This window comes from Triticum urartu, chromosome 7A (genome assembly GCF_056163025.1).
Source record: "Triticum urartu cultivar PI428250 chromosome 7A, HENAU_Tu73, whole genome shotgun sequence".
NCBI lineage: Eukaryota > Viridiplantae > Streptophyta > Magnoliopsida > Poales > Poaceae > Triticum > Triticum urartu.
The window spans coordinates 690,087,556-690,159,644 of record NC_141879.1 but is presented as its reverse complement, the minus strand read 5'-3'; the positions used below and the strand labels follow the sequence as shown (position 1 = coordinate 690,159,644).

Below are 72,089 nucleotides of genomic sequence, written 5' to 3'. Positions count from 1 at the left end.
TCTACGTACCCAACGCAGACCGACTGCGGAAGCGATGACACGACGTAGAGGAAGTAGTCGTACGTCTTCACGATCCAACCGATCAAGCACCGAAACTACGGCACCTCCGAGTTCGAGCACACGTTCAGCTCGATGACTATCCCCGGACTCTGATCCAGCAAAGTGTCGGGGAAGAGTTTCGTCAGCACGACGGTGTGGTGACGATCTTGATGTACTACAGCAGCAGGGCTTCGCCTAAACTCCGCTACAGTATTATTGAGGAATATGGTGGCAGGGGGCACCGCACACGGCTAAGGAATAGATCACGTGGATCAACTTGTGTGTCTAGAGGTGCCCCCTGCCTCCGTATATAAAGGAGTAGAGGGGGGAGGCTGGCCGGCCAAGCTTGGCGCGCCAGGAGAGTCCTACTCCCTCTGGGAGTAGGATTCCCCCCCCCCCCCCCCCCGCCCAATCCTAGTCGGAATAGGATTCGCGGAGGGGGAAAAGAGGAGGAGGGGGCCGGCCACCTCTCCTAGTCCTAATAGGACTAGGGGAAGGGGGAGGCGCGCAGTCCATCTAGGGCAGCCCCTTCTCTTTTCCACTAAGGCCCACTATGGCCCATATAGCTCCCGGGGGTTCCGGTAACCCTCCCGGTATTCCGGTAAAATCCCGATTTCACCCGAAACACTTCCGATATCCAAACATAGGCTTCCAATATATCAATCCTTATGTCTCGACCATTTCGAGACTCCTCGTCATGTCCATGATCACATCCGGGACTCCGAACAACCTTCGGTACATCAAAATGCATAAACTCATAATGTAACTGTCATCGTAACCTTAAGCGTGCGGACCCTACGGGTTCGAGAACAATGTAGACATGACCGAGACATGTCTCCGGTCAATAACCAATAGCGGGACCTGGATGCCCATATTGGCTCCTACATATTCTACGAAGATCTTTATCGGTCAGACCGCATAACAACATACGTTGTTCCCTTTGTCATCGGTATGTTACTTGCCCGAGATTCGATCGTCGGTATCCAATACCTAGTTCAATCTCGTTACCGGCAAGTCTCTTTACTCGTTCCATAATACATCATCTTGCAACTAACTCATTAGTTGTAATGCTTGCAAGGCTTATGTGATGTGCATTACCAAGAGGGCCCAGAGATACCTCTCCGACAATCGGAGTGACAAATCCTAATCTCGAAATACGCCAACCCAACATCTACCTTTGGAGACACCTGTAATGCTCCTTTATAATCACCCAGTTACGTTGTGACGTTTGGTAGCACCCAAAGTGTTCCTCCGGCAAACGGGAGTTGCATAATCTCATAGTCATAGGAACATGTATAAGTCATGAAGAAAGCAATAGCAACATACTAAACGATCGGGTGCTAAGCTAATGGAATGGGTCATGTAAATCAGATCATTCAACTAATGATGTGACCTTGTTAATCAAATAACAACTCATTGTTCATGGTTAGGAAACATAACCATCTTTGATTAACGAGCTAGTCAAGTAGAGGCATACTAGTGACACTTTGTTTGTCTATGTATTCACACATGTATTACGTTTCCGGTTAATACAATTCTAGCATGAATAATAAACATTTATCATGATTATAAGGAAATAAATAATAACTTTATTATTGCCTCTAGGGCATATTTCCTTCACCAAGTGGAGCTCTGGTTTCTCCCTGATCGGTTTTAGGCCCGATCTGATCGTAATCTGTGATGATTCCCAAAGCGGAGATGCGATCTAGGAGCTCGTTTAAGGACCAAAGCTCGATCGGATCCATCTACTTGTAGTGCTCGGAGTTTATGCGAAGGGGATTTTCGATGGCCCGAGAGGTCATCGTCGGCTCTGCGGCCGAATGGGCGATCATAGTAAAGTCGCCCAACCGGAGGGTTTGGCCCGGGGCCAAAACTACCCCTGCGGTGATGTTGCCTCTAACGACAAGGCGAGCCATCAAGACTTTCATCGACGGCACAGTGGAACTCTCAATGAAAGCACCAATGTCGGTGTCAAAACCGGCAGATCTCGGGTAGGAGGTCCCAAACTGTGCGTCTAGGATCGATGGTAACAGGAGACAGAGGGACGCGATGTTTACCTAGGTTCGGGACCTCTCTATGGAGATAATACCCTACTTCCTACTTGATTGATATTGATGAATATGAATATTACAAGAGTTGATCTACCACGAGATCGTAATGGCTAAACCCTAGAAGTCTAGCCTATGAATATGGTAATGAGTATATGTGTTGTCCCTTCCAGACTATCCCCTACGGATTATATAGACACCGAGGGAATCTAGGGTTTACATGGAGTCGGTTACATAAGAAGGAATCTTCGGTCGCCAAGCTTGCCTTCCATGCCAAGTAGAGTCCAATCCGGACATGGTGCAGTCTTCGGTCTTCATGTCTTCATAGCCCATCAGTCCAGCCCATAGATAACGAGCCGGACGCCCGAGGGCCCCTTAGTCCAGGACTCCCTCACCCATCCATTAGCTTAGCATAATGGTCATTAAGTTTATTGCTATTTTCATTATTCATGACTTATACACATTCGTCTGACTATGAGATTATGCAACTCACGAATACCGGAGGAACACCTTGTGTGCTATCAAACGTCAAAACATAACTGGGTGATTATAAAGATGCTCTACAGGTGTCTCCGATGGTGTTTGTTGAGTTGGCATAGATCAAGATTAGGATTTGTCACTCCGTGTATCGGAGAGGTATCTCTGGGTCCTCTCGGTAATGCACATCACCATAAGCCTTGCAAGCAATGTGACTAATGAGTTAGTTACTAGATGATGCATTACGGAACGAGTAAAGAGACTTGCCGGTAACGAGATTGAACTAGGTATGAAGATACCGACGATCGAATCTCGGGCAAGTAACATACCGATGACAAAGGGAATGACGTATGTTGTTATGCGGTTTGACCGATAAAGATCTTCGTAGATGTAGGAGCCAATATGAGCATCCAGCTTCCGCTATGGGTTATTGATCGGAGATGTGTCTCGGTCATGTCTACATAGTTCTCGAACCCGTAGGGTCCGCATGCTTAACGTTCAATGACAATTTGTACTATGAGTTATGTGTTTTGATGACCGAAGTTTGTTCAGAGTCCCGGATGAGATCACGGACATGACGAGGAGTCTCGAAATGGTCGAGAGGTAAAGATTCATATATTGGAAGGTTATATTCGGACACCGGAATGGTTTCGGGAAGTTTCGGATAAGTTTTGGAGTACCGGGGGTTACCGGAACCCTCCCAGAAGTTAATGGGCCATCATGGGACTTAGTGGAGAAGAGAGAGGGCCGGTCAGTAGGTGGCGCCCCCCCTTTGCCTCTCCTACTCCTTCTCTCTTTCCCCCTTTTGCTACTCCAGAAAAGGAAAAAAAAGAAGGGGAATCCTACTAGGACTAGGGAGTCCGAGTAGGACTCCCCACACTTGGCGCGCCCTAGGGGGCCTGCCTCCTCCTCCCCCTTTATATACGGAGGCGGGGGCACCCCAAAGGCACAACAGACATCTCTTAGCCGTGTGCGGTGCCCACCTCCACAGTTTACCACCTCGGTCATATCGCCGTAGTGCTTAGGTGAAGTCCTGTGTCGGTAACTTCATCATCATCGTTGCCACACCGTCGTGCTGACGGAACTCTCCCTCGTCCTCAACTGGATCAAGAGCTCGAGGGACGTCATCATGCTGAACGTGTGCTGAACACAGAGGTGCCGTATGTTTGGTGCTAGGATCGGTTTGATCGTGAAGACGTTCGACTACATCAACCGCGTAACTAAACGCTTCCGCTTTCGATCTACGATGGTACGTAGACACACTCTCCCCTCTTGTTGCTATGCATCTCCTAGATAGATCTTGTGTGATCGTAGGAATTTTTTTGAAATACTGCATTCCCCAACAGTGGCATCAGAACCAGGTCTATGCGTAGATGTTATATGCATGAGTAGAACACATAGAGTTGTGGGCGATAATAGTCATACTGCTTACCACCAATGTCTTACTTTGATTCAGCGGTATTGTTGGATGAAGCGGCCCAGATCGACATTACATGACCGTGTTCAAGAGACTAGTTCTACCGACGTGCTTTGCACACAGGTGGCTGGCGGGTGTCTATTTCTCCAACTTTAGTTGAATCGAGTTTGACTACAACCGGTCCTTGTTGAAGGTTAAAACAGCACACTTGACGAAAAATTGTTGTGGTTTTTGATGCGTAGGTAAGAACGGTTCTTGCTAGAAGCCTATAGCAGCCACGTAAAACTTGCAACAACAAAGTAGAGGACGTCTAACTTGTTTTTGTAGGGTATGTTGTGATGTGATATGGTCAAGACGTGATGAGATATAAATTGTTGTATGAGATGATCATGTTTTGTAAAAGTTATCGGCAATTGGCAGGAGCCTTAGGGTTGTCGCTTTATTGCATAAGATGCATGCGCCATATAACTGCTTCACCTTATCGCTATGCGATGGCCATAGTTGGTGAGACGACCATGTGACGACACGTTGATAGAGATCAAGATGATGGAGATCATGGTGTCATGCCGGTGACGATGGAGATCATGATGGTGCTTTGGAGATGGAGATCAAAGGCACAAGATGATGATGGCCATATCATGTCACATATTTTGATTGCATGTGATGTTTATCCTTTATGCATCTTATTTTTCCTAGTACGGCGGTAGCATTATAAGATGATCCCTCACTAAATTTCAAGGTATAAGTGTTCTCCTCGAGTATGCACCGTTACTATAGTTCGTCGTGCCGAGACACCACGTGATGATCGGGTGTGATAAGCTCTACGTTCACATACAACAGGTGCAAGCCAGTTTTGCTCATGCGGAATACATGGGTTAAACTTAACGAGCCTAGCATATGTAGATATGGCTTCGGAACACTGAGACCGAAAGGTCGAACGTGAATCATATAGTAGATATGATCAACATAGTGATGTTCACCATTGAAAACTACTCCATATCACATGATGATCGGACATGGTATAGTTGATATGGGTCACGTGATCATTTAGATGACTAGAGGGATGTCTATCTAAGTGGTAGTTCTTAAGTAATATGATTAACTGAACTTTAATTTATCATGAACTTAGCCCTGATAGTATTTGCATATCTATGTTGTAGATCAATAGCTAGCGTATAGCTTCCTCGTTTTATTTATGATATGTTCCTAGAGAAAACTAAGTTGAAAGATGATAGTAGCAATGATGCGGACTAGGTCTGTGATCTGAGGATTATCCTCATTGTTGCAAAGAAGAATTATGTCCTTGATGCACTGCTAGGTGACAGAACTATTGCAGGAGCAGATGCAGACGTTATGAACGTTTGACAAGCTCGGTATGATGACTACTTGATAGTTTAGTGCACCATGCTTTACGGCTTAGAACCAGAACTTCAAAAATGTTTTGAACGACATGGAGCATATGAGATGTTCCAAGAGTTGAAATTGGTATTTCAGACTCATGCCCGTGTTAAGAGGTATGCATGAGACCTCTGAGAAAGTACTTTGCCTACAAGATGGAGGAGAATAGCTCAGCTAGTGAGCATATGCTCAGAATGTCTGGGTACTACAATCGCTTGAATCAAGTGGGAGTTAATCTTCCAGATAAGATAGTGATTGACAGAGTTCTCTCACTAGTGCAGAACCGAGCAATAGCACCGGTTCATAAGGCCCTTTAGTGCCGGTTCGATAACCGGCACTAAAATGTGGGCACTAAAGCCCCCCCCCCCTTTAGTACCGGTTCAGCACGAACCGGTGCTAAAGGGCAACCACGTGGCACGAGCCAGCTTCGGGGGCAGGGAGACCTTTAGTACCGGTTGGTTTCACCAACCGGTATTAAAATGTTGGGGGGGTTTGGGGTTTATGATTTCTTTTTCATTTAATTTTGTGTTTTCCATTTAATTATTTTTCATTTGCTGGTATTTTACGATACTACATATTGTACACGTTATGCATATATATAAATAGAATTTCTAGTAGAACCGATCATAATATATATATCTTCGAATGTCTCACAACCACCATTAATTAATTCACACATATATACACACATGTATATATATACAATTTCTCCTAATTGGTGCCTTCGGAGCCAGTGGCATTAGCCTAGCTAATTGGTGCCTTCGAAGCACGATAACAATTGGAAGTGGTTCATGGGGGCGGTAGCGGGTAATAGTATTCTCCTTTGGGATCTATGACCTGGTCGAGCAAAAATCCCGCTATTTCCTCTTGAATTGCTTCTATGCGGTCTTGTGCTAGGAGCTTGTCCCGCACCTCTTTGAACTGTTAAGAAGGAGATCAATATGCATGTGTATTAGTTGTGTGACTAGATATCGATAATGGTGTAAAAATTGTGAATAGTGTTCTGACAATCGATATCGTACCCACTCCTGTCTTTGAGATTTGCTCCTTTCGGACACCATCATGTGAATGTTCTCGCAAACGTAGTATGCACATAGATCATTCCCCGGCGCCTGCTTCAGGGCCTTTACGAGAATGGAATTTGATCAGATAATAATTAATCAAGCATGATAATTAAAGAGATGGCAGCTAGCTAGTACTACTTAATTACTTACCTTGGGTCGATACCATTTCAGATTTTGTTTCCATGGGCCTGGAGTGGCCCTAATGAACTTTGCCCAAGCCCTGCCCGCCAACAAAGAAAATGAATAAATGGGTTATTAAATAGTTTTTATCAGGAAATGACGAACTAATTAAATAGGCCGAGATATAGTTAATAATGATTGAAATTACCTGTTGACTATCCCCTTCACGATGGTATAGTCACTTGCTTTCTTAAGTAGTGAGTCTAGTACTTCAACTGTTCCTTCATCAACTTTAATGATTAACAAGATCCAGTGAAATCTGCATGCACACACGTTTGCATGTCTTAATTAAGCGGGCATATGTAAGCAAAAACATGTAGCTATAGCTAGTAGGGAAAAACAGAATTTGTAGTACAAGACAGTGTGACTCACTGGAAGTTGTAAGGAGGTAGTATATCTTCATTGTATTTGAGTTCCTTGAAGAACTGTAGCATGCTTTCCTCTACACTTTTTTCGTGATATGGATCTATTTTCCATGTGTATTCATTAACACTACTAGGGAAAAGCCTATACATAGAATCTTACCAGCAGCGCGCTATAAAATCAGGCGCTGCTGCTAAGTAGCAGTAGCGCGGGCTATGGAAACTCGCTGCGGAAACAAGTTTATCAGTAGCGCGCGCACTCCAAGCGGCGCTACTGCTAAAATTCCCACGACGCCGCCGCGAGGCCAGTTATAGCAGCAGCGCATTAAAATAGACAACGCTACTGCTACGTAACGTAGCAGCAGCGCATTCAGGCAATAATCGCTACTGCTAAATTAACTACAGATCTCACTAGCGCGCCTCATCCACAGATCACACTCACACACACTCGATCACGGTCTCCTCCTCACCCCTCGCGCCGCCGGTCCTCCCCCCTCGCCCCTCCCCCGATCTGCGCCGCTGTAGCCTCATCCTCCTTGCTGGACTCGGTACCGGCCTCCTCCTCCGTCCTCCCTCCACTTGCCGCTGGCCGCCCCCTCCTCGCTCCGCCTTCCTCCTCGATCTGTCCTCCCTCCACTCGCCGCCGGCCGGCCCCTCCTCGCTCCGCCTTCCTCCTCTGTCCTACTATCTTCTCCCTCCTCGAGTCGCCCCTCCTTGTCCCTCCTCCCTCATACATTTTGATTTAGTAGGCTTTCATATGTAACATTTTTATTTAGTTGATTTAGTATGCTAGTGGATTTAGTATGCTAGTTGATTTAGTATGCTAGTTGATTTAGTCGATTTAGTTGATATGATTCAGTTGATTTAGTAGGCTAGTTGATTTAGTTGATTTAGAACATTTTGATTTAGTTTATCTAGTAGGCTAATTGATTTAGAACATTTTGATTTAGTTGATTTAGTAAAATGGCGCCACCACCAGCACCACTATGTAGACTGTGCAAGTCAAGGTGACCAGCAGCCTTGCAACTGGCAAGCTGTTCGGCATCTACTTCCATCCGAGTTTTCGTCATGCGGCGGTAAGAAATTAGATGAAATGTAACAACTATTTTATTTTAGTGTTGGCATTACTGCATTGTGTCATTTTGCTTTTCTTACACAGATCGTCCCATGCAATGTGAGGTTGAAATTCAACAAGCTGACAGGAGACACTATGACATTTGAGGCTCCTGGGGGGGCCATACACTATGGAGGTCGAGAAAGGATGCAATATGTCGCAGATTGGAGGAGATGGATGGGCCCGTTTCCTCGCTCGCATGCGTCTTACTGGTGGTGAGTTGATCATATTCTCCTTCAGAGCAGAAAGACCCAAGCTGGTTGTCATTTATATCAACCTGGTGGAAGATGATGAAGATGACGAAGATGATGAAGATAATGAGTGTTGGAAATATGCCCTAGAGGCAATAATAAATTGGTTATTATTATATTTCCTTGTTCATGATAATCGTTTATTATCCATGCTAGAATTGTATTGATAGGAAACTCAGATACATGTGTGGATACATAGACAACACCATGTCCCTAGTAAGCCTCTAGTTGACTAGCTCGTTGATCAATAGATGGTTACGGTTTCCTGACCATGGACATTGGATGTCCTTGATAACGGGATCACATCATTAGGAGAATGATGTGATGGATAAGACCCAATCCTAAGCCTAGCACAAGATCGTGTAGTTCGTTTGCTAAAGCTTTTCTAATGTCAAGTATCATTTCCTTAGACCATGAGATTGTGCAACTCCTGGATACCGTAGGAATGCTTTGGGTGTACCAAACGTCACAACATAACTGGGTGTCTATAAAGGTACACTACAGGTATCTCCGAAAGTGTCTGTTGGGTTGGCACGAATCGAGACTGGGATTTGTCACTCCGTGTAAACGGAGAGGTATCTCTGGGCCCACTCGGTAGGACATCATCATAATGTGCACAATATGACCAAGGAGTTGATCACGGGATGATGTGTTACGGAACGAGTAAAGAGACTTGCCGGTAACGAGATTGAACAAGGTATCGGGATACCGACGATCGAATCTCGGGCAAGTATCGTACCGATAGACAAAGGGAATTGTATACGTGATTGATTGAATCCGCGACATCATGGTTCATCCGATGAGATCATCGTGGAACATGTGGGAGCCAACATGGGTATCCAGATCCCGCTGTTGGTTATTGACCGGAGAGTTATCTCGGTCATGTCTGCATGGTTCCCGAACCCGTAGGGTCTACACACTTAAGGTTCGATAACGCTAGGGTTATAGGGAATAGATATACGTGGTTACCGAATGTTGTTCAGAGTCCTGGATGAGACCCCGGACGTCACGAGGAGTTCCGAAATGGTCCGGAGGTAAAGATTTATATATGGGAAGTCCTGTTTTGGTCGCCGGAAAAGTTTCGGGTTTTATCAGTAATGTACCGGGACCACCGGGAGGGTCCCGGTGGTCCACCAAGTGGGGCCACCAGCCCCGGAGGGTTGCATGGGCCAAGTGTGTGAGGGGACCAGCCCCTGGTGGGCTGCTGCGCCCTCCCACCAAGGCCCAAGGCGCAAGGGAGAGTGGAAGGGGGCAAACCCTAGGCTCAGATGGGCCTAAGGCCCACCTAGTGGTGCGCCCCCCTCTCTCCCCCCTTGCCCCCCCCCTAGATGGGATCTAGGGCTGGCCGCCACCCCTAGGGGTGGAAACCTAGGTGGGGGCGCAACCCCTCCCCTCCCCCTATATATACTTGAGGTTTTGGGCTGCCATAGACACGATTCAATCTCCTTCTTGGCGTAGCCCTACCCCTCTCCCTCCTCGTCTCTTGCGGTGCTTGGCGAAGCCCTGCTGGAGTACCACGCTCCTCCACCACCACCACGCCGTCGTGCTGCTGCTGGATGGAGTCTTCCCCAACCTCTCCTTCTCCCCTTGCTGGATCAAGGCGTAGGAGACGTCACCGGGTTGTACGTGTGTTGAACACGGAGGTGCCGTCCGTTTGGCACTAGGATCATCGGTGATTTGGATCACGACGAGTATGAATCCATCAACCCCGTTCACTTGAACGCTTCCGCTTAGCGATCTACAAGGGTATGTAGATGCACTCTCCTTCCCTTTGTTGCTAGACTACTCCATAGATTGATCTTGGTGATGCATAGAAAATTTTGAATTTCTGCTACGTTCCCCAACAGTGGCATCATGAGCTAGGTCTATGCGTAGTTTCTATGCACGAGTAGAACACAAAGCAGTTGTGGGCATTGATTTTGTCAATTTACTTGCCGTTACTAGTCTTATCTTGATTCGGCGGCATCGTGGGATGAAGCGGCCCGGACCGACCTTACACGTACTCTTACGTGAGACTGGTTCCACCGACTGACATGCACTAGTTACATAAGGTGGCTAGCGGGTGTCTGTCTCTCCCACTTTAGTCGGATCGGATTCGATGAAAAGGGTCCTTATGAAGGGTAAATAGAAATTGGCATATCATGTTGTGGTTTTCGCGTAGGTAAGAAACGTTCTTGCTAGAAACCTATAGCAGCCACGTAAAAACTTGCAACAACAATTAGAGGACGTCTAACTTGTTTTTGCAGCATATGCCTTGTGATGTGATATGGCCAAAAGGATGTAATGAATGATATATGTGATGTACGAGATTGATCATGTTCTTGTAATAGGAATCACGACTTGCATGTCGATGAGTATGACAACCGGCAGGAGCCATAGGAGTTGTCTTAATTTATTTATGACCTGCGTGTCAACATAAACGTCATGCAATTACTTTACTTTATTGCTAAAGCGTTAGCCATAGTAGTAGAAGTAATAGATGACGAGACAGCTTCAAGAAGACATGATGATGGAGATCATGGTGTCATGCCGGTGACAACGATGATCATGGAGCCCCGAAGATGGAGATCGAGAGGAGCAAAATGATATTGGCCATATCATGTCACTATTTGATTGCATGTGATGTTTATCATGTTTTACATCTTATTTGCTTAGAACGACGGTAGCTTAAATAAGATGATCCCTCACTAAAATTTCAAGAAAGCTGTTCCCCCTAACTGTGCACCGTTGTGAAGGTTCGTTGTTTCGAAGCACCACGTGACGATCGGGTGTGATAGATTCTAACGTTCGAATACAACGGGTGTTGACGAGCCTAGCATGTACAGACATGGCCTCGGGACACATGCGAAACACTTAGGTTGACTTGACGAGCCTAGCATGTACAGACATGGCCTCGGAACACGGAAAACCGAAAGGTCGAACATGAGTCGTATAGAAGATACGATCAACATGAGATGTTCACCGTTGATGACTAGTCCGTCTCACGTGATGATCGGACACGGCCTAGTCGATTCAGATCACGTTTCACTTAGATGACTAGAGGGATGTCTATCTGAGTGGGAGTTCATTAAATAATTTGATTAGATGAACTCAATTATCATGAACATAGTCTAAATTGTCTTTGCAAATATGTTGTAGATAAATAGCTCACGTTGTAGCTCCCTGTTTCAATACGTTCCTAGAGAAAGATTAAGTTGAAAGATATTGTAAGCAATGATGCGGACTAGGTCCGTAGTCCGAGGAGTGTCCTCACTGCTACACAGAAGGCTTACGTCTTTGATGCACCGCTCGATGTGCAAACCCCTACAACATCGTCTTAGGATGTTGTGAACACCTGACAGACACATTCTGATGACTACTTGATAGTTTAGTGCACCATACTTTACGGCTTAGAATCGGGATTCCAATGACGTTTTGAACGCCATAGAACATATGAGATGTTCCAAGAGCTGAAATTGGGATTTCAGGCTCATGCCCGTGTTGAGAGGTGTGAGACCTCTGACAAGTTCTTTTGCCAACAAGATGGAGGAGAATAGCTCAGCTAGTGAGCATGTGCTCAGAATGTCTGGGTGCTACAATCACTTAAATCAAGTGGGAGTTAAACTTCCAGATAAGATAGTGATTGATAGAGTTCTCTAGACACTATCACTAAGCTACTAGATCTTCGTGATGAACTATGACATGCAAGGGATGGAGTTGATCCCGGAGCTGTTTGCGGTGCTTAAGACCGCAAAAGGTAGAAATCAAGTAGGAGCATAAAGTGTTGATGGTTTAACAAGACCACTGGTTTCAAGAAGGGCAAGGGCTAGAAGGGAAACTTCATATGGATGGCAAACCAGTTGCCGCTCAAGTGAAGGAACCCGAGGTTGAACCCAAACCCGAGACTAAGTGCTTCTATTGTAAGGGGAACGGTCACTAGTAGCGGAATTACCCCAACTGCATGGTAGATAAGAAGGCTGGAAACTTCAACAAAGTATATACGTGTTATTAATGTGTACCTCACTAGTACTCCTGGTAGCACCTGGGTATTGGATACCGGTTCAGTTACTATTATTGGTGACTTGAAGCAAAAGCTACGGACTAAACGGAGACTGGCTAAGGGCAAGGTGACGATGTGTGTTGGAAGTGTTTCCAAAGTTGATGAGATCACCATCGCACGCTCCATCTGCCTTCGGGATTAGTATTGAACCTAGATAAATGTTATCGGGTGTCTACATTGAGCATGAATATGATTAGATCATGTTCATTGCAATACGGTCATTCATTTGAGTTAGAGAATAATGGTTATTCTGTTTACATGAATGATACCTTTCATGGTCATGCACCCTATGTGAATGGTTCATTGAATCTCGGTCGTGGTGATACACATGTTCACGCCAAAAGATGTAGAGTTAATAATGATAGTACCACTTTCTCATGGCACTGCCGCTTAGGTCATATTGGCGTAAGATGCATGAAGAAACTCCATGTCAATGGATGTTTGGAGTCACTTGATTTTGAATCACTTGACACATGCGAGCCATGCCTCATGGGCAGGATGACTAAGACCCCGTTTTCAGGTACAATGAAACGGGCAAGTGACTTGTTGGAAATCATACATGCTGATGCGTGTGATCCAATGAGAATTGAAGCGTGCGGTGGATATTGCTATTTTCTCATCTTCACTGACGATTTGAGTAGATATAGGTATATTTACTTAATGAAGCACAAGTCTGAAACGTTTGAAAAGTTCAAGCGATTTCAGAGTGAAGTTAAGAATCATCATAACAAAAAGATCATGTTCCTACGATCTGATCAAAAGGGGATTTTCTGAGTTATGAGTTTGGCAATCACTTAAGACATTATGGAATTGTTTCACAGTTGAAACCACCTGGAACACCACAGAGTAATGGTGTGTCCAGACGTCGTAATCTAACCTTATGAGATATGGTGCGATCTATGATGTCTCTTACCGATCTACCGTTTTCATTTTGAGGTTATGCGTTAGAGACAGCTGCATTCACTTTAGATAGGACACCATCTAAGTCCGTTGAGACGACATCGAATGAACATTGGTTTGGCAAGAAACCAAAGTTGTCGTTTCTTAATGTTTGGGGCTGCGATGCTTAAGGCTTCAGCCAAAGAAGCTCGAACCCAAAGCGGACAAACACATCTTCATAGGATACCCAAAGGTGACAGTTGGGTATACCTTCTATCTCAGATCCGAGGGCAAATTGTTTGTCGCTAAGAACGGGTCCTTTCTCGAGAAGGAGTTTCTCTTGAAAGAATTGAGTGGGAGGAAGATAGAACTTGATGAGGTTGTCGAACCTTTATTTCAACCAGAGAGTGATGCAACACAGAAAGATGTTTTCTGTGGAGCCTACGTCTGTTGAATAGGAAGTTAATGATAGTGATCATGAAACTTCGGATCAAGTTGCTATCGAACCTCGTAGGTCGACAAGGATATGTACTACTCCTAAGTGGTACGGTAATCCTGTCTTAGATATCATGTTGTTAGACAACAATGAACCTACGAGCTATGGAGAAGCGATGGTGGGCCCGTATTCCGACAAATGGTTAGAAGCCATGAAATCCGAGATAGGATCCATATATCAGAACAGAGTATGGACTTTGGTGGACTTGCCCGATGATCGGCAAGCCATTGAGATAAATGGATCTTTAAGAAGAAGACGGACGTGGGCGGTAATGTTACCGTCTATGAAGCTCGACTTGTGGGAAAGAGTCTTTTCACAAGTTCAAGGAGTTGACTACGATGAGAATTTCTCACCCGTAGCGATGCTTAAGTTCGTCGGAATCATGTTAGCATTAGCTGTATTTTTCGATTATGAAATCTTACAGATGGATGTCAAAAACCAAGTTTTCTTACCAGTTTCGTAAGAAAAGTTGTATGTGATACAATAAAAGGTTTTGACGATCCTAAGGATGCTAAAAGGTATGCTAGCTCCAGCAATCCTTCTATGGACTAGAGCAAGCATCTCGGAGTCAGAATACATGCTTTGATAGAGTGATCAAAGCTTTTAGGTTTATACAATGTTTACTAGAAACTTGTATTTACAAGAAAGTGAGTGGGAGCACTACAACATTTCTGATAAGTATATGTGGATGACATATTGTTGATCCGAAATGACGTAGAATTTCTGGAAAGCATAAACGGTTGTTTGAAGAGTGATTTTCAAAGGAAGACCGGGATAAAGCTGCTTACATATTGGGCATCAAGATCTATAGAGATAGATCAAGACGCCTGATGATACTTTCAAAGAACGCACACCTTGACATGTTTTTGAAGGAGTTCAAAATAGATCAGTCAAAGAAGGGGTTCTTACCTGAGTTGTAAGGTGTGAAGTTGAGTAAGACTCAAAGCTTGACCACGGCAGAAGAAAGAGGAAGGATGAAGGTCGTCCCCTATGCTCTTGTCATAGGCTCTATACGGTATGCCATGCTGAGTACCGCACCTGATGTGTGCCTTGCCACATGTCTGGCAAGAGGGTACAAAGGTGATCTAGGACTGGATCACTAGATAGCGGTCAAAATTGTCCTTAGAGAAATAAGGAAATGTTTCTCGGTTATGGAGGTGGTAAAGAGTTCGACGTAAAGAGTTACGTCGATGCAAGCTTAACACCTATCCGGATAGCTCTGAGTAGAGATACCGGATACGTATAATGGAGCAATAATTTGGAATAGCTCCAAGTGGAACGTGGTAGCAGCATCTACGATATGACATAAAGTTTTGCGAAATACATAGGGATCTGAATATGGCAAGACCCGTTGACTACAACCTATCTCACAAGCATAACATGATCAAAACCAGAACTCTTTGAGTGTTTATCACATAGTGATGTGAACTAGATCATTGAGTCTAGTAGACTCTTGGATGTTGGTCACATGGCGATGTGACATGTGAGTGTTAATCACATGGCGATGTGAACTAGATTATTGACTCTACTGCAAGTGGGAGACTGTTGGAAATATGCCCTAGAGGCAATAATAAATTGGTTATTATTATATTTCCTTGTTCATGATAATCGTTTATTATCCATGCTAGAATTGTATTGATAGGAAACTCAGATACATGTGTGGATACATAGACAACACCATGTCCCTAGTAAGCCTCTAGTTGACTAGCTCGTTGATCAATAGATGGTTACGGTTTCCTGACCATGGACATTGGATGTCGTTGATAACGGGATCACATCATTAGGAGAATGATGTGATGGACAAGACCCAATCCTAAGCCTAGCACAAGATCATGTAGTTCGTTTGCTAAAGCTTTTCTAATGTCAAGTATCATTTCCTTAGACCATGAGATTGTGCAACTCCCGGATACCATAGGAATGCTTTGGGTGTACCAAACATGAAAACGTAACTGGGTGGCTATAAAGGTACACTACAGGTATCTCCAAAAGTGTCTGTTGGGTTAGCACGAATCGAGACTGGGATTTATCACTCCATGTAAACGGAGAGGTATCTCTGGGCCCACTCGGTAGGACATCATCATAATGTGCACAATGTGACCAAGGAGTTGATCACGGGATGATGTGTTACAGAACGAGTAAAGAGACTTGCCGGTAACGAGATTGAACAAGGTATCGGGATACCGGCGATCGAATCTCGGGCAAGTATCATACCGATAGACAAAGGGAATTGTATACGGGATTGATTGAATCCGCAACATCGTGGTTCATCCAATGAGATCATCGTGGAACATGTGGGAGCCAACATGGGTATCCAGATCCCGCTGTTGGTTATTGACCGGAGAGTTATCTCGGTCATGTCTGCATGGTTCCCGAACCCGCAGGGTCTACACACTTAAGGTTCGATGATGCTAGGGTTATAGGGAATAGATATACGTGGTTACCGAATGTTGTTCGTAGTCCCGGATGAGATCCCGGATGTCACGAGGAGTTCCGGAATGGTTCAGAGGTAAAGATTTATATATGGAAAGTCCTGTTTTGGTCACCGGAAAAGTTTCGGGTTTTATCGGTAATGTACCGGGACCACTGGGAGGTCCCGGTGGTCCACCAAGTGGGGCCACCCGCCCCGGAGGGCTGCATGGGCCAAGTGTGTGAGGGGACCAGCCCCTGGTAGGCTGGGGCGCCCCCCCACCAAGGCCCAAGGAGCAAGGGAGAGTGGAAGGGGGCAAACCCTAGGCTCAGATGGGCCTAAGGCCCACCTAGTGGTGCGCCCCCCTCTCTCCCCCTTGGCCGCCCCCCCCCCCCCCCCTAGATGGGATCTAGGGCTGGCTGCCACCCCTAGGGGTGGAAACCTAGGTGGGGGTGCAGCCCCTCCCCTCCCCCTATATATACTTGAGGTTTTGGGCTGCCATAGACATGATTCAATCTCCTTCTTGGCGCAGTCCTACCCCTCTCCCTCCTCGTTTCTTGCGGTGCTTGGCGAAGCCCTGCTGGAGTACCACGCTCCTCCACCACCACCACGCCGTCATGTTGCTGCTGGATGGAGTCTTCCCCAACCTCTCCTTCTCCCCTTGCTGGATCAAGGCGTAGGAGACGTCACCGGGCTGTACGTGTGTTGAACACGGAGGTGCCGTCCGTTCGGCACTAGGATCATCGGTGATTTGGATCACGACGAGTACGACTCCATCAACCCCGTTCACTTGAACGCTTCCGCTTAGAGATCTACAAGGGTATGTAGATGCACTCTCCTTCCCCTCGTTGCTAGATTACTCCATAGATTGATCTTGGTGATGCGTAGAAAATTTTGAATTTCTGCTACGTTCCCCAACAATGAGTGAAGGAAATATGCCCTAGAGGCAATAATAAAGTTATTATTTATTTCCTTATAATCATGATAAATGTTTATTATTCATGCTAGAATTGTATTAACCGGAAACATAATACATGTGTGAATACATAGACAAACAAAGTGTCACTAGTATGCCTCTACTTGACTAGCTCGTTAATCAAAGATGGTTATGTTTCCTAACCATGAACAATGAGTTGTTATTTGATTAACGAGATCACATCATTGAGAGAATGATCTGATTGACATGACCCATTCCATTAGCTTAGCACCCGATCGTTTAGTATGTTGCTATTGCTTTCTTCATGACTTATACATGTTCCTATAACTATGAGATTATGCAACTCCCGTTTACCGGAGGAACACTTTGGGTACTACCAAACGTCACAACGTAACTGGGTGATTATAAAGGAGTACTACAGGTGTCTCCAAAGGTACATGTTGGGTTGGCGTATTTCAAGATTAGGTTTTGTCACTCCGATTGTCGGAGAGGTATCTCTGGGCCCTCTCGGTAATGCACATCACTTAAGCCTTGCAAGCATTGCAACTAAATGAGTTAGTTGCGGGATGATGTATTATAGAACGAGTAAAGAGACTTGCCGGTAACGAGATTGAACTAGGTATTGGAATACCGACGATCGAATCTCGGGCAAGTAACATACCGATGACAAAGAGAACAACGTATGTTGTTATGCGGTCTGACCGATAAAGATCTTCGTAGAATATGTAGGAGCCAATATGGGCATCCAGGTCCCGCTATTGGTTATTGACCGGAGACGTGTCTCGGTCATTTCTACATTGTTCTCGAACCCGTAGGGTCCGCACGCTTAAGGTTACGATGACAGTTATATTATGAGTTTATGCATTTTGATGTACCGAAGGTTGTTCGGAGTCCCGGATGTGATCACGGACATGACGAGGAGTCTTGAAATGGTCGAGACATAAAGATTGATATATTGGAAGCCTATGTTTGGATATCGGAAGTGTTCCGGGTGAAATCGGGATTTTACCGGAGTACCGGGAGGTTACCGGAACCCCCCGGGAGCTAAATGGGCCATGATGGGCCTTAGTGGAAAAGAGAAGAGGCAGCCCTTCATGGGCTGCGCGCCTCCCCCTTCCCCTAGTCCTATTAGGACTAGGAGAGGTGGCCGGCCCCCCCTCTCTCTTTTCCACCTCCGCGAATCCTATTCCAACTAGGATTGGGGGGGAATCCTACTCCCAGAGGGAGTAGGACTCTCCTGGCGCGCCACACCTTGGCCAGCCAGCCTTCCCCCCTCTAGTCCTTTATATACTGAGGCAGAGGCACCCTAGAACACACAAGTTGATCCACATGATCTATTCCTTAGCCGTGTGCGGCGCCCCCAGCCACCATAGTCCTCGATAATACTGTAGCGGAGTTTAGGCGAAGCCCTGCTGCTGTAGTGCATCAAGATCGTCACCACGCCGTCGTGCTGACGGAACTCTTCCCCGACACTTTGCTAGATCGGAGTCCGGGGATCGTCATCGAGCTGAACGTGTGCTCGAACTCGGAGGTGTCGTAGTTTCGGTGCTTGATCGGTCAGATCGTGAAGACGTACGACTACATCAACCAAACGCTTCCGTTATCGATCTACTAGGTATGTAGATCACACTCCCCCCTCGTTGCTATGCATCACATGATATTGAGTGTGCGTAGGAAATTTTTTGAAATTACTACGAAACCCAACAGTGGCATCCGAGCCTAGGTTATTTATGTTGATGTTATATGCACGAGTAGAACACAAGTGAGTTGTGGGCGATATAAGTCATACTGCCTACCAGCATGTCATACTTTGGTTCGGCGGCATTGTTGGACGAGACGACCCGGACCAACATTACGCGTACGCTTACGCGAGACCGGTTCCCCCGACGTGCTTTGCACATAGGTGGCTTGCGGGCGACTGTCTCTCTAACTTTAGTTGAACCGAGTATGGCTACGCCCGGTCCTTGCGAAGGTTAAAACAGAGTCTATTTGACAAACTATCGTTGTGGTTTTGATGCATAGGTGAGATTGGTTCTTGCTTAAGCCCGTAGCAGCCACGTAAAACTTGCAACAACAAAGTAGAGGACGTCTAACTTGTTTTTGCAGGGCATGTTGTGATGTGATATGGTCAAGACATGATGCTGAATTTTATTGTATGAGATGATCATGTTTTGTAACCGAGTTATCGGCAACTGGCAGGAGCCTTATGGTTGTCGTTTTATTGTATGCAATGAAATCGCGATGTAATGCTTTACTTTATTACTAAGCGGTAGTGATAGTCGTGGAAGCACAAGCTTGGCGAGACGACAACGATGCTACGATGGAGATCAAGGTGTCACGCCGGTGACGATGGTGATCACGACGGTGCTTCGGAGATGGAGATCACAAGCACAAGATGATGATGGCCATATCATATCACTTATATTGATTGCATGTGTTGTTTATCCTTTTATGCATCTTATCTTGCTTTGATTGACGGTAGCATTATAAGATGATCTCTCACTAAATTATCAAGAAGTGTTCTCCCTGAGTATGCACCGTTGCGAAAGTTCTTCGTGCTGAGACACCACGTGATGATCGGGTGTGATAGGTTCTACGTTCAAATACAACGGGTGCAAAACAGTTGCACACGCGGAATACTCAGGTTATACTTGACGAGCCAAGCATATACAGATATGGCCTCGGAACACGGAGACCGAAAGGTCGAGCGTGAATCATATAGTAGATATGATCAACATAACGATGTTCACCATCGGAAACTACTCCATCTCACGTGATGATCGGTTATGGTTTAGTTGATTTGGATCACGTAATCACTTAGAGGATTAGAGGGATGTCTATCTAAGTGGGAGTTCTTTAATTAATTTGATTAACTGAACTTAAATTTATCATGAAACTTAGTACCTGATTAGTATCTTGCTTGTTTATGTTTGATTGTAGATAGATGGCTCGTGCTGTTGTTCCGTTGAATTTTAATGCATTCCTTGAGAAAGCAAAGTTGAAAGATGATGGTAGCAATTACACGGACTGGGTCCGTAACTTGAGGATTATCCTCATTGCTGCACAAAAGAATTACGTCCTGGAAGCACCGCTGGGTGCCAGGCCTGCTGCAAGAGCAACGCCGGATGTTATGAACGTCTGGCAGAGCAAAGCTGATGACTACTCGATAGTTCAGTGTGCCATGCTTTACGGCTTAGAATCGGGACTTCAACGACGTTTTGAACGTCATGGAGCATATGAGATGTTCCAAGAGTTGAAGTTAATATTTCAAGCAAATGCCCGGATTGAGAGATATGAAGTCTCCAATAAGTTCTATAGCTGCAAGATGGAGGAGAACAGTTCTGTCAGTGAGCATATACTCAAAATGTCTGGGTATAATAATCACTTGATTCAATTGGGAGTTAATCTTCCAGATGATAGCGTCATTGACAGAATTCTTCAATCACTGCCACCAAGCTACAAGAGCTTCGTGATGAACTATAATATGCAAGGGATGAACAAGACTATTCCCGAGCTCTTGGCGATGCTGAAAGCTGTGGAGGTAGAAATCAAGAAGGAGCATCAAGTGTTGATGGTCAACAAGACCACCAGTTTCAAGAAAAAGGGCAAAGGGAAGAAGAAAGGGAACTTCAAAAAGAACGGCAAGCAAGTTGCTACTCAAGAGAAGAAACCCAAACCTGGACCTAAGCCTGAAACTGAGTGCTTCTATTGCAAGCAGACTGGTCACTGGAAGCGGAACTGCCCCAAGTATTTGGCGGATAAGAAGGATGGCAAGGTGAACAAAGGTATATGTGATATACATGGTATTGATGTGTACCTTACTAATGCTCGCAGTAGCACCTGGGTATTTGATACTGGTTCTGTTGCTAATATTTGCAACTCGAAACAGGGACTACGGATCAAGCGAAGATTGGTTAAGGACGAGGTGACGATGCGCGTGGGAAACGGTTCCAAAGTCGATGTGATCGCAGTCGGCACGCTACCTCTACATCTACCTTCGGGATTAGTATTAGACCTAAATAATTGTTATTTGGTGCCAGCGTTAAGCATGAACATTATTTCTGGATCTTGTTTGATGCAAGACGGTTATTCATTTAAATCAGAGAATAATGGTTGTTCTATTTATATGAGTAATATCTTTTATGGTCATGCACCCTTGAAGAGTGGTCTATTCTTGTTGAATCTTGATAGTAGTAACACACATATTCATAATGTTAAAGCCAAAAGATGCAGAGTTGATAATGATAGTGCAACTTATTTGTGGCACTGCCGTTTAGGTCATATCGGTGTAAAGCGCATGAAGAATCTCCATTCTGATGGACTTTTGGAACCACTTGATTATGAATCACTTGGTACTTGCGAACCGTGCCTCATAGGCAAGATGAACAAAACACCGTTCTCCGGTACTATGGAGAGAGCAACAGATTTGTTGGAAATCATACATACAGATGTATGTGGTCCGATGAATATTGAGGCTCGTGGCGGATATCGTTATTTTCTCACCTTCACAGATGATTTAAGCAGATATGGCTATATCTACTTAATGAAACATAAGTATGAAACATTTGAAAAGTTCAAAGAATTTCAGAGTGAAGTTGAAAATCATCGTAACAAGAAAATAAAGTTTCTACGATCTGATCGTGGAGGAGAATATTTGAGTTACAAGTTTGGTGTACATTTGAAAAATTGTGGAATAGTTTCGCAACTCACGCCACCCGGAACACCTCAGCGTAATGGTGTGTCCGAACGTCGTAATCGTACTTTACTGGATATGGTGCGATCTATGATGTCTCTTACTGATTTACCGCTATCGTTCTGGGGATACGCTCTAGAGACGGCCACATTCACATTAAATAGGGCACCATCAAAATCCGTTGAGACGACGCCTTATGAACTATGGTTTGGCAAGAAACCAAAGTTGTCGTTTCTGAAAGTTTGGGGCTGCGATGCTTATGTGAAAAAGCTTCAACCTGATAAGCTCGAACCCAAATCGGAGAAATGTGTCTTCATAGGATATCCAAAGGAAACTATTGGATACACCTTCTATCACAGATCCGAAGGCAAGACTTTTGTTGCTAAATTCGGAAACTTTCTGGAGAAGGAGTTTCTCTCGAAAGAAGTGAGTGGGAGGAAAGTAGAACTTGACGAGGTAACTGTACCTACTCCCTTATTGGAAAGTAGTACATCACAGAAAACTGTTTCTATGACACCTACACCAGTTAGTGAGGAAGCTAATGATAATGATCATGAAACTTCAGAACAAGATACTACTGAACCTCGTAGATCAACCAAAACAAGATCCGCACCAGAGTGGTACGGTAATCCCGTTCTGGAAGTCATGCTACTAGATCATGATGAACCTACGAACTATGAAGAAGCGATGGTGAGCCTAGATTCCGCAAAATGGCTTGAAGCCATGAAATCTGAGATGGGATCCATGTATGAGAACAAAGTATGGACTTTGGATGACTTGCCCGATGATCGGCAAGCAATTGAGAATAAATGGATCTTCAAGAAGAAGACTGACGCTGGCGGTAATGTTACTGTCTACAAAGCTCGACTTGTCGCGAAAGGATTTCGGCAAGTTCAAGGGATTGACTACGATGAGACCTTCTCACCCGTAGCGATGCTTAAGTCTGTCCGAATCATGTTAGCAATTGCCGCATTTTATGATTATGAAATTTGGCAGATGGATGTCAAAACTGCATTCCTGAATGGATTTCTGGAAGAAGAGTTGTATATGATGCAACCAGATGGTTTTGTCGACCCAAAGGGAGCTAACAAAGTGTGCAAACTCCAGCGATCCATTTATGGACTGGTGCAAGCCTCTCGGAGTTGGAATAAACGTTTTGATAGTGTGATCAAAGCATTTGGTTTTATACAGACTTTTGGAGAAGCATGTATTTACAAGAAAGTGAGTGGGAGCTCTGTAGCATTTCTGATATTATATGTGGATGACATATTGTTAATTGGAAATGATATAGAATTTCTGGATAGCATAAAGGGATACTTGAATAAGAGTTTTTCAATGAAAGACCTCGGTGAAGCTGCTTACATATTAGGCATTAAGATCTATAGAGATAGATCAAGACGCTTAATTGGACTTTCACAAACAACATACCTTGACAAAATTTTGAAGAAGTTCAAGATGGATCAAGCAAAGAAAGGATTCTTGCCTGTGCTACAAGGTGTGAAATTGAGTAAGACTCAATACCCGACCACTGCAGAAGATAGAGAGAATATGAAAGATGTTCCCTATGCATCAGCAATAGGATCTATCATGTATGCAATGCTGTGTACCAGACCTGATGTGTGCCTTGCTATAAGTCTAGCAGGGAGGTACCAAAGTAATCCAGGAGTGGATCACTGGACAGCGGTCAAGAACATCCTGAAATACCTGAAAAGGACTAAGGATATGCTTCTCGTATATGGAGGTGACAAAGAGCTCGTCGTAAATGGTTACGTTGATGCAAGCTTTGACACTAATCCGGACGATTCTAAATCACAAACCGGATACGTCTTTACATTAAACGGTGGAGCTGTCAGTTGGTGCAGTTCTAAACAAAGCGTTGTAGCGGGATCTACATGTGAAACGGAGTACATAGCTGCTTCGGAAGCAGCAAATGAAGGAGTCTGGATGAAGGAGTTCATATCCGATCTAGGTGTCATACCTAGTGCATCGGGTCCAATGAAAATCTTTTGTGACAATACTGGTGCAATTGCCTTGGTAAAGGAATCCAGATTTCACAAAAGGACCAAACACATCAAGAGACGCTTCAATTCCATCCGGGATCTAGTCCAGGTGGGAGACATAGAGATTTGCAAGATACATACGGATCTGAATGTTGCAGACCCGTTGACTAAGCCTCTTCCACGAGCAAAACATGATCAGCACCAAGGCTCCATGGGTGTTAGAATCATTACAGTGTAATCTAGATTATTGACTCTAGTGCAAGTGGGAGACTGAAGGAAATATGCCCTAGAGGCAATAATAAAGTTATTATTTATTTCCTTATAATCATGATAAATGTTTATTATTCATGCTAGAATTGTATTAACCGGAAACGTAATACATGTGTGAATACATAGACAAACAAAGTGTCACTAGTATGCCTCTACTTGACTAGCTCGTTAATCAAAGATGGTTATGTTTCCTAACCATGAACAATGAGTTGTTATTTGATTAACAAGGTCACATCATTAGTTGAATGATCTGATTGACATGACCCATTCCATTAGCTTAGCACCCGATCGTTTAGTATGTTGCTATTGCTTTCTTCATGACTTATGCATGTTCCTATGACTATGAGATTATGCAACTCCCATTTGCCGGAGGAACACTTTGGGTGCTACCAAACGTCACAAGTAACTGGGTGATTATAAAGGAGCATTACAGGTGTCTCCAAAGGTAGATGTTGGGTTGGCGTATTTCGAGATTAGGATTTGTCACTCCAATTGTCGGAGAGGTATCTCTGGGCCCTCTCGGTAATGCACATCACTTAAGCCTTGCAAGCATTGCAACTAAATGAGTTAGTTGCGGAATGATGTATTACAGAACGAGTAAAGAGACTTGCCGGTAACGAGATTGAACTAGGTATTGGAATACCGACGATCGAATCTCGGGCAAGTAACATACCGATGACAAGGAGAACAACGTATGTTGTTATGCGGTCTGACCGATAAAGATCTTCGTAGAATATGTAGGAGCCAATATGGGCATCCAGGTCCCGCTATTGGTTATTGACCGGAGACGTGTCTCGGTCATGTCTACATTGTTCTCGAACCCGTAGGGTCCGCACGCTTAAGGTTACGATGACAGTTATATTATGAGTTTATGCATTTTGATGTACCGAAGGTTGTTCGGAGTCCCGGATGTGATCACGGACATGACGAGGAGTCTCGAAATGGTCGAGACATAAAGATTGATATATTGGAAGCCTATGTTTGGATATCGGAAGTGTTCCGGGTGAAATCGGGATTTTACCGGAGTACCGGGAGGTTACCGGAACCCCCCGGGAGCTAAATGGGCCATGATGGGCCTTAGTGGAAAAGAGAAGAGGCAGCACTTCATGGGCTGCGCGCCTCCCCCTTCCCCTAGTCCTATTAGGACTAGGAGAGGTGGTCGGCCCCCTCTCTCTCTTTTCCCCCTCCGCGAATCCTATTCCAACTAGGATTGGGGGGGGATCCTACTCCCAGAGGGAGTAGGACTCTCCTGGCGCGCGACACCTTGGCCGGCCAGCCTCCCCCCTCTAGTCCTTTATATACTGAGGCAGAGGCACCCTAGAACACACAAGTTGATCCACGTGATCTATTCCTTAGCCGTGTGCGGTGCCCCCAGCCACCATAGTCCTCGATAATACTGTAGCGGAGTTTAGGCGAAGCCCTGCTGCTGTAGTGCATCAAGGTCGTCACCACGCCGTCGTGCTGACGGAACTCTTCCCCGACACTTTGCTGGATCGGAGTCCGGGGATCGTCATCGAGCTGAACGTGTGCTCGAACTCGGAGGTGCCGTAGTTTCGGTGCTTGATCGGTCGGATCGTGAAGACGTACGACTACATCAACCAAATGCTTCCGTTGTTGATCTACTAGGTATGTAGATCACACTCCCCCCTCGTTGCTATGCATCACATGATCTTGAGTGTGCGTAGGAAATTTTTTGAAATTACTACGAAACCCAACAATGAGGACCCACTCAATGAAGATGATGAGAACCCACTTCATGACGCCATCATAGCTCAAAGAATAAGGCTGAGCGAGGAGGAGGTGTGCAACCTATGGGACATAATTCCGCCACGTGATGACTTTGTCGGGGTGCCATTCGTGACCCGCCTGACAAGTACCATGGTCGATCGGCATGAAATGGTATGTTATACGTACTGCATGTAGTAATTTGATGATATATATATGCCTTATTGTTATACTTACAAATGCAAATTATCCGATTATATGCTTAGTGAATCCGATGATATGCTTAGTGTAGAGTCCAATGATATGCTTTGTGGAATCTAGTCGATGATATACTTTAGTGTAGAGTCTGATCACATGCTTAGGCTATTTATTAATTGATATGTTTTTCTTATTCAGAGATTGCCAAAGAACCTATCTGTGAGTTGTGGTATCGAGCCTGATGAAGAAGGCTCAGTTGGACTACGCCTTACCGCAAGGGGCTCCGTCACCACATGTACTTACCGCATGGGCACAGATGGTCGCACACACTTGAACTCGGTTGGGTGGAAGAGATTCCTCGTTGGCAAGAATCTTCGTGCTGGACAGGCCATCCTAATTACTATTAGGAACACCCACCGCCCAGGCTTGAGGATGATGATCGTCGTCGATATCATCTAGAACTACATATGTGTATGTGGCTATATCATCTAGAACTACATATGATGATCGTCGTCGATATCATGTAGAACTACATATGATGATCGTCGTCGATATCATCTAGAACTAAATATGATGATTGTCGTCGATGTCACCTTGTACTGCTTGAGGATGCATGTTGAGTATATATGAAATTGTTATCTAGTACTCCCTCGGTTCCAAATTACTCGTCGTGGTTTGAGTTCAAATTTGAACTAAAACCACGACGAGTAATTTCGAACCGAGGGAGTACTACCTAGTACCTATAATGCTTTATGAAATTGATATCTAGTAGTACCTAGTATCTGGAAATTGCAGTTTATCAAAGCCGGAATGGGGAAATGGTGAAAGATATAACAGTAGCGCTGGACCGGGAAATCGCTACAGCTAAGTAATAGCAGCGCGTTCCTGAAAAGCGCTGCTGCTATAGTCAATAGTGGTAGCGCGGGTACAGGTAGCGCTACTACTAAGAGTTAGTTGTAGCGCCTTATTGGTAGCGCGGGTACCCGCGCTGCTGATAGGCCTAAAACCCGCGCTGCTGCTAGCCTTTTCCCTAGTAGTGTAATGGTATTTGGGTCAACGAACCCAATGCCATAGCGTCCACCTTTTTTCATTTCATAAATCTTCATCCTGCATAATACCACAGAAAAGAATATAATGAGGATAATTACAGGTAATGATTGATCAAAATGATCACTACAGCTAGCTTGAGACTTAAATTACAGAAAGAAATCACTTACAGACAATAGCAACTGACGATAGATTTGTCGAGTGCGTCTTTATTGTATAGCTGAAATAGTTCTGAATACTCAACGGTCACAGCTTTCTCATGGTAGTAATGCTCCTTGTTGACATTCACCATGAGGGACTCTCGATTGGAAATCTTGGTAATGTCCATGTACCATTGATGCAATTCATACATTCTCGTTGGGAGCTTATTGACCTCCTCTGGCTCGACCAAAGGTTGGCCCCGGGCATATTTCTGTTTTATTTCCTCCTCTCTAGTCGGAGACATGGGCTCGATATCAAGGAGTTGTCCAACAGTGATCCCGATCGATTCAGCCTGCGCAATATGCTCCTTGGTTATTACCACATCGGCCACCCCGGGAACATTAATGGTTTGCCCACAATAATATTGGGCGCGCCTACTCTCATGTGTTGTTGGCACAACAAGCGGGGGGATTGATTGCGTCGCCTGTTCTCCCAGCTGGGGAATGGTTTTACCGCTCCTTTTGCCAGCTGATTTGATCGAGCTCGAGCTCGCCTCTTTCTGTAGACGTGCTCGATTTAACTTCTTGATGTGGCGCTCATAGTCTGTGTCAACAGGCTTGGGAGCTGGTGGTCTAGCCATACGAATGAAGTGGTCAATCTTTTCCACAGGCACTTTCTCCCTTGGCGGCGGTGGTGGTTTCGGTGCAAAATGGGCTTCCACCTCGGCCTTCGATATGGCTACGTTTTCCTCCTCGGACTTGTCGTAAGGCCTCTGCGGAAGAGACGCGAGGCTTGGACCATATTGAAATCGCTTGCCTCCGCCTGTACCTCCAATACTACCTCGACTTGTACCGCTACGCACCATAGCTGAGGCGGCTCTCTTCCGTGATTGCTGAGGCGGCGAAGACGGCTGACGTGGCTGAGTTGGAGGAGGAGGAGTGGCCTGAAGCTGTGCCGGACTTGGAGGAGGAGTGGCCTGAAGCTGTGCCGGACTTGGAGGAGGAGTGGCCTGAAGCTGTGCCGGACTTGGAGGAGGAGTGGCCTGACGCTTTGCCGGACTTGGAGGAGGAGGAGTGGCCTGAAGCTGTGCCGGACTTGGAGGAGGAGTGGCCTGACGCGTTAGTGGACTTGGAGGAGCGGGAGTCTGCTGACTCGGTAGCGGACTGCGACGAGGAGTCGGATGACGCGGTGTCGGTGGCCTTCGAAAGATGATGCAATCCTTTCTCCATAGGATGATACGATGGTTGGCCTCTCCTAGTGTGTGCTCATCGTCACCTCCAGGAATGTCAAGCTCTAGCCCCGAATATTGGTCCACCACCTCATCAACCAAGACACGAGCATAGCCCGCTGGAATCGGGTTGCAATGGAAGGTTGCCTCGGGGGGATTTGTAAAAGCAAGGGCGTCCGCCACCTTCATGGATATGTTCTTCATTTTGAAGTGTAGCTCGCAGTTAGTGTTCTCCATGATGTCATCCAGTGGGTAGCTATCCAGCAATGTGTCGCCCGGGGCAGAACCCACGCTGCTTCTCGGCATCGATGGGATGGTGCTATCCATTGGCGGATCATCCGCTAGCTGCTGAGACCCCCTTTGCTGGCTAAGTGAGTCGATCTGCTCCTGTTGCCGCTGGAATTTGATTGCCAAGTCCGCGTGCGCTGATTCTAGGCCTTGAAGGCATTCATAGTCTAGCTTCCTCTGCTCCTCCTCCATCTTCCTCTTCTTCTCCTCCGCAATCTTCTTTCTCGCACGGGTTCTGTAGTCGGCGTTCCAATCCGAAAACCCCTCATACCACGGAATAGCGCCCATGCCTCGTGTTCTTCCCGGGTGTTCAGGATTTCCCAGGGCACGCGTAAGCTCGTCGTTCTCTCTGTTGGGCTCGAACAACCCCGATCGAGCCTCTTCTATTGCAACAAGTAGCTTATCTTCGGCTCCATCCAGACATGCCTTCTTCGAAACTTTGCCTGTCTTCGGGTCCAACTCCCCTCCATGCGCATAGAACTAAGTCCTATACTTGGGGCCAGCTCAATGTTTCTGGAGTGACACATGCATCCAGCATCTCTTTCTCAGACTTATCCCACTTAGGCATTCCCACCGCATAGCCACCTGGCCCCAGCTTACGGAACTTATCCTTTTTTGCGGCATTGGCCTTGTTTATTCTGGACCATTCCTTAGATAATTTGGAATCCTTGAATTTCACAAAATCGTCCCAATGAGCACTTTTCTTCTCTAGTGTTCCCTCGAATACTGGAGTCTTCCTTCCTCCCTTGACGTACTTGGCCCATTCACTCATCTTGTGGTTCTTGAATGCAACCGCCATCTTCCTAAGAGCAGCGTCCTTGACTTTCTCCACATCTGCATCTGTGAAATGATCTGGTAGGGTGAAATGTGACATGAGCGTTTCCCAAAGCAAATGTTTTTGTTTGTCATCGACAAAAGTAACTCCTGGATGTGGCTTTGCTGGCTCTCTCCATTCTTGAAGGGAGATCGGGAGTTGGTCCTTCACAAGAACTCCGCACTGACGAATGAACTTGTCCGCAATCTTCTTAGGCGCTAATGGTTCGCCATTAGGTCTGATTGCCTCGATATTGTACTTTACGCCCTCCTTCAACTTTTTGTTCGGGCCTTGTTTCATCCTGTTGCCTGAAGATTTGCTCGATCCGGATGGCTGAAAGAAGAAAGATCGATTCGTTAATATACCTTCAAGTCATTTAAAACATGTGATGATCACCAGATGCCTGCTTATATAAATATATATATACCTCGCCGGTCTTTGTTGTTTCAAGATCAACATTTTCTTCGTCATGTTCATAGTTCATGACTTCATCAATTCGGTCGTCGCGATCGAATATCATATCACCCTCCCCGGTGTTGTTTAGATATTCGGAGCCGTCATAATCTTCTTCATTCTGATCATCATCTGGCCCGCGAGGATTGTGTATGATATTGAACAGGGCCTCTTCTCCCTCTCTGCCGGTATTGTCCGCCATAGGTTTTGTTTAACTAATCCAAAAGAAATATATTCAAATTACAATGCATGGATGCAATCAATTAATAAGGAAAAATTGAATCAATCATAGTACATAATAAGCATCATCGAATATAATCTCGAATACGTCGTCTCGAATAATATATATAATCTCGAATACATCGTCTCAAATAATAGATATAATCTCGAATACATCGTCTCGAATAATATATAATCTCGAATACATCATCGGATCATGCGGCGCGGGCGGTGGACACCCAAAGAGAAGGAACCCTCACAGGATCATAGCTGAAGTGAGATCCCTGAAGAAACTGCCAGGTATTGGAAAAACTGTCGCCCTCTAATGCAACCATGTAGCGATGGACGTGCTCGTCCTCCTCCCTGACACGGCGATGTACCACCTCCGGCGGGGCCGGCTCCCTCCGCACCGAAACTGGCCCATGCGAACGCCACCAAACGAGATCAGGGTCGACGACCGGGGCCGGGTTCCTCATCAAGCGGCGCGCCCCTCTAGGCAGCACCTCCCAGTGCTAGCCCGGCGGAGCCCAGTCCCGGACATGGGTCAGCCAGACGTCGTCGCGGACGGGTCGACGGCGAGGATGCGGGCCGGGCATCGTCGAGAACAAATACTAGCTATATGCCCGTAAAAAGTAACATTTTTTTTAATGATTGGATTTTGATAACTAAAATTTCTAACATTTCTATATAACTAACATTCCTATAACATTTCTAATAATGCTATATAACTAACATTTCTATAACATTTCTAATATTTCTATAACTAAAAAACAGAAAAAAAATTATAACATTTCTATATATATAACTAACATTTGTATAACATTTCTAATATTTCTATAACTAAAAAAAGAAAAATTTCTAACTTTTTTCTAACTATTTCTATAACTAAAAAACAGAAAAATTTCTAACAATTCTAACTTTTTTATAACTATTTCTATAACTAAAAAACAGAAAAATTTCTAACAATTCTAACATTTCTATAACATTTCTAACAATGCTATATAACTAATTATTTCTATAACTAAAAAAAGAAAAATTTCTAACATTTTTATAACTATTTCTATAACTAAAAAACTAAAAAATGTATATGTGTGTGTGCTCACCGGCGAGGCAAGAGGCGACGGGGGGCGGCGACGGGGACGGCGACGGGCACGGCGACGACGGGGATGGCGACGATGGGGACAGGGACGGGGCGGCGACGATGGGGACAGGCCGGGGCGGCGACGACGGGGACGGGGCGGCGATGACGGGGATGGGGACGACGCGGGACGGGCCAGGACGGCGCGGCGGTGATGACGGGGACGACGGGGACGGGGACGACGGGGCGGCGACGGGGGCGGCGACGAGGGATATGGAGACGGGGGCGGCGGGCGACGGGGCAGAGGAGAAGAAGCAGATGAGAAACTAAAATTTTTGAAGTGTTTAGTTATATAGGATGGACCTTTAGTACCGGTTGGAGCCACCACCCGGTACTAAAGGGGGTGCGGTTCCTTTTAGTACCGGGTGGTGGCTCCAACCGGTACTAAAGGCCCCCCCTTTAGTACCGGTTGGTGCCACCACCCGGTACTAAAGGGGGTGCGCTGGCAAGGTGCGGTGTGGCAAGTTCAGTCCCACCTCGCTAGCCGAGGGGCGTCCGCACTGGTTTATAACCCCCCGTGTGGTAGCTCTCTCGAGCTCCTCTCCAAAGCAGGACTACTAGGCCTACATGTTCTGTGTTGCCCTGTGGGCCTACTGGGCCTTTGCGGGCCTGCATCCTGGCCCAACAATAGGTTGGGTTTCTAGTCGTATGCAGGCCGCTCTGGCCCAGTAGGCGGGCTTTTTTATTTTTTTTCTTTATTTATTTTTGAGTTGTTTTTTGTGTATTTAGAGTTTCTTTGTGAATATTTTTGCTTTAGGTACAAAAAATTACAAACTTTCTGTTAGTGCCCGTAGTTTTCAAATTTGAATGGTTTAAATTTTGAATTATTTGAAATTAGTGTGAATCACTAGTTTGTGAATAACTTAACTTTAAAAATCAATAAAGGCATGAACGAATTTGTTTGCATTTAAAATTTCTTCACGTTTCAAATGCCAAAACACATAACTACCCTAAGTATTACAGAGATTCCCTCCTGGGTGTGAAACACAGAAGAAAGTGATGATAGTGAAGCCGATCACATCCCAGATCTTTGGGTGTGAAACTTTTTCTTCGCGTGTGTCCCTTTGCGTCGTAACCATGGAAAATCTTCATCATTTAACGGGATGCTCGGGTCAATATTCACTGTGAATGGAGCAATTTCATCAAACTTTTCATAATCTTCTGACATGTCTGTCTTGTCATCCACTCCAACGATGTTTCTCTTCCCAGAAAGAACTATGTGCCGCTTTGGCTCATCGTACGATGCATTCGCTTCCTTATCTTTTCTTTTTCTTGGCTTGGTAGACATGTCCTTCACATAGAAAACATGTGCCACATCATTGGCTAGGACGAATGGTTCGTCTGCATACGCAAGATTGTTGAGATCCACTATTGTCATTCCGTACTGTGGGTCTTCCGTTACCCCACCTCGTGTCATATTGACCCATTTGCACCGAAACAAAGGGACCTTCAAACCACGTTGATAGTCAAGTTCCCATATGTCATGTATATAACCACAATATGTTTCCTTTCCCATCTTGGTTTCTGCATCAAAGCGGACACCACTGTTTTGGTTGGTGCTCTTCTTATCTTGGGCGATCATGTAAAATGTATTACCATTTATCTCGTACCCTTTAAAAGTCATTATATTCAAAGATGGTAACTGGGACAGCAAGTACAGGTCATCTTCAATAGAGGTGTCATGCATGGTACGTGTCTGCAACCAGCTGGCGAAACTCCTGATTTGTTCACGTGTAATCCAGTCATCAGACCGCTCCGGTTGTTTGGAGCGTAGCAAATTCTTGTGCTCATCCATATACGGAGCCACCAAGGCGAAATTCTGTAGAACTGTGTAGTGTGCTTCAGTGAGAGAATGTCCGTCCATACATATTATTTGTTCCCCTCCTAGCGTGACTTTTCCATCCAGTCTGCCCTTATGCCGCGATTCAGGAACACCAATAGGCTTAAGATCAGGAATAAAGTCAATACAAAACTCAGTGACCTCCTCATTTTCATGGCCCTTGGAGATGCCTCCTTCTGTCCTAGCACGGTTATGAACATATTTCTTTAAGACTCCCATGAACCTCTCAAAGGGGAACATATTGTGTAGAAATACAGGACCCAAAACGTTAATCTCTTCGCATAGGTGAACTAGGACGTGTGTCATGATGTTGAAGAAGGATGGTGGGAACACCAACTCAAAACTGACAAGACATTGCACCAAATCATTCTCTAACCTTGGTATGATTTCTGGATCGATTACCTTCTGAGAGATTGCATTGAGAAATGCACATAGCTTCACAATGGCTAATCGAACGTTTTCTGGTAGAAGCCCCCTCAATGCAACCGGAAGCAGTTGCGTCATAATCACGTGGCAGTCATGAGACTTTAGGTTCTGGAACTTTTTCTCTGCCATGTTTATTATTCCCTTTATATTAGACGAGAAGCCAGACGGTACCTTAATACTAAGCAGGCATTCAAAGAAGATTTCCTTCTCTTCTTTGGTAAGAGCGTAGCTTGCATGACCCTGATGTATGCCGTCTTTTCCGTGCATACGTTGCTGGTCCTCCCGTGCCTCAGGTGTATCTTTTGTCTTCCCATACACGCCCAAGAAGCCAAGCAGGGTCACACAAAGATTCTTCGTCACGTGCATCACGTCGATTGCGGAGCGGACCTCTAGGTCTTTCCAATAGGGCAGGTCCCAAAATATAGATTTCTTCTTCCACATGGGTGCGCGTCCGTCAGCGTCATTCGGAACAGGTTGTCCACCAGGACCCTTTCCAAAGACCACCTTCAAATCCTTGACCATATCATGTACATCAGCACCAGTACGGTGGCGAGGCTTCGTCCGGTGATCCGCCTCACCTTTGAAATGCTTGCCTTTCTTTCTTACGGGATGCCTGCTCGGAAGAAATCGACGATGTCCCAAGTACACATTCTTCTTACAATTAGCCAAATATATACTGTCGGTATCGTCCAAACAGTGCGTGCATGCACGGTATCCCTTGTTTGTCTGTCCTGAAAGGTTACTGAGAGCAGGCCAATCATTGATGGTCACGAACAGCAACGCCTTTAGGTCAAATTCTTCTCCCATGTGCTCATCCCACGCACGTACACCTGTTCCATTCCATAGTTGTAAGAGTTCTTCAACTAATGGCCTTAGGTACACATCAATGTCGTTGCCGGGTTGCTTATGGCGTTGGATGAGCACTGGCATCATAATGAACTTCCGCTTCATGCACAACCAAGGAGGAAGGTTATACAAACATAGAGTCACAGGCCAGGTGCTATGGTTGCTGCTCTGCTCCCCAAAAGGATTAATGCCATCTGCACTTAGACCAAACCATACGTTCCTTGCATCATCTGCAAACTCCTTCCCGTACTTTCTTTCGATTTTTCTCCACTGCGACCCGTCAGTGGGTACTCTCAACTTTCCGTCTTTCTTACGGTCTTCTCTGTGCCATCGCATCGCCTTGGCATGCTCTTTGTTTTGGAACAAACGTTTCAACCGTGGTATTATAGGAGCATACCACATCACCTTGGCAGGAATCTTCTTCCTGGGGCGCTCACCCTCAACATCACCAGGGTCATCGCGGCTGATCTTATAGCGCAATGCACCGCATACCGGGCAAGCGTTCAAATCCTCGTACTCACCGCGGTAGAGGATGCAATCATTAGGGCATGCATGTATCTTCTGCACCTCTAACCCTAGAGGGCAGATAGCCTTCTTTGCTTCGTACGTACTCTCGGGCAATTCGTTGTCCTTTCGAAGCATATCCTTTATCATTACCAGCAACTTTCCAAATCCCTTGTCAGATACACCATTCTCTGCCTTCCATTGCAGCAATTCCAGTGTGGTGCCCAGCTTTTTCTTGTCACCTACCCAATTCGGGTACAAAATTTTTTTGTGATCCTCTAACATGCGCTGCAACTTCTTCTTCTCCAAATCACTTGCGCAGTTTCTCTTTGCATCGGCAATGGCCCGACCTAGATCATCAACGGGCTCATCCGATGCCTCTTTGCTGGCTCATCTTCTTCCCGCATTACCGGCTCAGCTTCTTCCCTCATTGTTGTATCATCGTATTCAGGGAACCCATGGCCAGGATAGCTGTCGTCGTCCTCTTCTTCTTCATTGTCTTCCATCATAACCCATCTTTCTCCATGCTTGGTCCAAACATTATAGTGGGGCATGAAACCGGACTCAAACAGGTGGACGTGAAGGGTTCTTGATGTAGAGTAATTGCGACCATTCTTATAGCCAGCACATGGACAATGCATAAAACCATCCGCTCGCTTGTTTGCCTCAGCCGCAAGCAGAAAAGTACGCACGCCATTAATGAACTCGGGAGAGCATCGGTCATCGTACATCCATTGCCGGCTCATCTTCAATACACAGCACCGAAAACATCAAATTAATACAATACATAAAGTTCATACATAAAGATCATACAACACTTAAATGCAACAAACAAATAACTCTCTAGCTAAAGAATTTAAATGCAACAACAAATGCGATCAAGATCGCAACTAAGGTAACAATTGATCCAACAGCATAATGATACCAAGCCTCACTATGGATGGCATATTTTCTAATCTTTCTAATCTTCAAGCGCATTTTCTCCATCTTAATCTTGTGATCATCGACGACATCGGCAACATGCAACTCCAATTCCATCTTCTCCCCCTCAATTCTTTTCAATTTTTCCTTCAAATCCTCGTTTTCTCTTTCAACTAAATTTAACCTCTCGACAATAGGGTCAGTTGGAATTTCCGGTTCAACTACCTCCTACATACAAATATCTATGTCAACTTGATGGGCATAATTTGTCATAAACACGAAATGCAATGAATAGTTTTAAAAGAGAATATACCACATCCAAATCATAACCCGGACGAGGGCCGACGGGGACGGATATCAAAACCATGGCACTATGTATAACAAACAACGTATGGGTAAGATAATTATATGAGTAACTATATATCCAAATCACACAAACATCATTTTTTATATAAAACTTCATGAACAAGAGGCTCACCACAAGGTGGTGCCGGCGACGGGACGTTGCGAGGGATCGACGGTGGTTACGATGGAGATTTAGAAGGTACTAAGTAAACCACACCTACATATGCAAAAGTAAGTGTTATTTTTGACCTCAAATTGCATATAAATCAAATACTAGCACATATATATAATTCCTCCCAAATTACTAAACTCAAAAATCAATCACTATATAAAGCATTGCACGAGCTAATCTAGCAATGAGAGATGAAAGGAAAAAGTTGCTAACCTTTGTGATAATTTGAATGGATAGGGGCCTTCAAATCTTGGGCAAAATGTGTGATGAGCTTGAGAGGAAGAGGGGAAAGAACAGAGAGGAGAGGGGAAAGGGGAAGAACAGAGCGAGCTCGGGTGGACGAAGGGTCTATGTAGGAGGACCTTTAGTACCGGTTCGTGATACGACCCGGTACTAAAGGTGCTGGAGGGGGCCCGGACTGACAACATCCTGCCACCACTCACTTTAGTACCGGTTCGTGGCACGAACTGGTGCTAAAGGTTCGCCACGAACCGGTACTAATGAGAGCGGCCCGGCTAGCCGTTGGAACCGGCACTAATGTACACATTAGTGCCGGCTCAAATTCAAACCGGCACTAATGTGCTTCATGTTTGACCCTTTTTCTACTAGTGTCTAGTCACTATCACCAAGTTACTAGAACTTCATGATGAACTATAATATGCAAGGGATGATGAAAACGATTCCCAAGCTCTTCGCGATGTTGAAATTGGCGAAGGTAGAAATCAAGAAATAGCATCAAGTGTTGATGGTTAACAAGACCACTAGTTTCAAAAAAAGGGCAAGGGAAAGAAACGGAACTTCAAGTAGAATGGCAAGAAAGTTGCCACTCCCATGAAGAAGCCCAAAGCTAGACCTAAGCCTGAAACCGAGTGCTTCTACTGCAAAGGGAATGGTCACTAAAAATGGAACTACCCCAAATACTTGGCGGATATGAAGGATGGCAAAGTGAACAAAGGTATATTTGATATACATGTTATTGATGTGTACTTTACTAGTGTTCATAGTAACCCCAGGGTATTTGATACCGGTTCAGTTGCTAAGATTAGTAACTCGAAAAGGAGTTACAAAATGAATAGAGACTAGTTGAGGGCAAAGTGACGATGTGTGTTGGAAGAGATTCCAAGGTTGATAAGATCACCATCACATACTCCCTCTACCTTCGGGGTTAGTGTTGAACCTAAATAAATATTATTTGGTGTTTGCGTTGAGCATGAATATGATTGGATCATGTTTATTGCAATACGGTTATTCATTTAAGTTAGAGTTGTTCTGTTTACATGAATAATACCTTCTATGGTCATACACCCAATATAAATGGTTTATTGAATCTCGATCGTAGTGATACACATATTCATAATATTAAAGCCAAAAGATGCAAAGTTAATAATGACAGTGCAACTTATTTGTGGCACTGCCGTTTAGGTCATATTGGTGTAAAGCGCATGAAGAAACTCCATGCGGATGGACTTTTGGAATCACTTGATTATGAATCATTTGATGCTTATGAACCATGCCTCATGGGCAAGATGACTAAGACTCCGTTCTCCAGAACAATGGAGCGAGCCACTGACTTATTGGAAATAATACATACCAATGTATGTGGTCCGATGAGTGTTGAGGCTCGCAGCGGGTATCGTTATTTTCCGACCTTCATAGATGATTTGAGCAGATATGGGTATACCTACTTAATGAAACACAAGTCTGAAACATTTGAAAAGTTCAAAGAATTTGAAAGTGAAGTTGAGAATCATCGTAACAAGAAAATAAAGTTTCTACGATCTGATCGCGAAGGCGAATATTTGAGCTACGAGTTTGGCCTTCATTTAAAACTGTGGGATAGTTTCACAACTCACGCCACCTGGAACACCATAGCGTAATGGTGTGTCCGAATGTCATAGCCGTACTTTATTAGATATGGTGCTATTTATGATGTATCTTACCGATTTACCACTATCGTTTTGGGGTTATGTATTAGATACGACTGCATTCATGTTAAATAGGGCACCATCGAAATCCGTTGAGACGACACCATATGAACTGTGGTTTAGCAATAAACCTAAGCTGTCATTTCTTAAAGTTTGGGGTTGCGATGCTTATGTGAAAAAGCTTCAACCTAATAAGCTCGAACCCAAATCGGAGAAATATGTCTTCATAGGATACCCAAAGGAGACTGTTGGGTACACCTTCTATCACAGATCCGAAGGCAAGATATTCGTTGCTAAGAATGGATCCTTTCTAGAGAAGGATTTTCTCTCAAAAGAAGTGAGTGGGAGGAAAGTAGAACTTGATGAGGTAATTGTACACCTTCTAATTAGTGAGGAATCTAATGATGATGATCATGAAATTTCAGATCAATTTACTACTGAACCTTGTAGGTCAACCAGAGTATGATCCGCACCAGAGTGGTACGGTAATCCTGTTCTAGAAGTCATGTTACTAGACCATGATGAACCTACGAACTATGAGGAAGCGATGATGAGCCCAGATTCCGACAGATGGCTTGAGGCCATGAAATCTGAGATAGAATCCATGTATGAGGACAAAGTGTGGACTTTGGTGGACTTGCCCGATGATCGGCAAGCTATTGAGAATAAATGGATCTTCAAGAGAAAGGCGGACGCTGATAGTAGTGTTACTATCTACAAAGCTCGACTTGTCGAAAAGGGTTTTTGACAAGTTCAAGGTGTTGACTATGATGAGATTTTCTCGCTCGTATCGATGCTTAAAGTCTGTCCAAATCATGTTAGCAATTGTCACATTTTGTGCAATCTGACAAATGGATGTCAAAACTGCATTCCTTAATGGATTTATTAAACAAGAGTTGTATATGATACAACTAGAAGGTTTTGTCAATCCTAAAGGTGCTAACAAAATGTGCAAGCTCCAGCGATCCATGTATGGACTGGTGCAAGCATCTCGGAGTTGGGATATACACTTTAATGAGTTGATCAAAGCATATAGGTTTATACAGACTTGCGGTGAAGCCTGTATTTACAAGAAAGTGAGTGTGAGCACTACAACCTTTCTGATAAGTATATGTGAATGACATATTGTTGATCGGAAATGATGTAGAATTTTTTGGAAAGCATAAAGGAGTGTTTGAAAGGAGTTTTTCAAAGAAAGACCTAGGTGAAACTGCTTACATATTGGGCATCAAGATCTATAGAGATAGATCAAGACGCTTGATAAGATTTTTTAGTGAGTACATACCTTGACAAGATTTTGAAGTAGTTCAAAATGGAACAGTCAAAGAAGGAGTTCTTGCATGTATTGCAAGGTGTAAAGTTGAATAAGACTCAAAACACGACCATGGCAGAAAATAGAAAGAGAATGAAAGTCATTCCCTATGCCTCTGCCATAGGTTCTATAAAGTATGCTATGATGTGTACCAAACCTATTGTGTACCTTGCCATGAGTTTGGCATGGGGTGCGATATTGATCCAGGAGTGGATCACTGGACAGCGGTCAAAATTATCCTTAGAAGACCAAGGAGATATTTCTCGGTTATGGACATGATAAAGAGTTCATCATAAAGAGTTATGTTGATGCAAGCTTTTACACCGATTCGGATGACTCTGAGTCTCAATCTGGATACATATTGAAAGTGGGAGCAATTAGCTAGAGTAGCTCCATGCAGAGCATTGTAGACATAATTTTTTTGCAAAATACATACGGCTCTGAATGTGACAGACCCATTGACTAAGCTTCTCTCACAAGCAAAACATGATCACACCTTAGTACTCTTTGGGTGTTAATCACATAGCAATGTGAACTAGATTATTGACTCTAGTAAAACCTTTTGGGTATTAGTCACATGGCGATGTGAACTAATCACATAAAGATGTGAACTGTTGGTGTTAGATCACATGACGATGTGAACTAGATTATTGACTCTAGTGCAAGTGGGAGACTGAAGGAAATTCGCCTTAGTGGCAATAATAAAGTTGTTATTTATATTCCCTTATATCATGATAAATGTTTATTATTCATGCTAGAATTGTATTAAATGGAAACTTGATACATGTGTGGATACATAGACACAACAAAGTGTCCCTAGTATGCCTCTACTTGACTAGCTCGTTAATCAAAGATGGTTAAGTTTCCTGACCATAGACATGTGTTGTCATTTGATGAGCGGGATCACATCATTAGGAGAATGATGTGATGGAAAAGACCCATTCGTTAGCTTAGCATATTGATCGTTAAGTTTTATTGCTATTTGTTTTCTTCATGACTTATACACATTCCTCTAACTATGAGATTATGCAACTCCCGAATACCAGAGGAACACCTTGTGTTCTATCAAACGTCACAATGTAACTGGGTGATTATAAAGATGCTCTACAGGTGTCTCCGATGGTGTTTTTTGAGTTGGCATAGATCGAGATTAGGATTTATCACTCCGTGTATCGGAGAGGTATCTCTGGGCCCTCTCGGTAATGCACATCACTATAAGCCTTGCAAGCAATGTTACTAATGAGTTAGTTACGGGATGATGCATTACAAAACGAGTAAAGATACTTGCCGGTAACGATATTAAACTAGGTATGAAGATACCGACGATCGAATCTCGGGCAAGTAACATACCGATGACAAAGGGCGAGGAGTGTCTCGGTCATGTCTACATAGTTCTCGAACCCGTAGGGTCCGCACGCTTAACGTTTGATGACTATTTGTATTATGAGTTATGTGTTTTGATGACCGAAGTTTGTTCGGAGTCCCGGATGAGATCACGGACATGACGAGGAGTCTCAAAATGGTCGAGAGGTAAAGATTCATATATTGGAAGGTTACATTCGGACATCGGAATGGTTTCGGGAAGTTTCGGAGTACCGGGGGTTACCGGAACCCCCCCCCCCCCCGGGAAGTTAATGGCCCATCATGGGCCTTAGTGGAGAAGAGAGAGGGCTGGCCAGGAGGTGGCATGCACCGCCCCCTTTCCCTCTCCTACTCCTTCTCTCTTTTCCCCTTTTGCTACTCCGAAAAAGGAAAAAAAGGAGAAGGGGAATCCTACTAGGACTGGCGCGCACCTAGGGGGCGGACTCCTCCTCCCCCCCTTTATATACGGAGGCGGGGGCACCCCAAAGGCACACCAGACATCTCTTAGCCATGCGTAGTGCCCCCTCCATAGTTTACCACATCGGTCATATCATCGTAGTGCTTAGGCGAAGCCCTGCGCCGGTAACTTCATCATCACCATCGCCACGCCATCGTGCTGACGAAACTCTCCCTCGTCCTCAACTAGATCAAGAGCTCGAGGGATGTCATCATGCTGAACATGTGTTGAACACGGAGGTGCCATACGTTTGGTGCTAGGATCGGTTGGATCATGAAGACGTTCGACTACATCAACCGCATTACTAAACGCTTCTGCTTTCGGTACGTAGACACACTCTCCCCTCTCGTTGCTATGCATCTCCTAGATAGATCTTGCGTGATCATAGGAGTATTTTTTGAAATACTGCGTTCCCCAACAGTCACGTTGTGTCTGGCCAAACGATGATGAATATCATAATACTGAGAGGGTCCTAAGAATATCTCTCCATCGTTGGAGGAGAAAACCTCAGTCTTGAGCTACGAAGTCCCTTGAAATACATTTTTGATGCACCTGAAAGTTGCCCTTATGATCACCCTGTTAGAGCATCTATAGTCGGGTGCCCCAAATCGGCCTCAAACGCCCGAGCTGTCACTCGGTCACTGACTAGTCACATTTTTTTCACCCAGACGGACGCTTCAAACATGCCTCAAACACTCGGGCTGACCAAAACCCCTCATATCCAGCCCAAATATTGTTGGAAATATGCCCTAGAGGCAATAATAAAGTGGTTACTATTATATTTCCTTATTCATGATAAAGGTTATTATTCATGCTAGAATTGTATTGACCGGAAACTTAAACACATGTGTGGATACATAAAAAAATCCCGTGTCCCTAGTGAGCCTCTGCTAGACCAGCTCGTTGATCAAAAGACGGTTAAGGTTTCCTAACCATAGACATGTGTTGTCACTTGATAATGGGATCACATCATTAGGAGAATGATGTGATGGACAAGACCCATCCGTTAGCATAGCATATGATCATTCAGTTTATTGCTACTACTTTCTTAATGTCAAATACATATTCCTTCGACCATGAGATCATGCAACTCCCAGATACCGGAGGAATACCTTATTGAAGGAAATATGCCCTAGAGGCAATAATAAAGTTGTTATTTATATTTCCTTATATCATGATAAATGTTTATTATTCATGCTAGAATTGTATTAACCGGAAACTTGATACATGTGTGAATACATAGACAAAACACAGTGTCCCCAGTATGCCTCTACTTGACTAGCTCATTAATCAAAGATGGTTAAGTTTCCTAACCATAGACATGTGTTGTCATTTGATGAATGGGATCACATCATTAGGGGAATGATGTGATGGACAAGACCCGTCTGTTAGCTTAGCATAATGATCGTTAAGTTTTATTGCTATTGCTTTCTTCATGACTTATACATATTCCTTTGACTATGAGATTATGCAACTCCCGGAAACCGGAGGAATACCTTGTGTGCTATCAAACGTCACAACGTAACTGGGTGATTATAAAGATGCTCTACAGGTATCTCCGAAGGTGTTTGTTGGGTTGGCATAGATCGACATTAGGATTTGTCACTCCGAGTATCGGAGAGGTATCTCTGGCCCTCTCGGTAATGCACATCATGATAACACTTGCAAGCAATGTGACTAATGAGTTAGTTGCGGGATGATGCATTACGAAACAAGTAAAGAGACTTGCCAGTAACGAGATTGAACTAGGTATGAAGATACCGACAATCGAATCTCGGGCAAGTAACATACCGATGACAAAGGGAATTGTGTATGCTTTCATTATGGTTTGACCGATAAAGATCTTCGTAGAATATGTGGGAACCAATATGAGCATCCAGGTTCCGCTATTGGTTATTGACCGGAGAGGTGTCGTGGTGATGTCTACATAGATCTCGAACCCGTAGGATCCGCACGCTTAACGTTCGATGACAATTTGTATTATGAGTTATGTGTTTTGGTGACCAAAGATTGTTCGGAGTCCCAGATTAGATCACGGACATGACGATGAGTCTCGAAATGGTCGAGAGGTAAAGATTGACATATTGGACGACAATATTTGGACATCGGAAGTGTTTCGGAATGTATCGGGTACATATCGGAGTACCGGGGGGGTTACCAGAATCCCCCGGGGGAAGATATGGGCCATAGGAGGGAGGCAAACCAGCCCATAAGGGGGGGCGCCCCCCTCCTCCGACCAAGGGAGGAGTCTGAATTGGACAAGGGGAGGGGGCGGCGCCCCCCTTTCCTTCTCCTCCTCTCTCTCCTTCCCCCTTTCCCCTTCTGGTAAAAGGAAATAGGGGGTGAATTGGACTAGGAGCCCAAGTGGAACTCCTCCCACTTGAGGCGTGCCTAGGCCGGCGTCCTCCCCTCTCCCTCCTTTATATACGGGGGTGGGGGCGCCTCTAACACACATCTATTGTTCCAGTAGTGTGTGGCGCCCCCCTCCACCGTTTACTCCTCCGGTCATATTGTCGTAGTGCTTAGGCAAAGCTCTACGCGGATCACTTCACCATCACCGTCACCACGCCGTCGTGCTGACGAAACTTTCCCTCGACACTTTGCTGGATCAAGAGTTCGAGGGACGTCATTGAGCTGAATGTGTGCAGAACTCAGAGGTGACGTACATTCGGTGCTTGATCGGTTGAATCGGGAAGACGTTCGACTACATCAACCACGTTAAGCTAACGCTTCCACTTTTGGTCTACGAGGGTACGTGGACACACTCTCCCCCTCTCGTTGCTATGCATCTCCTAGATAGATCTTGCATGATCGTAGGAATTTTTTTGAAATTGCATGCTATGCTCCCTAACACTTATGTGCTATCAAACGTCACAATGTAACTTGGTGATCATAAAGATGCTCTAAAGGTATCTCCGAAGGTGTCTGTTGAGTTGGCGTGAATCAAGATTGGGATTTGTCATTCCGTATGAGGGAGAGGTATCCTGGGCCCTCTCGGTAATACAACATCACAAGAAGCTTGGAAGCAAAGCGACTAAGGAGTTAGTTACAAGATGGTGTATTACGGAACGAGTAAAGAGACTTTCTAGTAATGAGATTGAACTAGGTATGGAGATACCAACGATCGAATCTCGGGAAGTAACATACAGACAGACAGAGGGAACTACGCTTATTGTCATAAAGGTTCGACCGATAAAGATCTTCGTAGAATATGTAGGAACCAATATGGGCATCCAGGTCCCGCTATTGGTTATTGACTAGAGAAGCATCTCGATCATGTCTACATCATTCTCGAACCCGTAGGGTTCGCGCGCTTAATGTTCGTTGACGATATAATATTATATGAGTTATGTGAATTGGTGACCGAATGTTGTTCGGAGTCCCAAATGTGATCACGAACATGACGAGGAGCTCCGGAATGGTCCGCAGGTAAAGATCGATATATAGGGCAATACTATTTGGTCTCCGAAAAGGTTTCAGAATGCACCGAAGTTTTATCGGAGTGTCGGAAGGGGTTCCGGGAGGCCACCGGGACTTGGTGGGCCTCAAGGGCCAACGGAGGGAGGCACAACCGCCCGGGGCTAGGCGCGCTCCACCTCCCCTGCCCACGCGCTAGGAAGGAAAGGGGGGGCTCAGGGCGGCTGCAGGCCCCTCCCCTGCCATCTCCTCCACCCCTAAATAAGGAAAGGGGGGAGGCGCCTAGGGCAGGATCCCAGGGCTCGCGCCGGCGCCCTAGGGCTGCCTTCCCTCCCCCCATCTATATATATGTAAGCAGAGGAGGGGGCAACACACACCACGATCCCCTAGCCATGTGCAACACCCCTCTCCCTCTAGTTCTAGTTCCTCCTCCGTCCATGTCCGTTGTACTTGGCCAAGCCCTGCGGATAGTTCCACCACCACCGTCACCATGCCGTCGTGCTACTGAAACTCATCTACTACTTCGCCTCTCTTACTGGATGGAGAAAGCGAGGACGTCATCGAGCTGAACGTGTGCCGAATACAGAGGTGATGTACGTTCGATACTTGATCGGGACGGATCGGGAAGGTTTACGACTACATCAACCGCGTTGATAAACGCTTCTGCTTAGCGATCTAAAAGGGTATGTAGATGCTCTCCCCCTCTTGTAGCTATGCATCTCCATGGATAGATCTTGTGTGTGTGTAGAATTTTTTTTGGTTTCCATGCAACGTTCCCCAACAAATATGAGGCGGATATGGGTTGGCCCGGGCACGCCCGGGCGCGTCCGCTTGACAAGCTTGGCCCACCACCGACCCCACGGCTATCACACAAAAAACCCCATCCATCTCGTCGCTCCGAAACCCTAGCTCACTCACTCTCCTCTCTCGCTACGTCCTCTCCTCTTCCCGTACCGTTTCCGATTGAATCCGGCGCAATGTCGAGCTCCTGCAGCCGCTCCGACTCTGACCTGGATCCAGACTATGAGCTTGCCCTCTGCATCGCTTTGGAGCGGTCCAAGGTGGAGACCAGGGGCAGCTCCGGATTTGCAGCATCGCCGCAGACGCACCTTCCCCGCCGGCGCACATTGGACGCCAGCGCTGGCCCCTGCCGGCCCGTGTGCAGCTCCGACATGCATCCTGCGTAATCTGCGCCTCCCCTACGCCGTCCCCTGCCCCGTTGGCTGCTGCTCTCCCATGTGGGCAGCGGTGGGTGCTTGTGCTCGCCCCGCCGGCCCGGAATCAGAGGCGCGCGCCACCCGCCACGAACGGCGGCGACAAAGGAAGAGGAGGGAGGCGGAGCATTCCGTGCGCCGTCGCCGCGGGATGGAGGCGGAGCCTGACAAGGACGCGCGGCTCCTTGAATGGGTCTACCACCGGTCGCTTACGAACGTGGAGACGGACGTGCGGCGGCTCCGACGGAAGAACGCCAAGGCGCTCCAGTTTGCCATTGAGCAGTCCGAGCGCGAGGCGGCGGAGGCAGCGGAGGAGGCGGCTCAGCTCGCGAAGCTCAAGTGGCACCAGGACAGGAGGTCCAACGGCTAAAAGGGTTTGTCATCCTCTCTGACACCTCCGATGACGATGACGACCACAACTCCTCCTCAGACGATCTGCCACCAGCCGCCGACGCCTACAGCTACGCCGGCGACCGAAAGGCCAAAGGGCCGACGAGGAAGTGGTGAATCTCCGCCGCCTCCGTCTTCAATTCCAAGTTTTTAGTAATCTAGTTTAAATTTGTCCGTCGTTTATGTGAATTATGTGAATTGTAGATCTTTTGGACATCCATCAATGATCTTTTGGTGATCAAAATGTGCATTTCTCTGCCCGATTCTATGTTTGTGTGATGATCTACGTCCTTTTTATCTACATTGCATGCTAGTATGGATTTGAGGGACTGGATATGAGATACACGGATGTGGACGACCAGATTTGAGGAGTGCCCAGTCAATACCCGCAGGCGCATCCGCGGGCATTTGAGAGCCCGGATTTGCAGGTTGCACCATCCGGTATGAAGGTAGTTGATACTCTCATGGTCTAAAAATTATTCATAAATTGACATCATTTGAGCGTTTTTAAATCTCACGGCTAATTCACCAAGCCGCTGCTAGATTTGGCGTGAATCTTCTCTGCAAAACACCTGTCACTGCTGACAAGGCGGCACATGACGCACCACGTGTTAACCTCGCTGTCAAGGTCAATTATATACAGTACATACACACGGAAAAAGGGAAATGGTTCAACAGTCCAACAATTTGGACTTTGCGTCGCACGACTCTTTGGAGTTTGGGGCTCTCCACCACCACTCCCTCCTTCCCTCCCTCCGTCCCCCGACTCACTGCCCACTCCCCACCCGCGCGCCGCCGCGGCGATGGACTCGCTCCGCCACCGGCCGTCCTCGCTCCGCTCCGCGCCCGGCGGCGCCGCCGCCCGCCGGCGAGGTGAGTGCCTCGTCTCCCCGCTCCCCGCCCCTCCGCGTGGTTGGTGTACTCCGTGTGATTGGCGCCTTTCAGTTAGCAGCTTTGACTAGATGCTGGCGCTGTACGAATGGTTGTAGTTAAGCGGGAGGAAGTGCGAGCTGACCTTACCGGATTCCGGGAGCGAAAGCGATGCCGGGGAGTGCGGTTCGTTGGGATGGGATAGGAGTGTTCTCCTAGTACGCCGCCCTTCTCCGGAATAGGAGTAGTAAGCCGAAAGGGGTCAGTGTTTTGTCACTGGTAATCGACTGGAGAAGTCGTGTCAAAGTGTTTGTACTCGCTAGGCCGACGAAATGGATGTACCGGTAGGCGTAAATGAACCTGCAGACGACTTGAAATAGTTTGACCATTCGGTACTTTTGTTAATAGCTTAATACTGTATTTTTGGGGGAAATACAGCAGTTTCTTTGGCCACCTGGTACTTTTCTTCATGGTGAATGGAGAGGACGCATGTTTTTTGCCTGGTGAATTTTTAGCGTGTACCAGGAGGATAGGTTGTGAATGGGGAAGAGATTTATGGTGCGATTTAAGTGACATGTTTTTAACTTGTTACTAAGGTTAGTAGATAACCTGTCTGTTTTTGTTGGAATGATTTGTCATGCTGTGTGCAAGGGCTGTGAAGTAGTACCAAGGTGATGCTGGGGCATTTGTGGTTTCAGTTGAGCCAGTGTTTGGTTGTGTCAGACACGAACGTATGCGCTGATGTATTCCTGATATGTTCGTATTAGTTTCATGCACAGTTCCTCTGCTATTGTAGTAGTACTGTATGCTCAGATGTTTTTTGCTTGTGTAAAATTCATTGTGGTCTGTAATCAAAAGCAGTTGTACAGTTGTACTACAACAAGTCTAGTGAGCGTTTCTGTGTTATCAGGCGCTTCCCGTCTTCTTTCGGCGCACATAACGGACTGACCTTATGGAAATGGAGTAGGCAAAATGTAAAAATAAATAAATCATTATCTTCTTGGCTGATCCTATTCAGTAGTGAAAGGACTAAGCAGACAATATATTTTCCAATATCTGAGTTCACATATTGTCACATACCTTGCATTATGGATGAAGTTCTTCAATCTTTGTTTCCTGAGTGCTTGACGTAGTTTTGAAATGTTGATTTTCCAGATCATATTCTACCATCATTCTGTTCCATCCAACGAAATGGTGAACGGCGAGTTTCTTTGTCCATCCAAGCGTCCAAAGGCCCTACTGTTGATCGTTGTAAAAAATTCTTGGATTGGAAATATTCCAACCATAGGATATCACATCAATCGATAAATACTTCTGCAAATGCTGGCCAATCACTACAACCTGAAACTGAAGCACACGATCCTGCAAGCATCTGGAAGCCAATATCATCTTCTCTGGACGCGTTCTACAGGTTTTCTCGGCCGCATACCATAATAGGAACAGTTAAGTCATGTTGATGTTGCTTCATTTACATGAATCAAGAGCGTATAAGATCTCTTAATGAAGCTAGTATGCTTGGGCTGTGGCATGCTTTTACTCTCTCTGGATCTAAGAGAAAAATTCTTGTTTAGGCAGGCACTAAGCATAGTCTCAGTTTCCCTACTAGCGGTCGAGAGCTTATCTGACATTTCTCCCTTGTTCCTCACTGGTTTGCTGGAGGTACAACTTTGAGCAGCACTTTTCTTCTACAGTTATGGACTTGTATAAAAAATGATGCATTTTTGCTCCCATGTAGGCAGTGGTGGCCGCTCTTTTTATGAACATCTATATTGTTGGATTGAATCAGTTGTTCGACATTGAAATAGACAAGGTATTGTAGATTCATTGCAGTCTAAAATGTTTTGGTTGTGACTTTATAGTACTGCTTTCTATTATATCTGTTTCGAACTTCTATGGAACCTAATGTTGTTAACTTGCCAGGTTAACAAGCCAACTCTTCCACTAGCATCTGGGGAATACTCTCCTGCAATGGGGGTTGCAATAGTGTCAGTATTTGCTGCTATGGTAACGTCTTTTTAGACATTTATTACTGCTATGGTAACTATGTTTATTTGTCTGGAAAGAGATTTGGAAGTCTTATAGCTTATTTTGACATTTCCTTTCGATGTATTACTTAAGCATTTATCTTCTACTCCCTCCGTTCCTAAATATTTGTCTTTCTAGAGATTTCAAATGGACTACCACATACAAATGTATGTAGACATATTTTAGAGTGTAGATTCACTCATTTTGCTCCGTATGTAGTCACTTGTTGAAATCTTTAGAAAGATAAATATTTAGGAACGGAGGGAGTATATTACTCTTTGTAACTAATGATACTCCCAGACAATGAAATTAAGTAGCACAGTAAGAAACAAGTTCCTGCATAGGGACTTCTGAACTTTGATGGATATGCGTGGTTGAGCACCTGCACTTAACAACACTTCCATTTCTCTTAAATCTAGTGAGGGTGTACATTATTGTCGCAGTTCTCCCGCTTCTATTTGCTAGTTACACGGCGGTGAATAAAATCTATTCCATTCATTTGTAGTTGCGATAATCTTGGAAGAATAATTTGATAGTTGATTTACTTAGGCTCTTTGCTGTCAGTCTGTCAGACTAACAGGAGTGTTGCTATTTGAACTGCAGAGCTTTGGCCTTGGATGGGTTGTTGGATCACCACCTCTGTTTTGGGCTCTTTTTATCAGCTTTGTTCTTGGAACTGCTTATTCAGTCAATGTAAGAGCTTACGTCTTTATGATCATCAACTCAGCACATATGACTTAGGTTCCCGTATATTCATATTTTCTGTGATTGTGTTGTTACCTACTCCCTCCGTTCACTATTATAAGATGTTTTGGATATTTCAATATGGACTACATACAGATTGAAATGAGTGAACAAACACACTACAACGCGTCTGTATACATCCGAATCAGAAAAAGCTAGAACATCTGATAATAGTGAATGGAGGGAGTATTTTGCTGTAATACAAAGCTTTAGAAGGACTAATATAGTAATAATAATCTACTTTTGAATGCTACTATAATCTAAGTGAAATGCTTATACCAGCCTTTTTTTTTACATTCACATGGGCCTGAAAGATGTGGATAACTGACATGCGTGGAACCCACCTATGAGACTATACCTGATCTGCACTTTTAATGGGCTAACATGTTACAGTGGAACACCTTGCTCGCTCTGCACTCTGCAGAACACTCAAATCTGATGGTATAAATGGGCCTCAAAACGTTTTGGGGGCTGGCATGTGGCATAGCCCAAAATTGACAGATAAAAATCACAGTGATATATGGAAATATTTGATGTGAAAGCATTTCGTCCATTAGTTCATATCCCTGCATAATTATCTGGAATATCATGGTATTTGGTGTGATCTGTTGATACCCATTATTACCTAAGTAAACAGAGCCAACATTTCCATTTTTGTATTCTACAGCTGCCGTACTTTCGATGGAAGAGATTTGCTGTTGTTGCAGCACTCTGCATATTAGCAGTGCGTGCGGTGATTGTTCAACTGGCATTTTTTCTCCACATTCAGGTAAGTCTTCTTCGGATGATCTATTTGAAAACAGAAGCAACTTATAGTAAGACATAATGTTCTGTTTGGAACTGTAATTTCATTTTGATGTGTCTTGTTCTATGAACATCACATGGTAACTGCTACATATGATTTATGCTGTGTTGCCTTGTCTTTCTTTCAGACATTTGTTTTCAGAAGGCCGGCAGTCTTCTCAAAGCCATTGATATTTGCAACTGCTTTCATGACATTCTTCTCAGTTGTAATAGCATTATTCAAGGTAACGAAATCTAGTTTCTGTACTGCATTACTGCAGCTAAAGTGATTTGCTAATTGAATGCTCATAAATATCCTTTCATGGTTTGCTAACACAGTGCTCATTTGTTGATTGCTTTTGATACAAACAATGTTCCCTTGAGAAATTTTGTTTTTTTCCTGCAGGATATACCCGATATTGAAGGGGACCGCATCTTTGGAATTCAATCTTTTAGTGTTAGATTAGGTCAAAGCAAGGTTAGTAGTAAATAAAAAACATTGCTATTTTGCTAAGAAACTTACTGTTGTGGTTGCTGATTTAAACTCCCACACAGGTTTTCTGGACTTGTGTTGGTCTACTTGAGGTTGCCTACGGTGTTGCGATACTGATGGGGGTAACTTCTTCCAGTTTGTGGAGCAAATCTCTAACTGTACGCCACAACATCTCATAGATTTCCACTGCAATGTCCATCATTAAATTTAAATTATCCATTTTTTGCCAACCAAACAATTTGAGTATTAGGCTTTGTTCTGAATTGATTACCACCATGGAGCTAACATCTCCAGTCATCTGTAGAAGGCTTTTATTTCTCTTATGATTGAGAAGTAGTTATGGAAATTAATATGGCTTTATTATGGAAATTTAACCTCTTTAAAATTCAAGATTGATCTGAGCCTTGTACCTTTGTTCTGTTTTAGCATTACAAGGTAAGTTAAACTTTTGTATCCATTTAAGCTTGCCCAAAACATAATAACAATTATATAATTAAAAAGGCTTAAACTTCTATAGGCTATTGTATAAGTGGTTGTTTGTAGTCCCGTTTATGAGCATGGGTTTTTGCAGGTCATGGGCCATGCAATCCTCGCCAGCATCTTGTGGAGCAGCGCACGGTCCATCGATTTGACAAGCAAAGCTGCGATAACATCCTTCTACATGCTGATCTGGAGGGTAAGTGCTGACATCAACACCAGTTCCCCGACCTTTTGCCGCATCCTTCTCAAATAAAATTCCTTGTACTGTCCAAACATATTCAATCAGTTCACCTTCCGCGCCTTGTGGATCCTGGAATGACACACCCTGTTGACTGATATTCACCCCCCTCACATGGCTCCGCAGCTATTCTACGCGGAGTACCTGCTCATCCCTCTGGTGAGATGAGGACCGACAAGCAGCCCCACGGAAGAACTTCAGTGCCGGAGTAAAGCTGTGCTGTGCCCAATAAAACTCCCCGAGCCTCGCCCCGGTACATCGTTGATTTTCCAGCCATGGATGGTGGGATCACCTAGATGGACAACCTCCCCATGTACCCGAGCTGGGCCAGGTGAGCTGTAGTTAGTGATGCTAGCAACAACTCCTGCAGCAGGCACACGGCTGCCTGGAAAATAAGGCTCCCCACTCCAACTCCAACTACATTCTGCTGTACGTTTTAGAACTTGTGAATTTTGCTCTGGTTCGTTGTTGTTGTCTAGGATGTTTGGAACATTGCGCACAAACTTTCTTAAATCTTACCAGGAGGGGTGAGAATTGGCAAAATTGGTCCCTTTTCTGAAGTTTGAACCCTCCTCTAAAATCTTAACAAGCAAACATAACCATTCTGTACAACACAAGGTTATCTGGCGCTGAACTTGACAGTCAACGTCTATGGCCTACTCTTTTGCCTTTTGGCGATATCTATGAACCTCCTTGCAAAGTGGGTTTCTTCATCATTATTCCGTGTTGCTGCCGCATGATTAAATTGTAACGAAACTTCTTCTGCAATTTACCTGAAATGAACCAGAGAAAATGAAAATAAGCTCTCAACCATCGGAAACGGGTGAATATGGCTGCAGCATGGATCATAATGTTATGTACGTACCAGTTTTACGTCTGAAAGGCATGGCAGCAACCCAGCTGAATCAAAAGAATAAAATTGTATCAGGCCTTCTGAAAAGGAGAGGCTAAGGTTATGCATTATGCACAAGAATGTAAGAGTGAAGTAGCGTCACCTGCCCCGAGCAGCACTCTCCTTCTCCTGCCTCAAGCATGCCGGGACAGAGTCAGAGTCAGACCCTTGAAGGAAAAGAAATTACAACGGTTAAACGTGTGCCGGGGCGAGCAAACTGTATGCTTACAACAGAGGTAAGTGTCTGTCAAACAATGTTCTATGGAAACAAACACTAGCTAAAAAGATAGCAATTCCCCATGCAAGATAAGTGGTCTAGACCTGTATGCCTGATATGCACCACTGTGAAAGATGGAACGCCTCTATGCTTCAAATACTGCCATAATGTGTTTCTAATCACAGATAGGGCTGTATGTCGGTCAATTTGGCAGCTCCCCTTCCCCATATCATTGAACTTGTACTCCCTCCGTTCTAAATTAGTTGACTTGAATTTGTCTAAATACGGATGTATCTATACTTGTTTAATGTCTATATACATTCGTGTCTAGATAAATATGGGTCAAGTAATTTGGAACGGAGGAAGTAGGTGTCAGCCAAACATTAAAGAAAAAAAACTAGGAAGGCTGCTGTGAATCTACGTAATTCCAGCAGGCGCAAAAGACACTCTAATAGTGTTCTATTACCTGCAGCAACACGAAACGGAAAATACAGGAAAATGTGCGAGGATAGGGTACAAAGGAACATGTGTGGAACACCTACAGTGTTTCTATATATGTACGGCCATAATATGCAAATATCACACTTCTTATTTCTTAACGGTACACGTATTGGAAATTTGCGCCTTTCGTGCTAAAACTATCAGGAAACCACAGGAGGCCATCAGGTTCAGGAACTCAGTTTCAATTTTGAATGTGCTTTGCCAATGCTGGTGCTGGTAAGTGATAACCAGGCCAAAAGACCTTGCGAAGGTAGACGTAGAGATGTATTAGCAGAAAAGGTACACCATTGTGCGTCCATATACTAATATTAAGGAAATCGATTTGTTTAAGCAGAGTATCTTCGAAATAGCTCTTATCCCTTTCTCAACATTGTGCAAGATGTGAACTGTGGTACCAAGGTGGCATTATAATTCAAAGCAAAGTAATCAAATAACAACAAGATAAAAAAATATGCTTACGGCTGCTTGAAGGATCATACTGCCATGCATGGACTAAGTGGGAAGAGCGCACGATCAGCTGGGTTGGTGGCTCCGGCATATCGAATTCACCGGATTCCACAACCTTCCTCCGTCGCAGGTCCACGGCAAAGATGCAGGAGCCGAGGAAGAAGTAGAGCTTGTCCGGGTCCGCGGGTCGAGGAGCGCAAGCGCGGGGATGCTCCCTGGCAGCATGGCGTCGAGGTAGCTCTCGTCGGCCCAGATGTCCGGCAAGGGCACGCGGCGCTCGGGGTTCCATTTACCAGCCTCGGTGGGCGCCCACGTGCTCACCACCGGGGCGGCGGGATCGCCATGGATCTGCACGTACCTCAGCCTTCCGCTGCTCGCCTTCACGCAGCTGTGGGAGGCCCTGTTGGCCAAATTTGCCACTTTTCCCGGAAGCGGGTCGATGATCGTCGGAAGCGGGACGTGTAGCAGCTCCGGCTTGTCGGAGTAGGGGTCACAGGCGAGGAGGCCGTACGAGAGCCCACCCACCAGAGCATCCCTCCGTGGGAGACGACCCCCTCGCAGAACCACTGCCGGTGCAGCGGCGGCGAGTAGGCGAGCTCCGTCACGGCCCACTTGTACTGCCCCACCGTGTAGCGGAGGAGCGTGGCGCGGCCGGAGCCGTCGCCGGAGGGCTGGAGCTCGGCGACCACGCAGCTGTCGCCCCTCGTCATTAGGCCGACGTTGGCGCCGTCGAAGCCCATAGGGAAGTCGTGCTCGCGGAAACAGGTGGCCTCACCTGTGCGCGCGTGGCAGAGGTGGTAGGTGACCTCCCCGCCAGGCTCCGTGGCGCAGAGGAGGAGCAGGCCGGAGGGGTCCGCAGCGGCGACGTAGGGGTAGCTGGGGAGGCAGGGCGGCGGGGAGATGCGGAGCGGCACGGTGAGGATTGAGGCGCGCGGGAGCTCGTCGCAGGCGACGGAGACGTCGGCGCCCGGCGGGAAGGTGCGCTTCGCCTCCTTGTCCTTCACAACTTTAGGGATTCGAGCCAGGATGGACCACCGCTCCGGCGGCGGCGGCGGCGGCATGGCTGGCCCGGAGGGATTTGATCGATTAGGGTTAGGCCAACTCCAATGCTGGACCCTGATTCGTCCGAGTCTGTCCGTTCTGGTCCAAACTGTTCGTAAAAAATATTATCCGGCTTGACCCATTTCGGGCATAAATTTTGGTTGGGTTTTGCGGTAGACACACACGCGCCGTCTCGCCATTCGCCTAGGGCCCGCGTGTCAGCCATCCAACTACCTCCCACCGATCCCATTAAATCCATATGAATGGATGGGCCCGCCGGTCAGCCAGCCAGCCGCCTCAGGGTGCATCCTTTTTTGTGGTGAAGCCGTGGACCCCTCAGCCAGCCAGCCAGGCCAGTCCACTTCCACTTCCCCACCCCGTCTCCACGTCATTGCTCCCTTCGTGTCTGACACCAAACCCTAGCCTAGCGGCAGCACCCCACCTCGCTCCCCGCCAGCCGCCGCGATGGGCTTTTGGAAGTGGGTGACAGGCAAGAAGGGCAAGCACGACCGCGAGACGGGCCCGTCATTCGCCTCGCCTGGAAGCGTGGCCAGTGGCGGAGCCAGCTATCTGGCAAGGCCTGGCAGCTGCCACACCTAAATTTCAACCAAAGGTACTAGTACAAGTACGTAGCTGGTGGGGATGATGTAAAACTCCGCCGAACAGAGCACGAGTACACGCAGGATAATAGAATATGGTACTTAAATTTGGATTTTAGTTGTATTTGCGAAACACAAAGTATTTATATATCTAATATTCTAGGCAGTTTTTGGTCAGTTGCATTTTACATGCTTTTCTCCTTCGTAAGCTCGGCCATACCTGAAAATTATTTCTGCATTCGCCACTGAGCGTGGCCACCCACTCCACCTCGCATGACGCATTCTTAATCTCCCGTCCGGCGACTCCTGTACGCTTCTGCCCGTACATCAAGATGGAGGTCTGCCACCGGTACTGGCTGATTGGAACTCCGCTGTCGTGGTCCAATGCCCACCTCCCCAACGCGTGGCATCTGAGCCCGGATCGGATGCCGGACCATTTTGGGGGCCGCTGCCCCACCTCTGGACATCACCTCCCTACATCGACCTGACCAAGGATGATGACTACGAGGATGGTGGCGCCTGAAGACGGCGACATCATCGACAGCGCGGGCGGGCGGCAGATCTACCTTTTTAAGTTTCTTTTTAAAATTCGAACTTAAGTACTATGTGCGGGCCGTGACGAAGATGTGAACAGTTTAATTGAGTTTGTTATATATATATATATATATATATATATATATATTATGTTTTAAGCTATTTTGAAATGCCTTCTTTGGGTTTTTAAGGTGTAATGCCTTTGGGGGGGGGGGATTGGGTCCAACACAGACAATATTTGGGATGCGGCCGCGCGTTGGTGCACCGACCGGTTGGCGGCGAAACCGGACATGGGCGTCCGTTTTGCCGACCCAAACGGACATAATCCGGACGGAATGAACGTCCGTTTGGGGTCGGCTGTTGGAGTTGGCCTTAGCACTTGGGTGATGGGTAGCGGCGGCAAGTGGGGGATCCGGGAAGAGTAAAGAGAAAGGGACGAACACACTTTGTTTTCCTGCATCTACAGTCAGGCATCTTAAATTGGTGTCCGGGCGGGTAAAAAAACCCTGACCCACCCGGGCGCCTCAAACCGACCTCAAATGAGCCGGGTGAATGACACCCCTCACATTCGGTCCAAATCTAGAACGGGTATGGGCAGCCCAGTCTGTCCTTACTTGCCCTGTTCGCTTCTCCTCCAAATCCACTTCTACCCCAAATCGACTTCTTCTCCCCAAAATCCACTCCTCGCTCGCCATGTTCGACGGCGATGGAGCGGGCGGCGGCGGCGGCGGAGAGAGCCGCATGGCTCCAAGAGGAGCAGACCCACGTCGCCCGGCGCATGGAGAGCATCGTCATCTCGTCCTCCTCCTCCGCCTCTGCTTCGGATAGTGACGACAACGACGAGCCTGGAGCCGCTGATGCCTACACCGAGTCCAGCTGCCGAGACTCCAAGGGGAAGCGTCTAGGGAGGAAGTTGTGAAATCCAGCACCCTCCCCTTGTTTTAATTGGTATCAACTAGTTAACTATGTTGGAAATATGCCCTAAAGGCAATAATTAATGTATTATTATATTTTCATGTTCATTATTAAGTTCATGTTTCTATGCTACAATTGTATTGGTTCTTGAATATGAGATTCAGAGAAAAACCCAAATACATGTGTGCAAATATAAACAACAAGTGATCTCTAGTGTAGCCTCTAAGACTAACTCATGTATTAAAACTAACTCATGTATTGAATAAGGATGCTATCAATATATGAGAACACCGTTGTCATGATTACAACGGAGTTGGATAGACCCAACTTATATATTTATGAGACATGTCATTGCTGCTATGTTGTCGGTACTTCATATAACTTGTTCACATTTACATTGTCCCTTGGACCATGAGAATATTCCATACCAACATACCGATGGTTACTTTAGGGTTTACCACATGCACTCCGCATATGGATGTGTAAATAAAGGTGACTTACAAGTATACCGAAAACCTATGTCTCGATAGCGATAGTTCAAGACCGAGGTTTACTCCTCTCACGATAAAGAGATACCTTCTGGGCCCACTCGTTGTTACGGAGTCATTATCCTGTGGCAAAGCTGTGATAACATCCCTCATTTGAAGGGTAAGTGCTGACATCGCCCATTCCCTGATCTTTCGCTGCATCCTGCTTAAATAAAATTCCTTGTACCGTCCAAATATATTCAACCAGTTCACCTTCTGCGCCTTGTGTATCCTGTTAACTCACGTTCACTCCCCTCACATGGCTCCGCAGCTGTTCTACGCGGAGTACCTGCCCATCCCTCTGGTGAGATGAGGACCGACAAGCAACCCCACGGAGGAACTTGAGTGCCGGAGTAAAGCTGTGCTAAATCCGTTTGAAAATCGAATGGCCATGGACGGCGCCGAATAAAATCCCCTGCCCTCGCCGCGGTACACCGTTGATATTCCAGCCATGAATGATGAGATCATAAGATCACTACCTAGAGATGGACAATCCCCCAACCTCCCAACGTACCAATGCTGGGCCAGGTGCACCAGCGAGGTGTATGTAGTTGGTTGATCCTAGCGAACAACAACTCCTGCAGCAGGCACGCACTGCCCGGAAAATAAGGCCCCTTGCCCCCATCACATTCTGTTGTAGCTTGTAGTACATTTCATCCGCACATTGACTTTTGTGGTGAAACGGGCTATCCTCATCAGATACAGTCCGCCGAAAACCCGGTCGTTCCGTAGGGCGAATTGCGCTCCGGTTCGTCGTCGTCGTCCCGGGTGTTCCAAACATTTTCACGCAGATGGCAGATGTCTGAAATTTGTCCCATGGATGGATGGGTTTGAATCATGCCGTGCAGCAGCAAGAGGATGGGAGGGGTGGTACAGATTTCTTTTGGGAGATTTGACACCATGCCATGCGATGCGTGCGCGATGCAAAGCTTGTCCTGTGGCGTGGCGCCGGCGGGAGCCACCGGCCACTCTGGGGGCACGGGCCTACGGGGTCTCCGGCGTATCGTCGAGGCTTGATTCTGCATGCGCAGGGCGCTCTGGGACGGAGCATGTGCCTGCCAGCGGGCGGCATGCATGGGCATGGCCGCTCCTGCCGGTGGCAACGCTGAAGTCAGCGCCGATCAGACGCATGGCAGGGCCGTTGGCCGGCCGGCCCCTCTCCTCCGTTGAGGCCGCGGCTGCGGTCGAGGACGTACGAGAACTCTTAGAAGCTAATGGACATTTTTACGTTGAAAAAAACGAAAGCAATCATTGGTTGAGTCAAAAAATAAAAAATATTGGGGTGTTGCGAGAATCGAACTCACGACCTCTCGCACCCGAAGCGAGAATCATACCACTAGACCAAACACCCTGTTTGTTTTCTTTGCTCCACATAATTCTAAAATAACTAAAACAACGCCTTTCTGTCCAGGAAAACCGGCAATACCCCGGTTAATCGCCATGCATGAGAAAAGGCATACCTCCAACAACGGTGAGATTCGCCTCTTGGTATGAGCGTGCCTACACTACACACATAGTATTAAGATTGAGTTTATTTGGCCCTCGGAGAGTATGGTTGTAATTTACATGTTTTTTACGATATCTTGTGTCGTTAGAGACATTGTACTTATAATTCCAGACTTTTATTCACAAAAAATAATTTAGATATACTGTCATGGAAGTCTGTTTTCACAAAGAGAACTCAGACCATTTAAGTTAACTATTCCCCTTAACTGTGCTCGCATGAGTAAGGCGACTATAGTTTCCGACGCGTCCCACTGCGCGATCGCCGGGCTGCCTCGTCTCTTGTGGCCTTAGGACCATGGAGACGCGGTGGATCTCCCTCTTTGCCGGCAGGAGGGTTTCGTTTTTAGAGGTTTCTTGGACTTTTGATAGGGTTTGTGTCCTGCTCAGTAAGACGAGATGACAGCGGCGGCTCTCTGAAGATGGAATAAGGTTCTCCCCCGTTTAGCCCCCGATGATGCTTCTAACATCGTCGGAGGGCATGTGGAGGTTTGTTTCTGGCGGATATCATGGGCTCTGGTCGGCGTTTGTCTTTGATGGATCTGATCTTCATTCATCTAGGTTCGTGTGTCTACATGTTGTATCCTTTCGATGTACGCTTCTCTTCATTGGCGGCGGTTGTTGTTCTGGTGTGTTGGTCATTTGAGGCCTTATCACGACGACTTCTCTACTGTCTATTTAAAAAAAGTTTTAACGACTCTGGTGATGGAGGGGTGATGACGGCGGCGGATCTTCGGATCGCTCCATTGCTTGTAGTCGCCGCTAGGTGGTCACGGACCTGGATGAATAGATAAGTTCGATGAAAAGATTTTATTTCTAGTGTTTTTTGTACTATCTTGACAGTTCGATGAATAGATAAGTTTTTTTTTTGAAAAAACTCAGACATTTTTTAGGTGTTCTCAGACTGTTTAGCTTTACTAGTAATCATGCACGTGCAACGCACGTGTCCACCAACAAATATAAAGTTGACCGTGCCGAAAGGAATGGAAATTTTAAATTATAGTTGAACATAATAATTTTAACATTCCTTTAAACAACAAATAAATACATGTGGGAACATGTACTGACTACTGCATATATGGTTCATAGACAGTTTGTGGAGGTTTCACAAAAGAAATACAACATTACAAACTGTAGGCTCGAAAGATCAGATATACTGGAGAGGCATCTATGTGAAAATGAATAAGGTTACATCTGCTTTCAACATACTATATAGCTCGTTACAATCCACCAAATAGGACTACCCAACAGTTTACAAATAGGGCAATTATGTCCAGCAGTGACGTCACTATCCATGTCATTGTTGTCAGTGGGCACGACAAAATATCAGGTGGATTCTCTACCTCTCGTGAACCACACAATCTCCGGTGGTTTCAAGCTAAGCTAGGCTCGCCCGAATGACAATTTGGCGTAGGAAATTGTTATATCATCACTAATGTCTGAATTAGAATTTAGGATACCCGTCTTGCAAACAGAACAATCAGTTTCTCTATTTCCATAAAAAAAAAGTAAACACAATCCATCATAGTGTAACTGCAACTATCAACACAAGGCCATAATTTTCTTTGATTCTGCATCCAGATTGAACTATAGATTTATTAGCAAAAAAGGCAGCATCTAAAAAAACAAATATTGTACCAGAACATGCAATTTGTAGAACTTGATACCATGGAAATAAAGTATAGTGCAATGGAAATAATAATAAACTTGATCAAGAAATTTTTGATTAGACGGTACTTATAAGATATTACGACTGGACCACTACTGAACTACTACCAAGATTCCAAAACACATATACCAATGCGGCGGTGCTGCTGCTTCTCGCCGGCAGGGGGGTGCGCGGTGGAGCTGCCCGTGCTCGCCGGCACAGTGCAAGGCGGAGCTGCTGCTGCTCGCCGGTGCAGGGGAGGGAGCGGGGCGTTGACTTACGCATGCGGGCCATCTCTATCATAAACGCGTTTAAAATGGATGAATCGGTTGATTTACACACATGGTAGTTTTTAGTCACAGATTAGCAAAAAAGTGGTACTTTTCAGGACAAAATCGTAAAGTGGTAGTTTGTAGGCACGGTTCCATGAATTGTGGTAGTTTTTGGTTAAATACTCATGCAAAAAAACACACACACACAGACACACTCAAAGGGAAAATCTGGAGATTGTTAGCCAATCCATTGAGAGTAGCATTGTTACATATGCAAATCATCGTACTAATTAGAAGAGCATAACCTGCGACCTGCGCCTCCTCGGTCACTACATTGAGCCCAGTCTTCTTGGCAGTTGCCTCGGCCTTGGCAGCATGCAGCCCCTGCCCCTGGTGTGTCCATGATGGTTGGGACGATTCAGTCCGTGGTGTCAATCCTTGTGAACTGCCAAGTTTCAGTACCAGTGCAAAAGAAGAGTAAATATTCACGTCAACCTAGTGCAAGCTGCTACCTGGCATTTGCAGCTGCCATTCAGAAAAATGTGTGTGACAAAATGGTTTTATAAGATCTTATGCAATTTCCCTATGAAAGCTCTAATGCAAACACATTAATTACACATATCTGATATGCTTGTAAAGTATAAATGATTAACTTATAATCATGGTTGCCATCTTGAAAAGAAGATCTCACATATGGGCTGACACATTTTAAACACAATATTACAATCTCCATCACAACGGTTCAGAGATGAATGGTAGGCATAGAAAAGTAACTGAAAATTTCTACAACTCACATCTGACGAAACTTGATAGTCAAAACTTTTGACCAACAGAATAAATACATGGACCAGTGTGCAGCACATATAGTAATTAAACATAGGGCAAAATGTCAATCTAACCTATGCAGTTTAATTCTACGCCAATGTGACATCAGTGATTAGAAACTATACTCATAACATTACGTTTCAGGGAATAAGAGGCGGAGGAGGCACATATATCCAACCAGCTGCTCCTGTGCAGATGAGTGCTGGCCGGCAACGCTCGAGCGAGGTTGGCCTCTCGGGTTTTAGACGGCCGCATGCGAGATCAAGGCGCTAGCACAGCGACGTGATTCAGAGGTCAAGACACCGGCCTGGTCGGTCATGTAGCCGTTTGTTGTGGCTGTAGAGATCGGGTGGCCAGCGACACCACGATGCGCTGTACTTTGCACGCTTCCATGATTCGAGTACGGTAGGCTTGGAGATGGTTCCCTTGAGCCGAGGGCGCTGCAACACCATGGTGCGTAGGGTTAGCGTAAGAGGAAAGTACAACAAAGCACGTCCCATCTTCTATCTAACTCAAAGCAAAGAGGAAACAAAAATCTGGGACATTGGTAAACAAGGTAAAACATGAAGATATATCAGCTAGAATCTGTACCTCCATATTAGGACAGTGGTAAACAAGGTAAAGCATGAAGATATATCAGCTAGAATCTGTACCTCCACATTGCAGCAAAAAGTAGCAACAAACAACGTATAACAGGAAGACTTGTTAGAAGTTCTACCTCCGCATCGAGATGCTTACAAAAGACTCGTCAATGGAAGTGACAAAATCAGGGACCCATGTCAAGTATGATGATTGCGCATAAGTAACACAATCAAGTAAAGAGAAATTCAAACAAAATGCTATGCTAGTTTAGGAGTCTTCCGCCACTAATTTCCAAATTACATTGGATATCAAATAGAACAGTTTCTATTTGACTAAGCCCCTCCTTCACTGGAGGCTTACCATATCATATCTACATGCTAAAAACTAAACCAAAACAATTCTCTGCAATATATACTGTTGGTGAAGATGATTAAAATAATCTGCAGTAGAACAAAATTGAATTTCACCATTCTAGACAGAACCAAAATTAAAAAGATATGTTGTTTATAATTTATTAAAAGATCTGATGTCATCTGTCCCCAATTCTAGACAGAACCAAAATATATACTGGTGATGGGCATATCTGTCCCCAATTAACAGATTCAAATTATTGCCAGTGCTAGGACCAAATGCAAGGGCCAATTCATGCCAGTAGCTGTGAATTAAAAAAGAAAAAGAAATAGTACCAGCTGCAAATACTCCAGGAATAAAGGGGCAACCATGGCATCGTACAAGATTTATCTACAGAGATTATAGACTTACAGGAAGGGGATAGACGGAGAGGAACCTATCAAGGTAGTTGACAGACAAGGCCATAGTCAACGACAAAGAATTTGCAGATTTAATCAGCTATCACGACACCATATATACATCAAGATGGTATCTGCTGCAGTCCAATGAGAAGATCGCCAATAAAATTGATTAGAAGGGCATCTTCTAAATCCGGCCCATCACATATCAGTACCATGCTAGAGAGGAACGTTTTGAATAAAATCAAGATGCGTGGGCTCACCATCCAAATCCAATATATGGCGTCCCTCCAGACGGTGGCCAAATCCAGCCCCCTGAGTCGCCGTCACGCTACGAAGAAGTGGAACCTGAAGCAATGGACGGAAGAATCAGAGCTGCGTGTGGCCGGCTGGTTCAGGGGACGCGGCGGGCGCGGGTGTAGGGCCGTGCGCGGGCGCGGCGGCAAGGCTGGTGTCGGGGCAGGTTCCATCTCCTGGACTCTGGGGATCTCGCAGGATGGATGCCACACTATGAGCGGCAACAATCGCGATGGCGATCATGCAGGGAGGCGACGATGTGGTGCAGTGCGGCGAGGTCGTCGTGCAGGCAGGGGACGTTGGTGGTGGGCGGCGTCTCGCACCAGGCCGCCGTCGTGCCAGACGGTGAGGTCGAGGTCGTGGAGTTTTTTTTTGGAACTGGGAGGTCCTGGAGTTGCCTTAGTTTGCGACCAGATTTCCGTGATTGCAGGGGACGTGGGAATGGTAGTTCCAGTATTACATCTTAGGTGAAGCATGGTCAGTCATTGAAAATTTTTAAGTGTACCCCATAAAAATATTAGATCAATGGTGGCTGTTAGATTGAGAAGTGTGGGTCTAATCGTATGGTGTTGATTGGTTCGTGTGGATTGTGGGACTAATTGCAGGGTGCATTTAAGAAAGTTTTTGTTTGATTGTTTAATAGTAGCGTAGATGTAGATGTAGATGTAGATTTTTTGAGAATAGTCAGACAGTTTTGTACATGTAGAATCAATGACGGGCCAAGGGGCCCGAGCGAGTCGCCACCATAAAAAGAAAAACGAAAGCAGATGCATCTCGGGCCCGGTGGGCCGCGACCTGAGTAAAGGAAGACCTGGGCGAGAGAAGAACACCTTTTTATTGCTCCTGTCCGCGGCACGGGCAGCGGATCCCAGGGCGGTACCGGTACGGCGGCAGACCGCCGCGAACAGTTCCGTGCAAATCAGATCGCGCGATCGTGCCGGCAACTTCCGATAGCATCATTGCGTGCGTACACTTTACTTTGGTTTCGAGATAATTAGGTAAAGAAACAATTAAGTTGCTAACCAAGCAAGTAAATAAATAAATAGAGTTGGGAGTTTCTCCTCTCTATCTATGCAGGTGCAAGTCGACCCACGCACGCACGCACTCATTCCCACGGAGCCGCGGAGCTCATGACATCCCGCCTACAATGCATGCGCCCGTGCCGAGTGCATCCGGTGCGCCCGCGGACCGCGGTCTGTTGTTGCCGGCGGCCGGCATGTACGTACGGTCAGGGCACGGTGACTGGCTGCACGCCGACGTACGCGACAGTTGCGCCTGGCGGTCACCTGCGTTCTTTGGCTAGCAGCAGCAGTGGCTAGCCAGCAAGCACGCATGCACGCACTGTTGGACGTACGTACCCGTGCGTGCACCACGGCTCACGCTACATACGTAGATCACTGGAATCAATAACTGCCGTATGGCGTCGCCAAGACCATGCAGTAACTACGTACGTACGTACTCGCACAGTTCACGGCCCGCCGTATATATCCGGATCGGCGCCGCCGGCCGACCGTGCGCGGAGATGCGCTTGATCCATGAAAACGCGCGATCGAATTGAAGCCGCGGACTGTTCACGCGATCGAATTAAGCCAGGCCTCGGGTAATCAATCAATCAGAAGGCGCGATCGCGACGTCACATCACGTCCATCATCCCCTTGGATCCAAACGTCACATCGTGTTAACGGTTTTGTTGAAATCTTGTCGGACGGTAATATACGCTTCGATCCGGCCCTAGGCCCATCTCACTTCAATGCGGAATCTTGGCCGCTAGATCGTTGCACCATTAAACTCCCACGTATTTTTACACATTTGTAACACCCTTGTGGGTATTCTATATCATTACGCATATAGATATACAAACTGGTGAGCAATCCTCAAATCATTCAAGTTGTCAAATAAGGTTACGACACACTCAAATTATAGGTATTCTATTCTTACGCACAGATATAGAAAATGCCGCATTAACTATTCCTCAGACCGCGTGAAATTCCAGATCACATCAATTAATTTTTGCTAGTTTGAGAAGCACACACCCCTCTCGTCCCCCGCCGAGTCCAGTGTGACGTAGCATCACTAGGAGCGAGCTAGAGCCAGTGATGACGTAGTCGGCCACAACGTCACACACATAGGTCAGTTGAAGGTTTAACATGTTCATGTAGCTGGCCTTTTCATACCAACCGTTGATCAGATTGGAAGAAGCCCGAGGTCGAGAAGGGATGTCGCGGCATGTAGTGCCGTTGCCGATGAGGGGTTAGACAGGACGCCATCGAAGGCCGTGGCTGGAGGAGAGGCAGGGGACAGTTCGATCAGCCGTCGGGGAAGGGGAGGGGGGAAGGGCATTGCAAGATAGAATGGAAAAGGTAGATGGGTCTAACTGTTTGTTGCCAAATTGACTAGGGTGTTCAACAAAAACCCTGCACTTACGGAAACTTCCTACGGGTTGTTTCCAAGAAGATGACTCTACCAATCCCTGCCTACCTGACTGCCAATGCCGCTCTACGATGGCCGCTTCCACGTCTGCTGCTGGTCCCGCCGCCACCACTGTCGCGATGCCTCCCCCAAATCGCGCAGCGGATTTGCAGCCCCTCGTCCCCGCCGCCACCACCGGGATGGAACCGCCGGCAAGGAAGAGGGCCGTCGCGACCATACCACGAGGTGGCGGCTCGAAGCAGCCACCGCGCGACCTCGCCGCGGCTTCGTCTTGTGCGAAGAAGACGACGTCAGCTGTCGCTGCTTCGTCACTTACAGCTGCTGCTTTGTGTTCAGCTGTTGCTGCTGTCGCGCCTCCTCCCACCTCCCGTCCTGGCGTCGGCCGTGGAGCGGCTGTTGTTCGGCTGATGAATTTTGATGATGTAAAAATGCACTTTTATGTGATGTATATTTTACTTGAACCATAGTTTGATGATGTAAAATACATCATTTATTGGAGATGCTCTTAGTCCAGCATGCTGCGATTTTGATCCATCTCTTCCCCTCCATGCACCATGCAGTATTCTTTCGTTGAGCATGCATACAGTGCAAAATGTACGCGGGAAATAACTAAGTTTATGCTACACCTACACTTGAATGCGCTGTCCTAGCCTATGGAGGGAGGCAACCTAATCGGCCAAAAACACATGCCATGAATGGCTCATGCATGATCGAGCTCTAGCTCACTTAATAAGCCAATAATGCAAATAGGCACTGTTTGTCCATGATATAGCTATAAGCCTGCATGCACGCAGGTCCCCACTGGTTAATTATCAAACCCTGCCAGCATTCAAGCTTTTGGTCCATGCGCAATACACATGCGCGATGAAATGAAAGGCCAGAAATTGTAAATTGTAGTACGTGGTACGAACGAGAGCTAGTTATGGGCTTATGGCTAGGTTTATTTACGGTGTATATCTGCGTTCAGGATGTAGTTACATCCCCACTCAAAATATCAGCGAGGATCTTAATGAACTCCAGGAACATGTATGCATGTGTATCCGGGCAGGATCCCTGTGTAAGGGGGGCTCCATTTTTCACATGCAGTTATAATTCCAAATTACTACTCCGTGAGAGTAAAAATGGCCAAGATTCGGAAGTGAAGCAATGCCAGATCCGCAAAGATTGTGGATTAATGTGAGTTGGGACCTTGTACTCGTAGGCATGCATTGAATAGAGATAGCTAGTCGCATCTCTGTTAATTAACTGTACGAGATACAAAAAAAGGACCGGTACACATACAACGACTTAACTGTAAGGCCAGATCCAAAAATTAAGGGAAATAATAATGAGAACACAAAGACTTTTTTTTGCCACGAATTCCACGAACGTGATTTCATGATGAAACTTTGAGCCGAGCACTTGAGCTCGAGCTAAGAAAGGTCTCTTTCGCTGAAAGAGAGGATTACATGCTTAGCCAGCATTGCACCGTAGGAGAGCATACTACACAATAAAAAAAAGTACGATCACATCGAGGAACACTATGAAAGAGACAAGATAGATCCGATCTCATCAACAAGAATGGAACTGAGAGGAAGTAGGCGTTGATAAAGATTCACCGATTCTCATAGTTAGGTTATGCCTCGCCCATTCGCAAGAAGTTTTCCACTGATCTAGAGTCAAAACAGACTATCCCTCTACGATATCCACATGTAGCGAAGTACTCCCTCCGTCCCAAAATAAGTGTCTCAAGCTTAGTACAAATTTGTATTAAAGTTAGTACAAAGTTGAGACACTTATTTTGGAACGGAGGGAGTAGTAGTTTAGCAGTACTTCATAGTCCAGGACAAAAAGCTACCGGAGAACTAAAAGGAGGAGCAGCCTTCTGGGTACCAGTCTAGAATTGCTCTAGACCTGGAGAGGGAGAAAGAGGGGCGTAGGCCAGGGGTCGACTGACTTGGGGGGCCAAAACCTCCCAGGGCCGGTGCACTAGGGAGGGAACTCCTCCTCCCTCCCAACGGGGCTTCCCCCCCCCCCCCCCCCCCCCCCAGAAAAGAGGGTGCACACCAATTTGGAGCCCAATGGGGCCCATCGGGTGCATGCCACTTGGCCCAGCCAAGAGGCGCCCACTAGGACCCCTTTTACGAAATCACTAATTAAGGAACAGTCTTTGCAAAGGTCACTCCTACCTTCCCAGGTTGTGACAAGTGGCACACTGCATGTGTGCCACTTGTCACAATTTGTGAGTTTTCCTTTTTTAGTAGACCCATTTATCCATAACATTTTATCTCTTAAATCATGAGCCCAAATCTCAAACATTTCCACGGTTTTATTCCTCACACCGACATCTTCAAAACAAGATCCCATGTTGATAGGTTTTGACGAAACATTTTTTCGCGAAAAAACCCAGACAAAATAACTCGACCGAAAGCATACTTTTTTCTCCTTTTTGAAAGAGGCACGACCATGCTCTCATGGAAGCAAACCCGTGCCTCGCGGAAGCAAATCCGTGTCTCTCGCAGAAGAAAAAAAGAAAACGCATTTTTTTCGTTTTCGAGAGGCACGGCCGTGCCTCTCATGAAAACAAACACGCCTCTCGTGGATGCAAATTCATACTTCTCATAGAAAAAAAGAAACAAGTTTTTTTTCGTTTTCCGAGAGGCACGACTGTGCCTCTCGTGAAAGGAAAAAAAACACATTTTTTCATTTTTCGAGAGGCACAACCGTGCCTCTAGCTAAAGGAAAAAAGTTATTTTTTGCACAAAAACTTTTTTCCAAGTTTTTTTTGTCCAAAAGCTAAGAAAGACCGGTGGAAAACCAAAAAGTCGAAAAAACCAAGGAAAAAAAAAAGCCAAAAACGCTTGCAAAAAATACAAAAATACAAAAATAGGAGGGAGCTCCCAGAGCGCAACACGTGGTGACGGCTGAGTGCGTGCGAAGTGGCGCGCTCTTAGCCCACCACAAGTGACCCTTGGGGAGTATCTTGAACGAGTGCTCTTTGATTAATTCCTCTCCCCCTCGTAATGTTCTGAAAGATTCCTTGCATTCTATAAAAAATTTGGACACTCCCAAGCACTTTTGGGACACTTCCGGGAACTCTCGAAACACTACTAAGACCATCCAGAACACGTCCGGTGCCCATTCTCAGATTCTCGAATGTCTTCTGGTTCTCTAACAGACAACTAGTCATTATGCTTATGACCTGCATGTTCAGTAAGTATGTGGACATGATTCAGAACACCTTTCGGTCTATAATTAAATTGAGATCAGGACACCCATATTAATTCCTACATATACAAAAAGATCTTTATCGGGCAAACTCTTTGTTTCCGCATACAATTCCCTTTACTCCACAGTACGTTAAAACCTGAAGCTAGACTTTTATAGGTTTCCTGTGATTCAACTAGTTTATCATAATATCAAGTTATCCCTGTTACCGGTTTTGTTCTATTTTCTCGTGTTCGTGTTCCAGTATCCCTGTGATCACAATCAGGTTGTGTCTAGCAGGCGATGATGAATATCATAATACCGAGCGGGCCTGGAGAGTATCTCTCCATCGTGAGTGGAGCAAATCTGAGTCTTGAATCAACGAGGGCCTTGTCATAATTTTTCATTATGGATGTAAGCTAACTTTATGATCTCCCAGTTATGGAAAACATTTGAGAACCCTAAAGTAACTATCTGGTACAGTGAACCTGTTGACAGTATCCTGGACTAAGGAGTATCAGCCTGTACGGTCCGTCGTCTATGGGCCGAACCAATGACCTACCGACCACTGGAGAAAGGACTACCAAAGTTGTGGCCCTCAACATTAGCCAGATGTAGACCTTCGAAGACTTGGAGTTTACTTCAAGGAAAGTTCTAGTAGTCGACGTGTTTATTCCTAGTTGGTAACCGACCATATGTGTAATCTAGGTACCCCTGATGCATATATATATAAGCCGAGGGGTTTAGTCCTTAGAGGGATACAAACACAAGACTTAGGGTTTAGAACATAATCGTACGATCTCAAGGTAGATCATATTGTACTCTGTACCCCATCCCATCAATACAATCCAAGCAGGATGTAAGGTTTTACCTCTTTGAGAGGGCCCGAACCTAGGTAAACATTGCCTCCCTTGTCTCCTGTTACCATTGTTCCTAGACACGTTCAAGATAACCAAGCGAACCAAGGCAACCAAGGTAACAATCAGAATCACTTTGCTACACTCAACCAGTTCCTTGCTAACCAGCCAAAGACCTTCAGCAATTGTGTTGAGGCAACTGATGCTGATGATTAGCTCGTGGACTTATGCAAGCATTTCGAGTGCAGTAACGTCAGACCTGAGGACTTTGTCAAGTTCGCTTCCTTCCAACTCAAAGACCAAGTTGCAGAATGGTTCCAGCAGTACAAGGATTCCAGAGGAGGCCGTGTGATTACCTGGGATGAATTCCGTCAAGACTTCAAAGCTCATCATATTCCTCAGAGCGTGGTTGAAAGCAAGCGTGAGGAATTCCACAACCTGAAGCAAGGCTCTATGTCTGTCTACGACTACAACAAGTTGTTTCAGAAGCTCGCCCGCTTTGCTAAGCAGGACGTCCTTGACGAGAAGAGCATGATATACCAGTTCAGGGGTGGTCTCAGAGAAGAAATCCAGCTAGCTCTTGTTCTCTTTGAGCCCTTGAGGTACGATGAGTTCTACAACATGGCATTGAAGCAAGAGGCTGCTCAACTGAGGTGTGATGCTTCCAAGAAGAGAGTCAGAGATGCTACTCCTTCTTCCTCTACTCAAGTGGCCAAGCAGTAGAAGTATTGGCTTCCTCCTCCTCCGTTCCGTCAGCCGTATCAGAAGAGCAAAGGTGGCAGTGGATCTTCCCACCCACCCAACCCTGGCTTTCAGAACAAGACTTCGTCTCAAGCTCCAAGATCGAGTGCTCCGTATCACCGTCCGCTTTCAGAGGTCACGTGCAACAAGTGCCAACAGAAGGGTCACTATGCCAACAAGTGCTTCAACCAGAGGCGTCTCCCTCCTCCTCCTCCTGTGAGATCGGCAAGTACAGCTGTGGTCAAGCATAACCCCAAGCACGCCAAGGTCAACTTGATGAATGCAGCTCAGGCAGAGGACTCGTCAGATGTCATCATGGGTAACCTTCCTGTTAACGATGTTCCTGCAAAAGTACTTTTTGATACTGGTGCATCGCATTCTTTCTTGTCATGCCCTTTTGCATCGAAGCACAATGTTGATACTGAGGTCATGCCCAAAGTCATGCAAGTTGTTTCTCCCGACAAGCTTTTGACTTCTAGTCTGGTTGCTCCCGATATGTCTATCACGTTGGGCGACTACAAGTTTCTTTCTTCTCCGGTGGTTCTTGGAAATTCGGATATTGATCTTATTCTCGGAATGGATTGGCTTTCTAAGCACAAGGCGCATCTTGATTGTGCAGCCAGGCAGATTCAATTGACTCATTCGTCTGAGGGTGTAATTGTCTTTGCCGCTCGTGATGATACAATCCGGCTGTTTTCTCTCAATGAGAAGGGTGAACTGGATGCCATCTCACAAATTCCAGTTGTTTGCGAATATCAAGACGTCTTTCCAGAAGAGCTTCCAGGAATGCCTCCGCACCGACCAGTTGAATTCGTCATCGATCTTGAGCCTGGCACAGAACCAGTGTGCAAGCGTCCTTACAAGCTCGGACCTGAAGAGTTGAAGGAGCTGAAGAAGCAACTCGATATTCAAGAGCGAATGGGCCTCATCCGACCAAGTTCCTCTCCGTGGGGTTGTGGAGTTCTTTTTGTGAAGAAGAAGGATGGAATGGACCGACTTTGTGTTGACTACCGTCCATTGAACAAGAAGACTATCAACAACAAATACCCACTTCCCAACATCAATGAGCTGTTCGAACAACTCAAAGGTGCCCAAGTATTCTCCAAGCTTGATCTCCGCATGGGTTATCACCAGATTCGAATCCGTGAGCAAGATATTCCCAAGACGGCTTTCAGAACAAGCTATGGCTCATATGAATACACTGTCATGTCTTTTGGCCTCGTCAACGCTCCTCCGACTT

At 45.7% G+C, this 72,089-nt stretch overlaps 1 protein-coding gene, 1 non-coding gene and 1 pseudogene across 3 annotated transcripts; 1 reads left to right on the top strand and 2 right to left on the bottom strand.

The window, feature by feature from the left end:
* Window positions 1-47,109: 47,109 nt before the first annotated feature.
* On the top strand, window positions 47,110-52,629 carry LOC125520233 (putative homogentisate phytyltransferase 1, chloroplastic). Its single transcript, XM_048685092.2, has 12 exons — window positions 47,110-47,326; window positions 48,479-48,765; window positions 48,899-48,982; window positions 49,059-49,133; window positions 49,244-49,327; window positions 49,952-50,041; window positions 50,760-50,861; window positions 51,025-51,120; window positions 51,282-51,353; window positions 51,431-51,526; window positions 51,940-52,044; window positions 52,213-52,629. Exons 1-12 carry the CDS (start codon window positions 47,257-47,259, stop codon window positions 52,252-52,254), a joined length of 1,203 nt encoding a protein of 400 aa, XP_048541049.2. The 5' UTR covers window positions 47,110-47,256; the 3' UTR covers window positions 52,255-52,629.
* LOC125520232 (uncharacterized) lies at window positions 52,630-56,342 on the bottom strand (annotated as a pseudogene). Its single transcript, XR_015610208.1, has 4 exons — window positions 54,156-56,342; window positions 53,082-53,145; window positions 52,952-52,986; window positions 52,630-52,859 (listed from the first exon to the last, which is right to left on the bottom strand). The product of XR_015610208.1 is annotated as an uncharacterized LOC125520232 (transcript).
* Window positions 56,343-59,038: 2,696 nt separating this feature from the next.
* TRNAP-CGG (transfer RNA proline (anticodon CGG)) lies at window positions 59,039-59,110 on the bottom strand. The gene has a single exon. It is a non-coding gene; the product is annotated as a tRNA-Pro (tRNA).
* Between the last annotated feature and the right edge of the window lie 12,979 nt (window positions 59,111-72,089).

Bases quoted from the DNA above. Each gene is read 5' to 3' on its own strand.
- LOC125520233 (XM_048685092.2), top strand. From the start codon at position 47,257: ATGGACTCGCTCCGCCACCGGCCGTCCTCGCTCCGCTCCGCGCCCGGC. The intron at 50,862-51,024 runs GTAAGTCTTCTT...TCTTTCTTTCAG, and splicing joins CATTTTTTCTCCACATTCAG to ACATTTGTTTTCAGAAGGCC. The intron at 51,121-51,281 runs GTAACGAAATCT...TTTTTCCTGCAG, and splicing joins TTGTAATAGCATTATTCAAG to GATATACCCGATATTGAAGG.